The sequence below is a fragment of the Drosophila santomea genome, chromosome 2L (genome assembly GCF_016746245.2).
Source record: "Drosophila santomea strain STO CAGO 1482 chromosome 2L, Prin_Dsan_1.1, whole genome shotgun sequence".
Taxonomy (NCBI): Eukaryota; Metazoa; Arthropoda; class Insecta; order Diptera; family Drosophilidae; genus Drosophila; species Drosophila santomea.
In genome coordinates, this window is record NC_053016.2 from 19,961,591 (window position 1) to 20,033,679 (window position 72,089).

At 41.1% G+C, this 72,089-nt stretch overlaps 4 protein-coding genes across 5 annotated transcripts; all 4 read right to left on the reverse strand.

Annotated features, from left to right (window-relative positions):
• Positions 1 to 4,533: 4,533 nt before the first annotated feature.
• On the reverse strand, positions 4,534 to 35,721 carry LOC120458534. Of its 2 annotated transcripts, none has more exons than XM_039646211.1 (4): positions 35,378 to 35,721; positions 33,427 to 33,915; positions 7,643 to 9,613; positions 4,534 to 6,687 (listed from the first exon to the last, which is right to left on the reverse strand). In XM_039646211.1, exons 3-4 carry the CDS (start codon positions 9,541 to 9,543, stop codon positions 5,511 to 5,513), a joined length of 3,078 nt encoding a protein of 1,025 aa, XP_039502145.1. In that variant the 5' UTR covers positions 9,544 to 9,613; positions 33,427 to 33,915; positions 35,378 to 35,721; the 3' UTR covers positions 4,534 to 5,510. The 2 variants fall into 2 exon arrangements, with proteins under 2 accessions (XP_039502145.1, XP_039502146.1); XM_039646212.2 differs by having other exon boundaries at positions 35,653 to 35,695.
• Positions 35,722 to 36,248: 527 nt separating this feature from the next.
• LOC120451349 lies at positions 36,249 to 37,972 on the reverse strand. The gene is made up of 3 exons (XM_039634953.2): positions 37,733 to 37,972; positions 37,329 to 37,586; positions 36,249 to 37,273 (listed from the first exon to the last, which is right to left on the reverse strand). Exons 1-3 carry the CDS (start codon positions 37,888 to 37,890, stop codon positions 37,249 to 37,251), a joined length of 441 nt encoding a protein of 146 aa, XP_039490887.1. The 5' UTR covers positions 37,891 to 37,972; the 3' UTR covers positions 36,249 to 37,248.
• A 2,306-nt stretch (positions 37,973 to 40,278) lies between these two features.
• Positions 40,279 to 41,068, reverse strand: LOC120455965. Its single transcript, XM_039642513.1, is given in 3 exon segments — positions 40,279 to 40,667; positions 40,670 to 40,856; positions 40,915 to 41,068. Coding segments are annotated over 3 exon segments (399 nt in total). The 5' UTR covers positions 40,963 to 41,068; the 3' UTR covers positions 40,279 to 40,503.
• A 28,655-nt stretch (positions 41,069 to 69,723) lies between these two features.
• LOC120458141 lies at positions 69,724 to 71,030 on the reverse strand. The gene is made up of 4 exons (XM_039645685.1): positions 70,902 to 71,030; positions 70,453 to 70,731; positions 70,282 to 70,395; positions 69,724 to 70,184 (listed from the first exon to the last, which is right to left on the reverse strand). The coding sequence occupies exons 1-4, from the start codon at positions 70,942 to 70,944 to the stop codon at positions 70,177 to 70,179; spliced, it is 444 nt and encodes a 147-aa protein (XP_039501619.1). The 5' UTR covers positions 70,945 to 71,030; the 3' UTR covers positions 69,724 to 70,176.
• Between the last annotated feature and the right edge of the window lie 1,059 nt (positions 71,031 to 72,089).

Consider the following 72,089-nt stretch of genomic DNA (forward strand, 5'->3'; position numbering starts at 1 on the left):
AACACATATGTGTTAAATATCATAAAGAATAAGACGCATAGTTTTCAATGTCACAATTTGTTATTGACATTTTATAGTAATCAATAAAAAATTTCAGTTCATTATAACTAAATTAAGGCAGCAAAAAAGTTTTGGAAAATCCTTGTTGCCCTTTTAATGACTGTGCCATGCCAATATAAAATTAAAGCTGAAATCGTCCAACCATTTCTTTTCCGGCAGCCGAGCACTGGCACATTATCCTTGACATTTTTCCACCAGCCTTTTGCGCTGAGATTTTACTTTTTTTCGGGGCGTCGTCTTCTCGCTTTTTGCCCCGCTTTGTTTAATGAATTATCAGTGCGCTCATTACCAGCACTTAAGGGGCGTCTTCCCGGCAGGGAATACGGGGCGTGGCAGTGACACTGCACCTTGAGTTTGTTTTATGTCACCGGTGTCCTTGCGCTCTCTTAACCGCAGGCGCCATGAACGCCAGATATACGCCCTTCCCTACAGCGAGATTATTTTCCTGCCGAGGATTATGTGACATTGATGCGTTGACTTGTTGAACTTGCGGTGGAGAGGACAATATCTGTTGGCTTGGCCAAACAGGAAAATTAAATTCAAGTGACATTTAAGGGTGCACTTGATGTATCCCACTCCTGGCGGGCTAATCAATAAATGCGATTGCCATTAACTTTTCGGGCGCAACTTTTACCAGCTCGCTTGTGTTTCGTTTGCGAACGGGGGACGAAACTATTTTTCAATTTTCGCCGCTGCAAAAGTTTTTTGTTCGTACAGCTGCCTCGGAAAGTAATGCAACATCCATTAAAAAGCACGACAGCAGCGGCGTCGAGTGAAGGGGAAGGATTGAACGGGCAGGCAGCAAGCACATTAAGCAGCCGGCAGCATCCTGGTTTTGAGTCCGCCCTTCTCCTACCAGATCGATTGCCAATGTGGCCAATTGAAAATAAATTCGAGGCAGAAAAGTAATGAAACAGATAAATATAAAAACAATATTTTTAAGTATAGGTAATAATCGATTTTCTAACACTATTTTACTGTCAATATATCTGATTCTTTTTAAATAAACTTGCCGATGTAACCAATTAAAAATAAATTAGAGGCAGAAAACCACTGAAACATTTTACTGCCTTATGTCTGTTTCTTTTTTAAGAAAACTTTCTATAGATGGCAATTTAATTCAATTGTGCATTACATTTCCTTACATCTCAGTGCATTACAGTGTTTTTCTATCACTCCCCTTTTCCGCTTGCAATAGGAAATATTCATGGTCAAGTGTGGTACCGACCAACGCTATGACTTCCCACGTAGATAAATCAATACCCTTACTAGGTTCATGTACACTATATTTCTTTTCTACCAAAAATATTGGCCACAATGAGAATGATGCTGGCTAAAAATAGACAAAGCAACTGCAAAAAACACGATGGAGCTGGCAAGCTGAAACTGAAACAGGTAGCAGCTGCCTGGCGCTAAAGTGCCAACTTATGCCACGAAAATGCTTGACTATAATGGCCGTTGGGGGGGCTTGAAGAATGGCGTTGGGGGTGGCTGGGTGGTGGGCGGCTTGCAGTTGTGCGATGCCACCACAAAGGCCGCCAAGATGACGACAACGACGACATGCAAAAGTGGGACGAGTGCTGCCTGTGCTGGTGCGTCGGCATTAAGTGGCATGTGGAAGCGGCTACAAGGACACTGATAATGATGGAAAAATTCCCTGTGCACATACACATAACACACATTGCTCTGTTCCTCCGCTCATCGCTTTATCAGCACAAGGAGTCAACTAGTTGGTACTCAGCTTGAAAATGCTTCAACGCTTTGGCTACAGCTCAAAAGGAACCAAAGGTCCGTATTACACATATCAAAATAGTAGTAATTTGGGGTATTGTTAAATTTAACCGCTATTCAGAATGCAGTAATTATTTAGCCGATTTATTTGTAGATTTAAATGTTATACTTTTACTTTTTGAATAATGTATAAAGAATAATTGCATTCCAAAATGAAACCTTATTTCTGGTTAAATAATTAGTATATTGCCATTTTTAATAAGATTGAAATGTTTTTTGTAATATAATGCGTATGGGGTTAACATACTGTAATATAGGTTTTTATTTACAGTGTGTAAATATTAAAAGTATCCATCGCAGCTCGGCACTTCCAAAACCACAAGGTCACGTATATATCCCAAATACCCTGCGCTAGCCATATATATGCACTGGCAGCCGCAAGACAGTGACAAAAGGGCACTTGCCGACCATCCTCCCACTGCCTCCCACTACACCCACCTCCTGGACCTGTGTGCCTCTGACAGGAGCAAGCCCGGATAATGGGATGAGGAAGTGGGCGTGGAAGGAGGGGCTACGAAACGAAATCGACCTTGACTGACAGCTTGACATGAACTCGACTGCTCTCGACGTTGTTGCTCTTTACTCTGCTTTACGCCGAGATCCAGCATCGGGCTCATTATTTTCGCTTTAGCTGGACAGCAGGTGGTCAGGTGGGTGGAATGTAAATGGCTTTGCTCTTTAAAGCCGACAAACCGCAAGGGCTTGGTGTGCATCTGGGCCCGGTCCACGGTAACTAAATTCTACCAGTTAACTTACAGCCGGCTGATGGAGTCCCTTTAAATGGCCAACCATTTTCGGTTACTTTTGCCTTCTGACACGTCTGCGTGCTTGAAATTCATAAGCCCAGTGAGTTTTATCAGCCAGTCATAGCTTAATTACATGTTATTCATGTATAAATCAAAGCAAAAGAAACGGAGTTAATATCACGGAAGAAAATTAACTGATAAAAAGTTCGGCTGAACTGGGCGTAAAATAATATTATTAGGTTTAATAATTATACCCGTTACTCGTAGAGTAAAAGGGTATACTAGATTCGTTGAAAAGTATGTAACAGGCAGAAGGAAGCGTTTCCGACCATATAAAGTATATATATTCTTGATCAGGATCAATAGCCGAGTCGATTTGGCCATGTCCGTCTGTCCGTCCGTCTGTCTGTCCGTCTGTCCGTCTGTCCGTCTGTCCGTCTGTCCGTATGAACGTCGAGATCTCAGGAACTACAAAAGCTAGAAAGTTGAGATTAAGTATACAGACTCCAGGGACATAGACGCAGCGCAAGTTTGTCGATTCATGTTGCCACGCCCACTCTAACGCCCACAAACCGCCCAAATCTGCCACGCCCACACTTTTGAAAAATGTTTTGATATTTTTTCATTTTTGTATTAGTCTTGTAAATTTCTATCGATTTGCAAAAAAACTTTTTGCCACGCCCACTCTAACGCCCACAAACCGCCCAAATCTGCCACGCCCACACTTTTGAAAAATGTTTTGATATTTTTTCATTTTTGTATTGGTCTTGTAAATTTCTATCGATTTGCAAAAAAACTTTTTGCCACGCCCACTCTAACGCCCACAAACCGCCCAAATCTGCCACGCCCACACTTTTGAAAAATGTTTTGATATTTTTTCATTTTTGTATTAGTCTTGTAAATTTCTATCTATTTGCCAAAAAACTTTTTGCCACGCCCACTCTTACGCCCACAAACCGCCAAAAACTGTCAGTGTTAAAGACTCTCCTTTGCACTTCCACTAGCTGAGTAACGGGTATCAGATAGTCGGGGAACTCGACTATAGCGTTCTCTCTTGTTTTATTTCATTTTTATTTTCCGTAGGCAAGTTGTGTGACTTAAAAAATGTTGTAATGCTTGTTTATAAAAATTAAATATAATTTAAATATATGCTATCATATAGTAAAAAAAAATATATATAAATTTGACAACGTGGATTTAATTTCTAGGTAATCTTTGACTCAGCTGCGACCTTAAAATATTTACAGCCTATGCATGCTTAAGTCGGGCCTAAAATATTTATGGGCTCATGAGCGAAAGGCTCAAATGAGCTATTGATGACGAGGCCACAGGAGGATTGTCCCCGATTCGGGATTGCCAGGGCGATTTTCATTTTACACTATGTATCCTGGAAAAGTAGGCAACCGCTTTTATTAAACTGCCTGAGGCTAAAAGACAAAGTCAAGCTCTCCCCTGTGCGACATTGTGTGTGTGCGAGCGCGCTTAAATGCGAAGGATGTGGTGTGCGGAGAGGTATAAAGAGGCTATCATGTCGTCGTTGTCGTCGTGCCAAAGGTTCATAAATTCGTTTTAATCCTGCTTTATGGCGACATCACATCGAACATGAACTTTAACGCGCATGTGACTACGCCGGCGGCTTCATTTGCATTTTACAACTTCATTTGGCAACCGGAATGCGAGGCGAAAAATAAAAGAAAATGGGCGCCGAACCAATTGGCGTAGTTCTGCTGTGTGAAGAAGTCCCTCCCCTCAATTTTGTGGTCCGAAATTATTGTTTAATCTTGACCAACGCCCCCGCGAAAAGTGAATGTGGCACGACAAGCGGCAATTCAGAAAATTTTACCCCGGATGTAGACATTTGCACGCCCCTTGATTACCCATTCGATCCAGTGAAACTCGTTCTGCTTTTTTGTTTATTTTCTTTTTCAATTCTCAACTAATTTTATTTTTGCGTTCTCTTGTTGTTTGGGTGAAATGCTTTCGAGTTTTAGTTTAGTGACACCCTAAAATACGTTTCGGTTTTTGTTTTCATCGTTTTAAATTACAATTTAGAGTTTGGATCTAATTGGCGAACAATTTGTGACCTGAACTGCGAAACTGAAAAACAAACATCTAACAATCAAACAATATGTCAATCTATCGATCTGCAGTCTGTGCCAACTCATACTTATGATAATTTAGGTCATCTATATTATCCTTGTTTATATTGAGATCGCTTAAAGTACAAAAACACTTGTAGTTAGACTAACACGAGAGTTTTATTTTGGGGTTCTAGGATTAAGGATTCAATATTCAATAGGTGTTTTCGTGAAAGTATTTTTTTCTAAGGGATTGCTGTCTATACACTTACAATATCTTATGTTGTCCGACCTCCGGCTTCTCCGAATCGTATTTAATATTGCATAGTAGCGAGTATAAAGAGTGGAAAAGTGTTTCTATAATACAACAGAGGGGCTGGGTATCGAACCAGTTCAATGTCCTCTAGCTATCTAGCTAACTATGCAGACAAATGCATTAAAGTCGACCGGGAGGAGCTTGCAGGGAAAATGTGTATTTCGTTGTTGAAAAAGTGATAATTTACAAAACCAATTATAGGCTGAAGGTAACATGGATACCGTCAACTCATGAGTAAATGTTAATGTTTTACTTTTAATAAGAGTAAAAATAGTAAAAATGAATTTCTTTTATCTCTGTTTTCTTTTGTTGAGCTGCAATTTAAACAATTTATAAGACTTTAACTAGCATTAAGAATGTATATAAAGTATATAAAATATATGCATTAAATTATAAGCTTCTAAATATTGACAAGAGACTCTGAGATTCCTGCAAGCTCATGCCCTCTTTGGCGGACCAAAGTGTTTCGAAGTCTTCTCCTGTCCTATCACTTAATCCATCGGCTGTACACGATTGCGATTAGCTCTTGAAAATATCCTGACCCGGCTGTGGAGAGGCCGGAGATCCACCTGAGCCATTAGCACCACCACTGCCGTCTCCATTCAACCGCTTCAGCATGGCGTTTCGGTGTAACCAGTAGGGCGGTGGATCGGGTGGTTGTCCTGGGAGTAGGGTCTTTGTCTTCAGATTGCTGGTCGCCGGCGGCTTTGGACTGTGCGAGGCTGCACTGTACATCACGGGGTCCGCTAACTGCGCAGCCGACTGACCAATGGCCACTCGCAAAGGAGTCTCCTTTTTTCGGATTGTATCGCAGGTCTCCTTCATTTTGCACAGCTGATCCTGCAGGTTACGGTACTCTTCCAGAAATCTCTCCAGCTGCGCGGCATGATAATCATAGGCGGCCACTGATGAGTTAGCCGCTCCGGCGGCCCTTGACGCTAGGGCTGAGAAGTCCAAAAGGGGCGTGGCCGCACTCGACAGAGATCGCTGATGCTGCACCGGACTCGAGGGCAGACTGGGCTTCTGCCCCAGGTGACCCGGCAGCGGACCTGGCAGATTGCCCTTATGGGCGCCACTTTGCACCAGGTTAAGGAAACTATTGGCCCGCTGGCCGCCGCCCGTGTAGGTGGCCGTGCTCGAATAGTTGGCATAACTCGATTCCGCAGAATACCTTCTGCCCAGACCCATCGCTTCGTTCAGGAAGCTTCCATCGCCCAGAGTGCTACTACCATATTTACTGGAGTTATCCGCCAGCAGGGGTGATTGACTATCCGAGGAGTTGCGGAAGTACTTTCCACTGGTCTTTAGTTTCCGGGGGAGAGTGCACAAGCCCCCATTCGGAGTGGGCGTGGCTTGGGCATACCCCTGACCCCGACTTTCCTGCTGCGCCTGCGCCACCGCATACTTGGCTATATCCAGCAGATCCGGATAGTTGCTATCGAACAGGTCGCTCTCCTGCCCCTCGCTACAGAACACCGAGGTGGCGATTTCGTCTGCCGGGTGGTTTCCATAGTGGGCGTATGGCGTGGCCTGTGTATTCAGAGACGACGGTGCCGCCGAGGTCACCGGTTTGCTGTGCGGGGAATTGATCTTGGTGGTGGCAATGGGTGTGGTCTTCCAGGTGTGTCCGGCATAGCCCGCTAAGCGGGCAGCAGCGTCTACTTGGCTGGAGATCGAACTCGATGCGGAATCGGTGCTGAAGCAAGAATAATAAGATAAGATTAATTTTAATTTAAATACAACTTTATAAGCTGCTAGGAAATATAGAACAAGGGCTGGACGAGAATACATTTTGGGAAAGAATAACTATTTTAGAAATGAATAATAATAACTTGTGTAATTCAAAAATCAATTAAAGTTGTCCCCTCTTGTGTTTTTCAGCCCACGTAGTTGCCTAAATCCTTTATTGGTTAAGTGCTTGACTTTTCAGATTCTCGTTACTCGGCAGTGTCCTCGTCCATGAAGGTAGCCGGCACCGCACATTCATTAACCCGCACTCGTACTCGCAGCCGCGGATGAATTCCTTTACATGACAAGCGCCAATCAGGCAGAGTGAGTTCTCAGTGTGCCCGAAATAAACCACTTCTCCGTCCGGATCGTGTGTTTGAGGATGTGGATGTGGATGTGGTCTTGGATGCTGAAGGCTGGGGGCGGGGGGCAGGACGTTGAATGTGGATGTGCTCGCATATTTCGCGCGTCATTAGCACGCGCGTTCTCATAGTCGCCGGAGATGGATGCGGATGGCTGTTGGGCAACGGGCGTGGACGTGGGGTTTTTCGGAATGGAGGCTCGAGCTCAGAGTGGAAGTGTCAAGTGTTGCCCATAATACGGACGCAATACGGAGATCCGGGCGCTCCGCACTCGAGCATGACAGCTCTTTGACAGGGACACGGACGCCCGGTCGGGGGACAATTGCCACTCGAAGTAACGAGAACCGCAGAAACAAAGGGCACCCGAGGCATACACTGAGTGAAGAAAACGTGGTAATTGTAATGAGCTAATATAATATATAGATTTGTAACATTCAGTGAAATCTAACCATATATTGAACACCAACAAATGAAATTAAAAAGGATCAAAAATTAAAACTTATTTCCATGTTTTCAATTGGAAGTATTCACCCACTTTTCGCCCGGTGTTGGGCAACTTACCCGCCGATGTCGATGAGGCGCGGTATGTGCAGATCCGTTTCCTCCAGCGGTGCTGAATTATTCGCCCCGGATGCGGAGACAACATGGCCCTGGGAGCCCTTCCTCTGCTGATGCTGCTGCTGCTGATTGGGATGGGGGTGGTGCTGGCTAGCGGGTTGTTGCTGTGGGTGGTGGTGCAGCTGTTGCTCCTCCTCCTCGTCATCGCAGTGGGTGGACACGTGCAGGTAGTCCCCATTTCTCCGCTGTACACTTCCTGCACTCGGATTTACGATGGCAGCCGCCTGCCCGGCATCGTTGCCATTTAGTGGCGTATGAGTTGCCCGCAGATAGCCCTGCTCCTCGGTCTCATGAAAGAGTCCGGCCCCAGTGGCACTGCCGCCTCCGCAACTAGCCCCTCCCCCCAGATCCGGTCTCGTCCTGGCCGTCATCTCGATCTTCTCATAGCTCTCACTTCGCCTCACCGGAGGTACAGAGTTCCAGAGCCGCAGCTTTCTTCGTCTTTGCAAGGAACACAAGCAAATGGCCGCAAAGGAGGATCCACCCACGAGGAGCAGGGCGGCTACAGCCCCCAGCAGGATAATTCTTACGCCCCAGGGAGCTTCCGGGGGTCTTCGGGATACAGCCAGAGTCACACTGGCCTCCACTTTTCCAGCCTTATTTTCCGCCGCACACGTATATATCCCGGCATCCTGCATGTCAGCCGTGAGAATGGTCAGGTTCGAGGCATTCCTCAGCATGTTTACCACATAGGTCTTCCTCCCCTGAGTAGCTGCCGCTGTTCTGGGCTCCGAATCGGAGTCACCATCGCCGCCAGCACTAAGATTGGCTATCAGTCGGTTTTTAAGCAGCCACTTGACAGCCGGTTGGGGTACTCCTTCCACGTAACAGCTCATGGTTATGTTTCTGCCCTCCACTCCGTGGGCTGTGGTGTCCGTGGCAACAATTTGTGGAACACAAGCAAAGTCGTCTACATCGAGCTTATCCCAAGCCCTCCCGGACAACCTTGGAGGAGACTCACATGTTGGCGGTATGCCACTCGGTATATTCTGTTGCAGCATCCAGGCCCTCAAAGGACGCAAGGAGCAGCTGCAATTCCAGGCATTGCGGGCCAACTCCAGGCCATGCAGTGAAGCCAGCGAGGTGATGGTGCCACTCCTAACCTCGCTCAACCGATTGCCGTCCAGTTTCAGCCACTCCAGACTGCTCTCGAGCCCGGCAAATGCTCGCACAGCAATGTGCGACAGGCGGCAGTCGCTCAGCTCCAGCTTCACCAGTTGTGGGACATGACCAAATGCATCGTCCGGCACCCTCAGTATTGGGTTGCCACTCAGTCGGAGCTCCCTTAGCTCTGAGACGTGGTAGAGGGCCAACGAGGGTATGGCCGAGAGCAGGTTCTGGCTTAGATCCAGCTCCACCAGGTTGATCAGCTTACGGAAGGCATGGCGCTCGATCAGTCGGAGGTGGCACCTGGCCAGGTACACCTTCTGCAGGTTGAGCAACTGGGCCGCCGCGAAGCTATCGTCGGGTACTACTTGGATCTCGTTTCCGCTAAGGTCCAGCAGTTGGGTTCCCGCGTCCAGCGGCTGCGGGATGTGGGTTAGGTTGGCGTTAAGGCACAAGACGGACTCCTTACCGCTCTTCCATTTGCACTCGCACACCGCTGGGCACTCGGCCCTCAGCTGGCCCAGCTGGGAACAGCAGCACAGCAGCCACAGTAGCAGGTGCAAATGGAGCGGTAGGCGGGGGCGCAGGGGCGGGTGCAGGCGCCGCTGGGGGCGTGGCCCTTTTCGACGCACCTTCGTCGCCAGCGTGCGGCGCTGGGCGCTGTTGTCGCTGGCTATGTCCTGACCGCTGGGCGGACCCGGAGCCTCCAGCGTCGCGGCTGCTCTTCCCGCTGCCATCGCATACTCGGACTAGAATGATTCCGGATGAGTAGCCCGATTGGTATCCTGGTGTTGTGCCGCCTCAGGTCTACAAAGAGCAGGAAAATATGGAATATGGTTAGTGCGGACAGCTTAATGAACTAAAGTAAGGGTCCCTTTATATTCCCGTTAATGCACCACTATAAATAAATGAGCAAGCGATCAACAAAACGAGTCAGCTTACATTGTTAAGCCTCCTTGGTTTTAACCAATTTTTTCCCATATTTTATATAATATTTTGTTTTATTCTTTCTGAATAAAATCATGACCTGATATTTTTATTTGATATAATTATTTTTTTAGTAACTTAGTAACATTTTTTTTGCCAGTGACTTCCTAAATCCCCTTGCCTTGGCCACATTAAGTCATAACAACACCCAGCCAGGAGTTCGCAACAGATTTTCCATTCCCCCTCTACCATGCCAAACTTTGGCATAGCTAGAATTTCGGGTTTTTTTAGACTTTTTGTTTTTGGTTATGCCCCGCGGTTTGTTTGACTTGGCTGGAGTCTCAAATCGCCCACTGCGATGTGCGTGTGTATGTGTTTGTGCGGCATGTTGCAATTATGGCCGTCAACCATGCAAGCCAAACACAACAAGTTCCCGGTTTTACCCCCGGCGCGACACTGTCTCCTGCCTGGCTTAATGCATGAAATTTGCATGCAGGCAACGGGGCGTATGCACAACATTTTGGCATTTCCGCGTTAATTTTTCAAGCCCAAACCGCATGCCTGCGAGTTCCTTTCTTGGTCGCCTTTTCGCTAGGCACCTGCGCTCCATCTAGTGTAGTACTTCTTGAGCTATATAAATTTAAAATTTCATATACATAGGTATTTAGGTAACATTTTTAAAAGGATACAAGTACAATAAAAAGCATTATATATAAAGAAACTATACATTTTGTAAATAACTCATATCTCAAAATTTGTTTTAAAACACACAAAAAGAGTCAAGCGAGTATTTTTGTGCAATGGGAAACAGCAAACTATTTATTATTTGACAAACGTTTTTTCACGGATTTCGCAACGAAAATCGACTTGTTTACTACCCGTTGGCATTTCACTGGAATCATTGATTCGATTTCAAGTGGCAAATATCGAGGCTGTTGCAAGTGTCTGTTGGGCAAATCGATCCAGTGATGCCTTAATTATGGATAAACGATGCATACATACTTAAATCAACCTGCCCGGCTGGTTAAATACTCAATAAGGCTCAGAGCAGTTGACTTTTGGATAGGAAAGTGAGTTTTTTAAATTAGGACTCCAAAAAGAAGCAGAGTGAGAAACGTGAGCAGAAACCGCAAAGCAAACAAAATGCTTGCAAAAACCGCGATGGTGTCGAAATGAAAGGGGGTGTGAGTAAAATGGAATGGCTTTGTCACTTACGTGGGGATGTGGGTGTGTGTGAGTGTGAGAGTGGAGGGCGTTTAGGGGTCAATACACTGGACTACAGCCGCAGAAATGAAATGAAGTTTTTGCATGTAGCTAAAAATACTCAGCTGCATTCTTGCTCGGGCAAAACAAAGAAAAACGAGTACGAAGCAGATACTGAAAAAGGGAAATACCCGCAGACACAGATACATTTACGAGTGTGTGTATGTGGCTCTGTGGTTGTGGGATTGTCGTTGCCGTTTATCATATGTGAGCACTACGCCGTGAAGTATGCAACATGCAAATGCAAATGCTGCTGGCTGGCTGGTTGGTTGGTTGGTTGGTTGGTTGGTTGCCTTTGTTGTGGCCTTTCTTCGGCGCCCCCTTCATCAACCAAGTCCAAGTCGTGTTTGTTCTTCTTGTGCATTTGCTGCAGACACTAATCCTATTTATGTTGCATTGCAGCGGGGTTAATAATTTCATTTCCAACTGCAGAACTGCGGTGTCCGCTGCAGTTTTCCATTGCCGTTGTCGCTTCCAAAAGCCGCTTTCCCTGCTTATGACATACGATACGTGCCCGGAGTTTGGGAAACTTTCCATGGAGTTTGTCAGTTCTTTCTGACGCAAACCAACACACACAAAGACATACAGAAAATCGGGAGCAATGACCCCTGTATAGGACGGCGAAGCGGTGAGATTGGGACGTTCAGCCCAATGAATCTCGCATTACAACTCACAAATATTATATGTCACATGTCACTGATTGAAATTCTATATCCAAGCCTTGCATAGATATTGTGTTCTTCAAACAAACACTTAAATCCGAACTCAAGAAGATATATTATAATATATACAATTTGAAAGTCAGTTATCCGTTTTATATAATAATTAATTTTTAAGCAATATTATTATTGTTATTATTATTTAAAAAATGGTTGTACAATTATTGAAGGCCACATTAAATATTTTCGTCGAACAAATGTGCCCAAAAGAAAATCCCTATTTTGTCGGAATTACTTAAACTAATCCGTTCCTATTAGAAGTCCATAAGTTATGCATACTCGGTGCGAGATGTATTATGTGACAGCTGCCAAATGTTGGCAAACTTGGTTTTTGGCACGGATTTTTTGCCAACTTTTGTAGTTCCTCTCTCGCACACAATCTTAGCCCTTGCTTTAATGTAAAAATAATGTCCTTTCGGGCCGCATTGATTGCAAATAAATTACGCACACACAGAGGTGTCGGGGCAGAAGAGGGGATAAGGCTGAGCTCGGCTGGGAGAACAGATTAAGTGGCCCAAAATGCTGCCATCGTTGACTTCATAAAGCCACATATACACACACACAAAAGCATACAAACAAATAGGGGAAAATGGGAAAATCCGGTCTGGCCAAAATGGCAGAGCCATTAATTTCACTTTGGCGCCGCGATTCGTTTGCTGAAACTTTAATTAGAAAATCCCGGCAAAGATTTTTGTGTAATTTTCCGAGCTTGAATGCCTCGACCAAGCCTGAATTTCCACTCGACGAGCTGCTTCGCACAGATAATGAAGTTCTTTCTTCCACTTTCCTTGTATTCTTTGCATTCACACTTCCGGCTTCATTATGCGCAAATTATTTTAGCTGCACTTCTCCAACCGATTTTCCTCCCCCTAGGATTGGGGCAAATATTATTTCACTTCTGCTGTTCGGAGACTGTGATAGTGAATTCGCATTTAATACCCTTACTCGAAGTCCACTATCTATCTTATGTCTCAGCCATTTCTATAATCCGCGTAAATAGTGGAAACTATTGAAATTTTTAACTCAGTTAAAAGTGTTGCAGTGCAGTTATACGAGTAGGTTTGGTTAAACTAAAAGAAACAAATTTTAAAAAAATTCAGTTTGATATTCTGCATTTTGAATGGATTGGTTTTGCACATTTATTGTTAAAGATTAAAAATTCAGACTTTTTTGTTTGTCTTATGTTTATCTTACTAACAATCCGATTTTGTCTCTGAAAGAGCGTTTGGGATTCTGCTCATTATCACCAAAAGAGCAAGCGGAGTTAAAAGTAATCTCTAGGCTATTCCCTCCAGCTCGCTGTCATTATTCATTTTTGTGTGTATTTCTTTTTGTGCTGTGTAACCTTTTTTGCCGCCTTGTTTTGCAGCTGTAAAGCAATTTCGCAAGCATAATAGACCTTACCAGCTAAAAACAAAAAAGGGGAAAAACAACTAGCGAATGAACTAGTGAGTGGGGAAACTTCGAGCAAAATGCCAGAAAAATAAAAAGCAAGAGCCGCGGTAAAGCAGTAGCTAAGCGTTATTTCTCAAGAGTCTTGGCTGAAGGAGAAGTCTCGCGGGAGCCTGGGATGTATGTTTTTCCCAGCTTTTTCCCTCAACCACGACCTGCGGTCAGCTGCAGTTTCAGAACGAATTCCCAAACTAGGCCTAGTCCTTGCTCTCCCGCTATTTGCTTCGCTGCATCCTTTCAACTACGCCGACCCTAGCTCGCTCTCGTTTTCGTCAAGGACCACTTCACTGGCTGTTGTTTGCTATTAGTTGCTTTTCTTTGTCAACATTTGTCCTGCCATTTGCTGTTGATTTTAAGTGAGGCATTCCTGCAGGGGAACCGAAAATATGCCAAAAAACCTCACTGGATTTAATCACCCGGTTCGTCAGTAGCAGTACTAACCTTTAGCTCAAATAAGTAAAAATAAATTTACAATAAACATAAATTTTAAATACTTATTTTATGAAAATTACAAACTTTTAAATACATTAAATTTTATACATTTTATTTATCTTATAGAACTATATTATAACATTTTATGAAAAATAAAACGATTGCTTTAGCAGTTATGTTTATTTATATAAATTTATTTAAATACAAGTGCACGTGAATACTTATAGAATTCTCTATTATTAAGAAATATAAAATTTATCGAATTTAATTCCCTTGGGCATTCTCCATAAGTGAATAATTTTTTCTTAATCGACCAAAAGTCAGGCATGAGAAACATCAGATGAGAAAGAAGTTATATTTATGCATTACAAGTAGTCGCACTCAGACTTAAGTTTATATTGAGTTTGACATTTATTGGGCATGATAAATCACTCGTGATGGTCTGGCACAATCAATAAGGTAATTATTACCATAGGCAAATATAAATTTATTGCCATTGATAATGGGGTTAGTGTATTGTCAACGCTGTGAAAGTTTTGTGTGCAGCAATTAAATAAGCGTTTATCTTGACCCGGTCATAAAAAAGTTGTTGGCTTAAGTATCCGATAAGCATCCTTGGCTTGGGAAGCCTCCCAAACGTGTGTCTTATTAAGCCATAAATAGAGAAATAAAAGTTAAATTATAACCGTCAGCTAGACAGGCACGCGCACCTTTTCCGATCCCTATACCATAAGCATCCTTGCACAATAACCAATAATACCGAATGCCAATAAAAGTAAACAGCCCGAACCAACAACAACAACAAAACAGAGCCGCAGGGCCGCCCGCATATTACGTATACGCACACACCAGTACACGTTTACAATATCCTTAACATAAATATCCAAAAATACTGGGGGTGCTTCAATTTTACGACGATACGGAGTCAAGTCCTTCTGACAACGTGTTCAATTGCCGCAATAAAACTTCTTGATAATATGTGAAAATCATACAAAGCACAATATTAAATTAGCCCACAACGAAAATGAGAACGGCATTGACGACAACAACAAGAGAGGCCCAACAAAGCACATCGTACATTAAATTGTGGCCATGGACCATAAAATGTGCAAATGTCAGCCAAAAAAAGCCAAGAAAAGTTGATCAGCATATTTTTAGGCCGAGAAGAGGGCGTAACCAAAATCAACTGCCGCAAGGTAAGGCCATAGAATCGAATGGTTCCATTTCAATGTGGGAGTTGTGTGATGCCATTCCATTCCGACAAACCGACAGAGGGATGTATTTTAGAAATTAAATTAATGTTTGCAGATATTTTGGAAGGACGGTCGATTGGGCGGATGATTTTTTGGGAAAATTCAGAGAACCAAATCCGCATTTTTGTCTATGCTAGCTGGGCCATCGCACCAAAAGCCACAAGTATATTATCGCTTTTTGCATATTTAAATGGTAAATGTTGTTGTTAAATATCAAAAATTTTTCATGAGTTGTCAACCCACAGCCAATTAGTTCAAACCGAACCAAATTAACTTATCCAACCGTAAGGATCTTCAATTTCACCAGCACTGAACGTAATTCAATATTCCATTTTTCATTGGGCAAGCATTCACCTACATTTGCTTGAACAAGATGCCAACCTCAATCAAAACAAATGAAAACAGCGCGGCACTTTATTTGTTGGCTGTGTTTTGGACACACCGAACTTTTGTCAGCCGAAAAGTTTCGGGTGCCAGGAGCCCGAATTGGTTTTGTGTGACAGTTATTGATTATTTAGTCAGAGTCCTCGCTGATGGTCTGAAAATGAAATGGAGTGGCAGGTGAGGCTGCTGGGAAATCACCGAAATTGGAACAGATTTCGGGATCGAAGGCTGCAACAGCAGCACAACTAATTGTCCAGACTCAAACTGAAATGCCATGGCAACGTCGTCGAGGACGAGTAGATGCAACTTTAATGACGGAAAGAGGGTTTTGGCCAAGTAAAGGATTTTGGTCCGGAAATTTGATTTGCTTTTTCAGCTGAATGTGGCAAGTTTTCCACAAAAAATGCACACAACAGCAGCCCTTGGCTAAATACAGTTTTCCCTACGCCAAAGGACTTTCAGCGCACAAAAACTCAATAATAACATAATATATACACATTCCGGTTTTTTCCGTTTTCACTTTTTTGTTGGTTTGCGATTTCCTAGCGCGTTTTCACGCCAGGCTGATTCGATTTGCACTTCAATCGGTGGTTGGCGGTCACAGGCTTGCGGATCCTGCAATATTTTTAACTGTATGACGATGCCAACGATTGGGTCAAATTCCATTGAAAATTACATTCAGTTTGCGCAAATAGTTACCAAATCCAAATGCAAAATTACACATGCATTCTGTAGCCAAGCATTTTTTAGAAACGGCTATTATGCACAAATCAAACATGCTGATTCTTGATTGTATTTCTGCCAAGTATTTCCATAAACAATTTATTTTTGCTGACTAATTTTGTTTAAAAAAATTAAATTTAATTTAAAAAATTTAAAGCTAAGCTAATCCAAATGTATCATCAACATGACTCCTAGAAATCCTAATTAAGATGTATTTTTAAATGAAATATACTTCTTTTGTTTTCTAAAAATTATATCAAGCATTTGACAGTTCATTTTATAAATATGATCATCACTATCATGGAGTTTTAGGGAGATTATCTTGACCAATTATAACAGCTGAGCCAATCCAAGGTATTTCTATATCAAACATCCTTACTGCAGGGAAGCTGGTAAAAATCTTAGTAGAAATCCTTTTATGACAACAAGGAAAACCCAGACAGTAACCGACTTGATTGCATTTCCTTTAGCTTCCACCTGCCTGCCGTCTGCAATTCTGTTTTCAATTTCCCTTATATCGGCCCGTCTTCCAGCCAAAGAGACAATATTGCCTCTGGCATTGCACACAGCCGTTGACTTTTCCAATTGCAGCATCAACATCAGCCGTTGGAAACCCCACGGCCCCATTCCTCCGCCCACCCAGCTGATTGCTCCGGGAAAACTTTGAAACAACATGTAGTGGCTGCTAAACTAACAGATAACAGAAAACGGATAGCGGATGGCGGATGGCGGAGCACTCTCCTCCAGGTTCGTCAAGGATCCCGACTCTCCTAACATTTCTACTTTGTCGCAGGCAGTCCCGTTTTCAGTTCAATGGCAATAATCAGCCAAGCCTTTGTTTATTAGCGCTGCCAGTGACAAAAAGAAGTCCTTGCGGAGGGATTGTGATACAGATTGTGCAACTTTTTGTTCGCAAACAATCTTGATTATTTAACATTGTTTAGTTAAACAGGAAACAAATTTAGGTTTAGAATTAATAATCGTTTGATTTATTAATATTTGATTTGATCGAGTAGATCGAAAGGATTAAGTTCCCTATAAAATAAAACACAGTAAGGAAAATTAAAAAACATAAATTATGACCAATGAATAAGAGTGCGAGATTGCATATCAATATGTAAGCTTGCTGTGTTTACAGCTTATCCTGCTGGGAACGACATAAAAAAAGACTCTTTATGATTGTCATCATTGAGCTCACTCGACGAAATGAAATGCAAACACATATCAGACCATTTCTCATAATTGAAATTGTAACGGATCAGAGAATGCAAATAAATACACTTCCCGATCCTCGCCCCATTAAAAGCCTTTCAATGCTTTTCCCACCCATCTATTGTGCACAGTCATGAATTATTGGCCATACAACCCATAATCTACCACCCTAGCAGCCTCTCGTTTTTTTATCCAATGTTTTTTGTCCTTATAAAGGACTCTCTGGTGACCCACATGGCATTTTTCAGTTGTTAGTTGCAGTCAATTAAATGCAACGGATTATATCAAAATCTTTGCTATTTTTAATAAATATGCAAACATTTGCATAGAACACGACCATAAAAGAAAGATAGCCAGCAACGAAAAAACAACCTTTTTTATTGTTGGCCCGGCCACGAATGGCAATTTATAATAACCTTTCTATTTTATAGCTTCAACAGCGACAATCGACAGGATAAAGCTAACAACATTTTGCAGGACAAGGACTAAGCCCGCTCAAAGCCCACTGCTGGCTGATGGAACTGAAGAGAAAGCCATTTCCCAGGGACTGGCATTAGTTTGGCATAAATTTAAGGGCTTACCCACCTCTATTTTTGGTTATTTATGCTGCATAACAAAGCGTCCGCTCAGAAAGTATTTAAATATGCATATGAAATGTTGGGCTACATCGGGGATTAGTACAGTGGATTATGCCTACAAGGGAATTCATTAAAGCGTTATTTTCTTTTGTATGCTTGGTTCACAAGCAATTTAAATCGAGCGCTCGAAATAAATATTTGTATTTAATGTTGCTTTCAACTAAAACTCACTTTAATAAATTCGATAACTTCTTTGCTCTTCTATAAGCAAACACAGTGGGCTGTTTGGTATTTTCGGCTCATACACTGCATTATTTCGTCTATGCCTATCGTCTATCGAAATTCAGTAAATTATACATACATTATAATTACCTACATATATCATAATGGTGTCATTCAATAGTTAATTTTGTTCAAACACATATGTGTATATCCTCTAACAGTTTATATTTATGGGTTATACCCACTGTAGATCCTGAGGTATTGCCAATATAGCATTTTTAATACCTTTTTGCTGTATGCACCGGCACAAAAGAGCTTCACACCTGACCACACACACACACACAGGTACAGTTCCTCCCCATTTTCCAAGCTACCCAGATTTCCATGCCACTGTTCCCATATGTATGAACATATATATATATCGGTTATTTGCTTTTGTTGTTGGCTTTTGTGCTATGTGCCTGAATGTTGCTGGCGTTGTATTGCTATTGAAAAGCATTTGGTCATCAAATATGTATATGCATACTGCCATATATTCTACCTATTCATATATCAATATACATGCAGGAATATGTGTGGACCGGCTTTCAGGTCAGTGGATCAAAAATGCCAAAGACGACTTACAAAAGTTAAAAGCAGGCTGGCCATCAGCATCGATATGTGGGTATCTGTATTTTCCTCTGCATACATATATAAATACGTATATGACTGTACTCGCCCCCACATCTGTGCTCCACTTTCGCTTTTGTGCTTGTGCATTTGCCATAATGGTCCAACTTTCGGTCAAGTGGAGGCCTTTCCCGAAGAAGGCCTGAAAGGCGAGGGTCAACAGCTGTTCGATGGGCAAAGAAAAGTTTTACTCGAGCTGTAATTCATTTTCCGAGGGAACTTCTAAAGTTATTGGAATTTGTTTTTCTTTTATTTCAATAAATATATCCTAATTGAATGAGAACTTTTATTAAGAGAAATCAAAATCAACTTTTCAACGGCATAAATCAGATTTGTGGGCTTAAGTATTTGAACATCTTTGCAGTCTGCATTACCTTATTTATAATTAATAAAACTATGAGTGAACTGAAATCAATTATGCCTATGTATATCAATCATAGCTCCTTATTCAATTGGCGTCTTTGCCAAATGCAGTAAACTCTAACAGTGAATCCCTTATGTGGCAAAGACTAAAACTCACCAGGTTTCCATTTTCCGAATTCTCTAAGAAGCCAATAAAAGTCACAGACAAGTCCCAATGCCAAGGGCCAATCGCATTTTCCACCCACAACCCCTTGCATTACCATAAAAAGCGAATGCAGTTTGGGGCTACACACGAAACGCATTTGTATGCACTTTTGCTTTTCCCAGCCAAACATCAGCCGGCGAACGCAACACTAAGGCGAAAGTGTTGTTCCTCCACCTTATTCTAGCATCTGCATATGTATATGTGTGTACTGCATGATGAAGGGGCGAAAGGCGTGGTCGCTTATGCCCCATTATGCAGCGGAGAGAAGGAGCGGAGCTAAGTGCTTTTTCTTTGCTCATGAGCGACCAAAAAGCCTCGACGGATGAGGAAAGTGGGAGAAAGCATTGTTACCGCATTTGTTGGTGGGGGATGGGTGATAATAGGATAGGCGATGGGCTTGCGGATAGGCTACTTTTCACTTTAAAGTTGGATTTGGTTTTCAAAGCCGATTCAGTAATTTGGATTTAGCTTTAGGTCCTTTAGTCAAAAAATAAGCCCACCACTTTATTTAATGGAATGCGATAGTTCTTTATTAAAATTTATGGCATTTAAATGTTTATTTAAACTAAGATTTATGCCTATTTAACAATCAGTAATATTTGTCTAAGACTACCGCAATTATGATGAGGGTAGTTGGAGTATAACAAAAACAACAAAAATTATAACTAAATTGGCTTTTCAGGTGATTTAAATAATAATTATTGATAGGTGTATAAGAATAAAAATATTTGCCTATATTGATATGAATTTTTAAATGTTATACTCATAAATTAGGAAGAAAAAAACGTATATGTACTTACATATAATTTATTATTTAAAGTCTAAAAGTTTACCAATTTGTCCTTGCATTGCAGAAGTAATGTTATAAACTAATAAATAAAAATAACATTAATTTTTTTCAATGACGACTTTATAACAGTTAAAATCCTGAAAAATTGAGCGAAGCCTTAGCAAGCTTGCAGGGCATTGGGCAATCATTATCCTAGCCCGTTGTTTTCTGGCACAATAGAAGCCACTAAAAAGAGTAAACAATTTGCGCGCATAAAAGCCGAAGAGCAAATAAACTCCTTCCACAAAGTCCTGGCAGCCCAGAACAATGCAAATAAAACAAAAGCGAAACGAAACGGAGCATTTTAGCTTGCCTACTTATGCAAACAGGACCAAAGCTACACACACCGTCCTCACACACGCACAAATGCTGGTAAGCACACACAAGCAGACACACACACATGTAGACGCCACAAGGTCCTTTGTGATGTTGCTGTTGTTTCTGCGGCCATTGCGGACTGGGATGTTTAATTTAAGCTGCGGATAGGCATCCAACAATTTTTAATCATGTTTATGGCCAAGCAAATACACACACCAGATCAGATTTAATTGCACACAAAAAATTATGAATTCAAAGGCAGGGAACGCAGTTTCTGTTAATTATTCCAATATCTAGAAAACGAGGACTAGCCGACATACCAGGCAAAGTAAAAGCTTCAGTAATTAAATTTATATATCTGCAAATTGAAAATTAATTTAAGGCATTAAACCTTCACAAATACAAAATGTGTGTAATTATACCAGCTACTAGTGGAGTAAAAGCGTATTCTAGAAGTAGCGTATGAAGGTCGATTTAGAAGTCCAGCTCAAGTTTGCTTGCTGCTTTTGCCACGCCCACTGTACCGCTCACAAACCGCACAAAACTGCCACTCTCTCACTTTTAAAAATATTTTAAAATTGTTTTCATGTTTTCATTCATTTTGCCAGTTTCTATTGATATGCGAAAACATGTTTAAATTTCTCGTTCGCATTCCCATTAGCTGAGTATCGGGTATCTAGTAGTCCAGGTACTCGACTATTGCGTTTTTTCTTGTTTTTGTGCTGCTAATGGCAAGAGACAATCAAAGCATATTAAAAAATGTATCTAAATGGTTCAGTTCAGGCATTTCCAAATTGATCAGTTTTTAAAATAAAGTATTTATATATTATCTTTACAATTATTTCTATTTAAATTTCATTTAAGATTTCGTTCGTATGTATTTAAACTTTTAACCTTATAAACTAATTTATACATAAAAGTATACGGAAATTCTTAGTCCATCAGGTTCCTTCCATCTACATTCATTGCTAATGAGTCCAAATCAGATAACTAAGCCTAACGCACATCTCCAAATTAAACTTACTTTGCTGAGGTCGCTATTTTTAATTGTCTGAATCAATCCGCGCTCGAAATTTTAATTAAATATTTAAATTAAATGTGCAAGCAAATACCAACACGGGCAAATATGAAAACAGAGGAATATATATACATACCCCTCTCCTAGACTTTCCCTTTAACCCACTTATGCTGTGATGAAAATAATTTTTTTGCGCATAATAAATACTTTTTAGTAGTTTGTTGTTGCTGCCATAGTCCGCCATTCATTTGCATTCATTAAGAATTTTATACGTGTGTGCGGGAGTGAGTTAGCAATTAAACAAAACTCCCCAAAAGAAAGGGAGAAGGGGCAAAGTCAAGGACAAAATTTTGCTTTACACGTGCCACGCACACAGGGTTGTTCAGGATTGGCAGAATTCTATAGCCTTCAGCTTTTGCCAGGACAATCAAACAGTTTTACAAATGACTGCGTATGTGTGTGTGTGTGTGTGTGTGGACGGGCTTTTAAATATGCATGGCATTGCACAAAAGAGAGAAATGCATTTCCATCATGTCGCTGATTACAGAGAAAGCGGATGAAATACTCTCACCGTGGAAGGGGACTAGCAAGACAATGGAAACGACTCTATGGCAATGCATGTGTTTATGTTTTCAATAGTTCAGTTTTCTTAAAATTTAAATAAAGAGTATTTTAATATTAACATTTATTTATTTAAAACCAACCTCTTTAAATTATTTCATATTATTTATTTGTGTTCATATATGTATAGTATTAAAATATAGTAAATATTTAAATAAATAAGTCTGATAAGGGGCCAGAGTACTATTTTTATAGGAATTTAATTTTAATTTATGTGTCAACTGTAATTTTCAGTAAATTCCCCTATCTTTTATGCAAGTTTTCGATGCAGCCTGTCCAATAAAATCCAGAGATGCCTGCACAGAACGGGACAGAAAAAGTTGCCGAGGACAAAGGTCAAGTCCCAGGTTGCAACGTAAGCAAAGCGAGTGCCACCTGCTCACCTGCCGCACCTGTCGGCCTAGTTTCGGTTCCCAGCAGAATCCATCCCATCCCCGTTTGCTCCATATTAGAATCTGACCTTTGGCCATTGTATCTAAAGGCCTGAAAATAGTGCCCCATCATGCGGTGAGGACTTTAATATAGAAAAGGGAGAGGCCGTCCAAACAGCTGGCAAACTGGCCACTGGACTTCCCTTTCCGCTTTTCCGCTCCCTTTTGCACATTTCCCGATTTTACTGGCCATTTTCTCGGGCAACCTTCAGACCGGGCCGCAAACTTTTGATTAATGTTTGTTAGTTTGTCTCGGCGTAAAATGTATTTGTTTTAAAACAAAATGCAGTGCAAAAAGTGTGAGCAGGAGGTGTGAGTGCTCCTAGCCATATCCTTTGGCACCCCGTTTTCAGCCCAACGACTTTTGGTTTTAATTCTTTCTCGTTTTTTTACGGTTTTACTCGTTCATTCCTTTTTACATATATCCCTTTTCTCTTCTGCTTATTTTTACCCTCTTTATTCCCGTTTATTTCGCCTGTTCATTCATCGTTACAGTACGCAAGCCCGAAAAAATATTTTTTTTTATATATTGACAAGCAAAATATTTGGCTTTAGCACGTGTCTTTGCCCACAAACATAGTGAAACACTATCAAAGAATTTTTGGACAGAGAAGTTGTATACAGTACAAATAAACTAAGCAAAACGTAATAGTTATTTAATCTCCTTAACTCAATTTTGGGTTTCCATTCAAACAAAATGCTTAAAATATCAATATTTCGGTTTGACTTTTAACTAACTCGTTTCACTTAGTCAATGGCCACTGTTTTGTTAACTTGTAGTCATATTTTGTGTATATTTTTATAGGTTCGCATAGGCCGTGCCTGTGTACGTGTGCTCGTGCGATGCAGTCAGGCGTGAACTAAAAGATTAGAATTTCAAACATTTTTTTGCACTCAATTCTTTTAGCCGATACCCAATTTGTTGGTGGCGCCAGCTTCTGGCCCCATTTACTTGTCCAATTTGCAGGGCAGCTGCCAAAAAGCCTAGAAGGGCATGACGGAATCGAGCAAGACAAACGAGGTCTTAATACCCCAAAAGCCACAGAAAGTAGGCAGCGGAACATTTTTAAAGACCCGAAAAAAGGCGGCGGTTAATACACTTTTCATGCTTGATTTGTTGCCCACGAAAATATGCTTTAACTGCCTAAAAGCAGTTGTTTTTGCTTGGTAGAACAGAACGTGCTGATTTCCAGTTCAGGATAAAGGATACCCGCAGGAGGGTTTAATGAGTGCCCCCTAGCCGACCCTTAGGTTTTGTGGGAGACAAGGCACGCATCAGGAAATTAGAAGGGATGGCCAGATAAGAATTAGAAGGCCGTGGGGGATAAGCTTTATTGTTCTTCAAAGGCCTTCAGTTTTTCTTACTCTTTTTATGGGGACTTCAGACCAGAAAACACTAGCTATCGGTAAAACTAAGCCAGTGGCTTTTAAAAGCTTTAAATTTTCCAAGACGCAACTATGTGATAGGTTTTAAGCAACTAAATCATCCAGTAAACTCAATGAGATTGAAACAAATGCAGCTGCCAAGTGGATAATGTCAAGTTCAGAGCGGAATGATCGACTATGCAATGTCAGCTGATTGAGAAAGCGAAGGGAAATATAGATGATACATATAGTATACCTAGGTGCAATGCATTGCAATGCTGACTGACTAATCAGAGGAAGGTTGTCAGCATTACAAACCCATTCCATTTCCCTTTTCCGATGGCTGCCATCGCAGCGATTCAAGCATCTCGTCATCGTTGGCGGCGCATGTAAAGCGATATTTCAGCTGTCACTTCATGCTTCAACTATTCCAAATCAAATCAATGCGAAAAGATTTTTCCCCCGCCAACTATGTACCGACTCGTTGGCAATGATTTATGTTAAAGGCACTGCACACACGCAGATTGCGAAGGGGATCGACGAATCGTGGGGGTTACACCTTTTACCAACGCAACGAAATTGATTACATACCAACTATGGAAGAATGCTGGGGGAAATCAATTCGAAAAGTATAACTTAACTAAGGCTGACTATGGTTCTGAATTGGAATTTGTACGGCAGAGTATACTTACCTCTGGTTTTACTTAATTCTCTTGTTTGTGTAAAAAGATAGAAAAAATGTATTTATGAAAAATGCAAATAAATTTGCTACGCAAAATTTATAAACTACTAAACTACTACTAATAAAAATACCAATGAAATAAAATCTTTTTCGAGACTATAAAACCAAGCATTTCTATTGAACAGCAGTAACAAAAAGAAATGCAACACAACACTCCTACCGCTAATTTATTACAACTCCCCAATTTTTAGGAGTGTACTTAAAAGGCGAGCTTTCAGAGCTTCTTTCCTTCTCCAGTTTGCATTGTCGTGTGAGTTTTTCCACCATAACTTCACAAAAGTGAATCTACATTGCAAATGCAAGCTTTATATGTGTGTGTGTGCGCCTGTATTATTGTGTGTATGTGTATTGGTGATGTAAAAAAAAAAAACAAAGCATAAATGTGGCACACAAAAGGGGCAAGAGAGATGGGGCTATGAAACAGAAGCTAACGAAGCGTAAAGTTTGCCAACCGGCTACCGCCCGAATTTTTCCTCGCCCTGGCCATCAGTGTTTGCCTTGTGGCATTTTTTATTAAATATTCCTAATAAATTATGCAACATTTTTGTATTGCAGGCGAGATCGAGAGGAATATTGGCAAGAGTAAGAGAAAGAGCGACGAAAAAATGTGAATTGTGGTCAAATCAAAAAGAGGGCTGCCTTGTGTGTGTGTGGGCGTGTCATAACTATCAATAACTTGGCCCAAAAGGCCAGATTCTGATCCTTGGACCATATAGAATGCGTAGGCAAGGGGAACGAAGCCTTGTGACCGCCCATCGGCCAGCATTATAATATAATAAAAGTAAAGGATATCGCTGTATCCGCTCGTTTCTGTGATAATAAAATAAAATTGAAATATGGTTTGCAATTGAGTGAGCGCAATGAGTGGAAAGTCTGAAATCAGGAAATGCGATTTTGGAAAAGACGAAAAAGAGGATTGACGACCCTGACAGCAATAGTATCTTTGTATCTGAGCAACGTATTCGTGACGGATGTTGTAAAATCTCATTTGATAGATGTCTTTCAATATGATGAGCGTTTATTGATGGAATGAGCTGCCGGATAAAAGGTAAACTGTTCGACTCTAAAACGCAAAGATACTTCTTAGACTCCTTCTAAATATTATTCACCGTAATAGACTATTTTTATTCTGTTTTATAATGAATTTTGAACAGTGCAGACCCCTTTCTACCCAATTTTGATTGCTCAAATATTAAGCTAATCAAAAATCTGGAAAATGAATGAACCGACAAAGTCAACGTCTTTGAAATGTGTTTGTTTTCTGTTGAAGAGGGTATTTCCATTCCCTTCCGCGAATGCAGTCAGCTGTAATCAATTTGCAATCGCATTATTATCAGTGTTTTCTCCATCTCCCATTTTCCTCGCAATTGCCTGAGCATTCCGTCAATGTGAACACTCATGATGTATGAAAATTGTTAAACAACGAACTAAGCTTATGAATTAATAAGCTTACACAAGCAGAAAAGAACACCACATCCATAAAAAGAACCCTCTTGGGGAGGTAAAATCGTTCGCCAAACTTGAGATTTTTTGAGGGCTGGGATAAAAAATCTGCAGCAGCAACAGCAAGAAAACAACAATAACAATAAATACAGCAAATGTCTTATTTATTCTTGATTTTTTGCCAGCAGCAAAAATGAGGAGAAATTAAGTTGCCGCCTGCAGCTTTGTAACACCAGCAAAAGATTGGCACACCCTCGGCCCAAAAAAAGCCCCCAAACAACACATACCCGCATAAAAAAACAACGCAATACCAAGAAAAACATCAGCAACAACACGAAGGAAAAGCAAAGAGTGTTTATCTGATTTAAACGCTGCCAACAGTCGGCAGCATTTCCCCGCCTTTACCGCCCTCTCTTGTTTTCCCTTTGCCCATACTGGGGCAACCTTTTGCGTGTCTTCGACTGCCGTCTGCTTTTCCACCGCTAGCTACCCCACAAAAACTTATGTTTTCTCTGGCCGAGCTTAATTCGCACTTCTCGTGAAAACTTTAATATTAATCAAGCGACACGTATGCCAAACTCAAACCGTCCAGTCTACACTGGAACTATAACAAACTGATAAATAACCTGTTGGTTATAGGACAAATGGGGAATTAAAAACGCAAATACTATTTCAAAATTACAGAAAACTGCTTTCCAAAAGTGTTCATATCGCTCAATCCCCTTTAAAAGTGTATATCTAGAAAAGTTTTGGCCAAAGAAGACACATACTTCCAGAAGATTACCCATGGCCAACACATGAAGCGCTTAGTGTAAATTTCCCACGCCTCAGTTAGTTTTTGTCTAAGCCCGTTCTATTGACTCTCCCCCGAGTAAAAATGTTTTCTGCGGTTCCAGTCGCCAAACGTCAAAAGTTCTTAGTTAAATTCGTTTTCGTTTTTCGCAAACTTTCCTCAAGTGGCTCATTGTGGTTGCTGGCGCTGTGAAATGTTGACCCACCAAACGGAAAACTAGGAAAACTGGGGGAGTCCCGGTCTCCGAAATCGTGGGAAGAAGATGGCAGATAACCGCCGCGACACTTGCTTACTTTTGACAAGGACTCGCAGCACGCACACAAATAACCAAAACTAAAACTAAGACTCTGACTAGGACAACATTCGTGTCCTGCTCCCTGCGGTTGCTCCGGCTGCCGAGCAATCCTGCCAGCAACAACTGAGCACAGGACTAAACCCAAGACATGCAAAAACTTTTCGGATGTGGCTGGGAAAACGCAAATGATTAAGTGCGTAGCGTGCTATAATTCAACAAGACAACGTTGCAGCGATAGAGACGCCAAGGGAAAAACCCCAAGCACGACAGGACGAGAATGACTTCTTCCGCAATGATGCAATTGCAAATGACATGGCCAATGGAGCGAGTTGCCCCAAGTGTTAGGGCGCAAGCAAATGTTTTGTGGCAGCCATGAAAGGGATAAGTTTTGATTGAGGCGAATTGAATTTAATGCGACAAAGAGCCCGGCTTAAATAAGTCCAAATGAGGAGCGCGGAATCACGGCGGGGATTACTGGATAAATCAGGCATCTAGGGTCAACTTTGTGGCTGCGTAAATTAGCAGCCAGAAGTTTGCCTTAAGCGGAAACTTGGATTAATATAATCTTCAGAGTGGGCCATTGAGCTCTGGTATATTAAAAAATATTAAAGCCTTTTTTCACCCGTATTTTACGATAATACAAAATACTGCAATTAAAAAAATTCTGGGGGAAAGATTTCGCAGATATCTTTACATTTGAATGATAAGTTTGCGTAGAAATTTGGGTAATCTTCTTATTTCAAATCTGTAGTATGTGCAGTAGAAGTTCTACACGGCAGCATTGTAACTACGATCCTTGACAACCATCTGGACTATTCCGCTTTCCCTAGCATCTTCTCGAGTTTCCACCGCCTTTCCTGCTATGCTTGCTTTCAGATTTCCCAGCGACAGCAACAAACACGAGTTTTGCTGTTTAGCATTTCAACACAAAAACAGACAGAGTTGTTGGTGCTCCTGTGGCAGAAGAGCAATTAATATGTATCTCTTACTCGGCACGCTTTATCACTTCACGCCACTCCACTCCTTGGCTGGGAAATGGAATTTCATTCCATGGCAAGTTGCTTATATTTTTGTTTCCATTTGTTTGCTTTCCCTAACGTTTGTTCTGGTTGCTTGTTATTTTGTTTCTTTTTGTTTTCGCTGCTTGGTGCTACATCTGCTGCTTTTGGACAAAAACTTTGCACGTAGCCATTTTATTTAGTGCTTGGGCATTTCGCACAGTTACAGTTAGTGTTACATTAGGCCACGCCCAGCGGCCATCTAGCAGACGCACAATTTTGGTAGCATTTCAGCCAAAGTGATTTATGACAGGCTGCAAGGCGTATACTTGATATTCCCTTTGCCATTGCATGCAAAACGCATTTTCGTAAATTTTTAAATGGCCCGAGAAGAGGGAAGGGAAGCAAAGGAGCCAGCAGAAATGAGTGGCAAGAAATGGCACGCGCTCAAGCTAAAAATTTAATTAAAATGCACATTTGTTTGTCCTTGACAGCGTTTTATATTTTTTACTTAATTGGTAGAACCGAGCGCCTGAGCAAACCCCGGAATGAAGCAGCGAAATGAGAGCGATGAGCAAAATGCCAGGATGTAGGACGTAGGATACCCCCATAAAACGCACACACACTTGATGCGGTTAGATAGGGAAAATTACGACGAAACGTTGACACAGAAACTAAAACACGCACGACCAACCTGAATTAGTCGAGCAAGAAGTGGGGTGGTGTGCGAATGTGACTCCAAAACATAGTTAGTAGTTAGTCAGGAGGACATCCTTGCCCCAGTCTTCGCCTATGCGGATACCATTTTGCAGGTGCTTGCAATGAAAACCGGGCTGGCAGAAGTTAACTTGATTATGCGGCCGGGACATGTCGTTGATCAACTTGCGGGAGATTTAATAGAATTGACGAGGTGGGAAAGCTTCAAAATTAGGGGCACTTAACGTAAACAGCAGCTGACATAAATAGCAAATAAAGTGAGTGCTGTTATGACAGAGCTAGTTTTGATTTATGCACATTTAGCAGTCTTTAAATATCTAATGTGATTTAAAAAGCACAAAGCAACCAATATCAATCCAATAATAGCTAAAATTGCTAATTAAACAGACTCGCCGCCATCGGAATCCCAGGAGCATCCATTTGGGGTCCAAATCCCACAGCTTTTCGAAATCATTTCCGTATGGTAAGTGCCATGCATTTTGCAATGCCCGAGACTCTGCATTCCCAGGCGAACTTCTACCGGTGCTATATTTCTGGCGGAAATTTGGAGCAGCAGTCGGTACGTGTCGTAAAAGCTGCCAACTTGCAGCAATTTCTCACATTTTACCCTCCGATCTGGGATCTGGGATCCGGACCCGGGTTTATGGGGTCATAGCACGCAATTATGGGGGGATTGGCATTACCAGGGCTTCCCGGGATCAACCAAACTAATATCCATTTCGGCTTGTCCCTTGTCCAACACAAAACGCATTAAGGCGGAAGTGCATTTCGGGTTTATTTTGCATTTCGCAGAGACATGCACGTATTCATATTTACCTAAATAACTACTCAGAATGGTGGAACTGTGGGCAGACAAAGGAGTGGGCGGGGACATTTTCCTGTTGTCCTTTTTATGATGGGCATACATATGCTCAGCCAAAAGGATTTTACTTACAAACGAGCGAGCAGAGGAAAAAGTGCAGAAGAATCGCATTGTCCCTTTGCCAGGAAGATAGAATGAACGAAGGGCGAATGAGGGGTCATAAGCCAGGACATGAACAAGCGCACAAGGATATGTAGTGGCATAAGGATTTGTTTTGCTGGGCTGCGGATAATGAGGATGATGATGAGCCTGCTCATGCTTCTGCACCGGCTCCTTCGCCCCCCAACTGCCCCTCGTATGTGCAGTCACGGTCTGTCTGCCTTGTTGTTTTGAGCCCAGTCTGCCATCTCAGTCTCCTTCACAGCTGCTACCTCTTTCAGTGTCGCATCTTGTCTGGGACGTGGGACATGGAGAATGCATAAGTGGCTGCCTCACAGAACTTGTTATTTGTATTTACTTTTGATTGTTGCAGCTGCATTTTGCCTTCCCTTTCCACTGCAGACAAGTGTCAACACAAAAATTGCACTTTACTCTAACTTGTATTCTCCATTGCTGCTCCCAAAACAATTAAATGCCTCATCGCATACCACTTTTGCCTTAACCATTTTGGACCTGCTGCATTTTGTATGGCCCTTTAAAATCTGCATCTGGGCATTTCTTTATTTCGGCCATTTGTTTTCCGCTGATGTCACTCACTGCAAAATGAACTGTCAAGTGGAAAAATCGAAGGAACGAAACGAGGCTGTCACTGGCTGAATGATGCTTTAATGGGCTCTTGTTGTTCCGAGTATACGAGTATATGTAAGGAATGGAAAAACAAACAAAAATATTTTTCGAAGAGCTGCCAAAAGAACGCCGATTAAATGTATCCGATTCGGGTCGAGATGGAAATGGATTAAACTACATAAAATGTACGTCAAGGAAATGTATTTTCACAAGAAAGACATATTATTAAGCTGGAAATATAAAGATTTAATATTGATCCTGTTTAACCGCGCATTCCCTGATTTATAATAATAATAAACTTTTTCGGTAAATTCACTTATTGAAAATGGAAGTATTCGTTTAGGAAAGGCAAGCTTCGAATTATACCCAAACGTCTTTATTGACTGCCGCATGTGTTCCATCGATTCCACTCCACTTAGCCAAACCCATTCAACCCAAGTGCATTGGCTGGCACAAAGAGCAGTTCATGACGTCAGGAACAGGTCTGGATATTCTCACCCATTTACCCATTTACCGTACTGTTCCGTTCGATTCACCATGAGAAATAAATGCCCCCTGCTGCCAGTTGGCCAGTCACCCACAAATAGCATTTTGTGTCTATTTTAGAGTAATTTTCCACTTAAACGGTTTTTTCTCTCTAAGGCTGCTGGAAAGCCTTTGGAAAATCCCCTCCCAAAGCAGGCAAGAAGTCATCTGCTTGTGCTGCGTCTGGCTGCCGCCAAAAATGCCAAGTTGGAATGAAAATTATTGGTTCGCCCCTCCTCCGGAAAATGGGTAACCAAAAAAGGACGAGCGCAAATATATGGAAGGATCCAAATTGAGTTTGAGCGGTTTTCCCAACACGCCCCGTAGTTTTTCACTCTTCTGCTATCGATTTCAATTGTGCTAAGGCAACTGTATCTCCCCCGACTGCAAGCCCCTTCCCCACACAACCACAATCTCTTCCCCTTTGGCCAACTTCAAAGTGAGCAGCGTGCAATGAAATTGACACCCGCAGCGTCGACTCCATTGGAATGAAACTATGGACGGGTGAAAAATAAATGTGTAACGAATTGGAAGCATCTCGCATCCCTCCCCAACCATTGCGACCCTCTCTCCGCCGCCATTTGCCTTGGCAATAAAACCATTTTAATGAGATTCAAGCTTTAAATTTCGCGCTTTATTTACGTGAGTGTTGGAGGGGATCAGAACTGGGGAAAAAATGAAAACGGCTGGCCACAAGGGGCATGGCATAAAAGAGGGCAGAAGCCTGTTAACTTTGATGGGCTTAAAAGGATCTTAACGACTTTGTGCTACCCAGCATCCATTAAATATACAAATTTAACTTGTCATTTTCATTTCTGATACTCAAAACTGATACTCATTAAGGTTTCGGATGTTTTTTTTTATAGTTACAATATTTAAAAGGAAAAAAAAGGGCAAACATTAAACAGTTTCAAGTAAATTACAACTTATTTAAATTTTAAAAAACTAAAAAAAATAATCTAACGGTCATTCATATTGAACCTTTTTAAGTTTTTGATGTAAGTTTATTTGAGCAGTTTCTGGCATCTCTACAGGAATTATTTATCTTTTTTTCGATGCACGTCATAGGCGAACATACCCAAAGAAAACGCTCGGACAAAAGGGTTGACTCAATTATGTAACTCAACGAGAATTTTAATTAAAAGCATGCAGATGATTTAATTGATTCCTGTGTATAACGCATACGCCACATGGGCAACTGCTGACCAGCCAACACAGGCTAAGCAGCCCACTTAAAGGGAGCTTGGCAAATATTTCAACAACTTTGTTACGGCGTTTTTTATGAAAATTGGACACCAGCGAAAAAACAGAAAACCGAAAAGAAAAAAGCGGCTGCGAAGATGGAGCCTCTTAGATGGAGGTTTACACAGTTTATAATAAAAACCATTTACTACGCAAATATTTGATCGGCTGGCAGGTCAGCGGAGAAGGGGGCTTGGATGCTCTTGCCCATCTCGAGCCATTTTTCACGCTCAGCGTATGGGAATTTTGAATTTTGGACACGAGATGAAAGATGAGCAAAGTCAAAATCCAAGTTGAGTGCCGGGAAATGTGTTTGCGATGGGTTAAGTATGACTTACAGTATGCATATGCATTTCGTAGCCCTCCGACTTTTAGTTTGGTCTCGTGTTTGCTTTGACTTTGAGCGAGGCAGCTATGAAAAATTAGAAGGGGATTGCCATGCGGCAGCTGAACGGCAACTTTTTCCACTCGTTCGCCTGTCAGCGTTTTTCCTTCGATTTTCCGCCGCCTGCGAGATGATGTATATATGTCGGACAAGTGCTTCGGTTCGAGGGGAATGCGATGGCTGTGGTGGCTGCTGCTGCAGGATGTGGGTTAGTCAGCCAAGCATGTGGCTTGCATTTAATTACGGGGATTTGCCCGGATCCCAACTACCCAACTACAGACTGCCTGATAAGGGGGCTAATTGAGCTGCGAGCGAGTGAATTGCCTTGGCCAATATATAAAGTGCGGTAGAAGTTCTTTCCTTGGCCACAAGTTTTGGGTCACATAATAAGGAGGTTGGCAAGTCAGGGTTGGCTTTTGGATTATGGTTTTGAGGGCAGACGCTTTAATTACTATCTATCAGTTTTCCCTTGGAAGGTTTGTTCCCGCAGTTAAATGTGGGCACCACTTAAGCAGGACTTGAAGGTTGAACAGTGTAGGAAAAGTGTGCTTAAAATTTCAATGATTTTATATATTTCGCCCTCAAAAACTAGCCAGATGCTTACGTAAAAAATCCTTATTAAAAATGAACAATTAAAGTTATCTCATTTTATTGTAGTCTTTGCACAAGGCATTTCGCCTCATTCTTTCTGCTAAAAAAGAACAAAGTCTTGCAAAGAAGAACAAAGTTTTGTACACAGTCAACTCATCTGAAATTGCGATAGGTCAGGTTCTGTCAACCCCTGAAAAATGGAGCAACTACTATTAAATTTTGCTGCTCGATTTGCCAGCCAAAGGTGACCAAGGACAGCAATTTGCCGCCCCCTACAGTGAACTCTAAATAAAATGTAGCAAAGGACCAGGGCTTACCTTGTGCAATAATACAAATTCGTTGTACAAGGTAGTTTGCAACTCGTAAAAGTGTTGCCGATGTTGATGTGGCTGCTGCTGGTAGGTTTTCTTGTTGTTTTTTTAGCATCAAATGCTTTGGCGAACTTTTGGCTTAGTTGTTGTTGGCGATTTGTTGTTTGTAGCTTTTGTATTAGCCATAGAACATAGTTGTTGCCTGCATTGTTGTTTTCGTTGATGACCGACTGACTGAACCTGCTGCAGCTGACGATGTTGATATTGCCGCCGTGTTGTTGCTGCTGTTGCCGTGTATTGTTTGTATTTTGAGATAGACAGGGAGGGGGAGTTTTAAAACGTTTTGTGCTTATTGTTTTAGACACTTGTCATGGAATGAATTTGCAAACTATTTTATTTGGTTGTCTCTTGCCCTTTTAGGCAATTGTAAACAATATCTGTTGTTTGTTTTCGTTTGCGTGCTCGCTTTTTGATGAATTGTTTATGGGCATTTGGCTAACGATGAGGAAGAACAATAAAAATTTAATTTTTAAAATATTTTCCATGTGTGCTTTTTACGGATTTCACATTTCTTTCCCGCTTCTGATGATGATGCGAAATGGCAGCCCATATGCCAAAAGATTTATGACCATACAAAATGGCAAGCGCCTGTCTTGCCCCTGCTCCCCAATGCCCCATGAATTATGCAATGAAATTTATTTCATTTTTCCCATTTGAGGGCGAGAGCACATGAGCATTTTTTAGGAGTGTCGAGGTCGTCGACAGACTTCTGTTATTGTTATAAATGGGGGAGAAATGATTCTTTAATTTATGAAAAAAGTAGCGTATTTTTTCAGATGCACCAAACACGCTGAAGGAATTTTTAAATATGAAGAGGGATACAAAACTTGCCACCGGCACATTGACACCTAGACATTCGCTGAGTTTCTCCTTCCTGACAAGGCCCATTGTCTCCGGCCACTTTTGTCGCCTGTCTTTTCATCCACTTATTAGTCTGCGTTTTGCAAATATTTGCATACGAGGCACGTTTCAGACATTTTTCTTTAGCTCATTCCCTTTATTTTGTTCCTATTATTATTATTACTTCTTGCTGCCACTCAGCTTTCCCCGATTTCCCATTTTCCTATTCTACGCTTGCTTCGGTGTAGTGTAAATGCGAGATTTCTTTGCACCACATTAAGCAAGTAGACAAAATGGGTTGAAATATGCGGGATAAAGTATTTAAATCAGTTATGAAATTCTTAATGTTGGCAAGTTGGCGTATAACATTAATTCCTCCAAGGCAATAAAGAAGTTACAGAGGTTACGTTAATTGTAGGATATTAAAAAGATGAAACAGGAAATAATAATTTCAGTATTTTTATTAAGGCCCTTAACAAAGTGTCTTTAAAGGTATGAAAAAACAAATGAAATGTTGTAATATTAATATTATATAAAAACGAAATATATTTAAGGTTGAAATAAAAAGAAAAGAATGAAAAAGTGTTATAACATGAAATGTATTGATCGAATTAAGCAATTTATCCACACGCATTTTAAAATAATTTTTGTTATTCTAATACGATATGAGAAAATCAAAACTATAAACTTCGTACTGGGTTCACTTATTAAGCATCCAAGCGCAGTACTTGGTGTCGGTATAAGAGTTGGCTTCACAAGGAAACCCGTCGATTAATAGCTTGCACATTTCCAAGAACTAATCCTTAAGACGACCCCCGTAATCCACTAAATCCTCCGAGCCAAACACGTTGCTGCCTATCAGACAAACGATTTCGAAAACGGAATAAAGGAAACGCCGTAAGGACTTTTGGCAGGCCTCCGCGTTGTCCTTTATCCTCAATCCCCCTTTGACGACCCTTGATTGGTGCTGTTTTTCGGGCCCTTCCCCGGGCGCCACATCAATTTGTAATTTGTAAATGAAATTGCCCTTGCTCGGGCTTCCCTTTTTTGCACCCACCAGAAAAATGCAAATTTGTCAAATTGATTTAAAGCCCCGATGTCGGCCAATTTAAATGCCAAAAATTAATTACACATGCACGCGCACACATGAGCTTTGACTGAGTTTCATATATCTATTTTTAATTTTTTTAATTTCTGTTTGAGCCGTCTTTGCTTGACACTTTTGGATGTTTCGAAACTTTTGATCTGCGGTAGGACTGCCGCTTGCCTGGTAAATAACACAGCCCGATTGCCGATACTCGCACTCGCAGTCGTCCTCGTCGTCACTGGCACCTCACACATTCAGTTGGCAGCTCTGGACCAAGTCAAGTATCCGCACCGGTGGCCCGCCGCTAAACGAACTCCGCCGCGCTCCCGAGTAAACTGACTTAGGGCAACGAGGTACGCCAGCAGGTGACCCGAACTGGGCCTCGGCCATTGCCCGAAGCTGGCTCTTATCAGAGCCGAAGGATAAGCCGAGAGAGGGCAACGCAGTCGCACATGCGAGAGCCGGCTTTCGTTGGTGATTGGTGTGTGGTGGCTTTCTGCACAACTCGTTGGTGAAAGGACCCATGTGCCGCGGTGAATGTCGGCTCTTATCAGAGGTGCTCGGAGGGGGACAGGTCTTATCGGCCTCCAGACTGCAGCCCCGCTCCATATCCTTGCCAGCTGACTTGTCCTTTCGGCTGACGAATGTGGGCAGGCGTCTGGCAGGAATGTGCCAAAATGTCAGGCAAGCGAGCAAAGCCGATGATAAGACCAATTCACTTACCATCGTAGAAAACTTGATTTTTTTATAATACGACCGGATGAATTTCAGAAAGTCACGGTACTGTCAAACTAGTTATCCCCTTTACAGTGCTCATATTAAAGTTAATGTAAAAATAGAATTACAACACATAAGAATAATGATTTATTAATTATAAATAAACATTTCTTTCGCAAACTATATTATTTAGTTTTGGTGAAACATAAAATTTGCATGCCCTCGTTTCATTTTTCCAATACACATCAAAACAAACTTCTACCCTTAGTGTTCCATTTCACGATGATCCTGATAAACAGCTTCAGCGCAAGGACAACGTGTTTCCGCCACGCTTTGTAGAGTCACAATGCCCAGGCAACAGTCTCCTCAGCTCCTTCCTCCTCCCTCCTCCCTCCTCCCTCCTCGCGGACACCTCGGAACATTCATTCCGACTTTCATGCTCTTGTCTGCCGGAGATTGTTATGTTTTGGTCACTCCATTGGGGCGATGTTCATGGTGCTGGAGGCCGGAAGAAAATCTATCGCCATTGCGCGCTTTCCTCGGGGTAAAATCAATGCAACGGCATGTCAGCCTGGTTTATTGGCTTTCATTCGGACACTAAGGAGGCCAAACTAATTACCGTGAATAATAAATCAGATCCCTGTCATAGACTGCCATTAGTTTGACACCACCCTCCTCCTGCCCGACATCGCACTGGCCAACGGGAGAGCTCTTCTAGCATTTATGCAAATTGGCAGCAATGGCAGTGCCCGCGGCGAATATCGCAGAAATGGCCAAGTATCGGACTTGGCTCGCTGCCTTCTGCATTATTAATTGCAATTTGCTTGCTATTTTTCCAAGAAAAGTGTACCAGCTATAACCTAATAATAGTCAAGCACATGCCGCTTCCCTGACCACGCTGACAATCGAGTTTATTTATGCAAAATTAATTGATTTCTATCGAAAACGAAGGGGTAATAGAAAATGCAATTGACACATTTTTCTCGGAAAATAATGAGGGGTAATTTATAATCATGGCTCAATTGAAAGCTCTTAAAATAGGAGCCACGTTGCGTGACTTTGCCGATGATGGGCTCAAATTGTTACAAATTAAGTTTTTTTAAATCGAAAATGTATTGCCCATGTCAATACAGAAGAAATGATTGGTTCCTGTGTAGCACAATAAATTTTAATTATTGTAATATATTAGGATTAGATACCTCACCTCAGTTGCCTGAAAAAGTTTACTTTCTTGCGTGATTCGGAAAGATTGTGCATATGATCATCAAGAAACTTAAAATCCAGGCCTGTGGTAAACTCAAAATCGTTTTTCGGCTTACGATTGAATAGGGGATCTGGCGTTTCGGTCTTTTGAACAAAGGGCTTACAACGATTTGGATACGGTTGGGAGTATTGTCTTGTGTAGCTCGACAACATGGGGGGTTCCATATTGTCCTCTATTATTGAAATTCCGTATCGGGGACTGCGGAAAAGTTTAGTAAACGTTTACCTATATGAATTGCATATATTATGGGTATCGAAAGAAAGGACCTTAAGCTGCACTTCTTACTACTCGCATTTTACTCCCATATCCCCTTATTTTCCTACATAGCATAATTTTCCACTCACTCATCCATATTGAACGACTGAAAGTTGACCAGCTTTTTCTGCTGCGTAGAAATCGTTCTTAAACCCTTGGCGCCCTCCTCGAGCATCGCCTGTGTGGTGCTCTTCATTTCATCCTTGCCCATTGGTTCCCACAGTTTGGTTTTCTTTTTGCACGCCATTTTGACTGTGATTGTGTGTGTGCCGGAACAGTGAGTAAAAATGTGAACAAAGTTTACTGGGCGATCTGAAATGTTTCTCAGAGTGAATTCCTTTCAACCTTTGAGCCCAGCTCACCATAATCCCCAGTGCACAAAAACAGAAATCACATCATTAAGCTGCCAGCGTGGTGCTGGCAGTCGTTGCACATTATTATAAGCGCCACAATTGAATTCACAAGCGGATTTGTTGCGGGGGAAGGCAAATGATTTCAGAATCAATAGCCGATGAAAATGAAATTCGAATAGTGGGTCATCGGTGGAAATGTACAGGATTCGAAATGAAAGGGGGGGCCTTGTGGGCGGTGTGTTCCGGTGTGTTTAGTGGCCAACCGACTACAATGGCCAATAACAATGGCTGATTGGCTCTTTGGCGTCTCCCATAATGAGCTGCCACCTCTATTTGCACTTGCAACGGCATTAATACGAGCTAATTAAACAAATATTGTGTTCATCCGACTACGAGTGTCCATGCATGAATGTGTGCAAGTTGCTGTTACGATTAGGTGGTGTGTGGATATGGCGGCGCGAGTAGCATTACAGAAAAGTTTGGGAGTTTGCTATTAATTGGGAAAATATAAAATTCTTTAAAAAACTTAAAAATGATATATATTTTAATTTATAAGATGTTAAATTAAGTACTTTTACTTTAATGTGTATTATGATATCTAGTATATTTGAAAAGTCCTTCTACAAAAAAATGTTCTCTGTGAGCAATATCACATTTTAAAGGAGTTTGAATCTTAAATAAAGTAATCTTTTCATAGTGATTCCTAGCAAAATGAATCGCCTTTATATACTCACCGCTCACTCCAGTCACGAGTGCAGCATAAAGTCTTGGCCGGGAGTGTATCTATTGCCGTGATTACGCATATCAGACGCCTTGTATCAACAGTCGACATCGGGTCGTCGATGACACCAAGCCGAGTGTTCAACAACATAATGCCATGGCCGTCGAGGAGAATTGGCGGAAACGGAAGTGATGCAGAAAATGAACGCACGGCGATCGGGGTTGGCGGAGGGGTTCGTGTGGCTCATAAATTATGGGGTTGCATTTTGCAGACGGTGCATTTTGCGGCGCATAATTTGCATTTTTAAGCATTTTCACAGTGCATTGGGCGTAATTAAAAACATCGACACTAAGGCTTCTGACCGCAAGTCCTGCACCAACGCCGAGCTTGAAACCTATTGCAAAAAACTCCGCTTAACCATGTCAGGGCTGATCAAAGGCTCAGAGAACAACAAGTTATATCGAACGTATAAGAAAGTTATATAATACTTTTGCAATTAAAGTAAACTGCATCCTTCGATAGAATAGAAACAAAATTTAGCTCATGACCAAATAAACGCAGCATATGAAACTGCATTTTTGTTTATAGAAATTTCTCAGTAAAAGTATGTTACCTGGTTCAGCTGACATTTGCTAATTTTAGAACCTGATAGCGCAGTGCAAAGATGTTGCCGACAGTCAAGTTTCTCACCTTCATGTTTCTCTCGTCCCCAGTTGGCTTTTACAAGGTTTTCTGGGGGCGTGGCAGCATCAACTTCGGGGGCAGGCAGCCATGGTGCACTTAACAAATTAATGTCAAGCCACAATAAAAGTCAACAGCTGGCTGCAACAGGGGCGCCGAAAGGCAAAGCTGCGTTTTGCCCTCTTAGATGAAGGGGTGGCAGTGAAAGTGGCGGGTAAAAGGAGGTAGTACGTGCAATGAACGGAATCCGACACACATAAGTTAAACAAATATACTGCGCTTCCGCTCACACATAAAAATGCAGATGCAGATGCCCAGATGCACAGTTGGTCGTCGTAAAGTCTCCAGTATGGGGAAAGTGCACCTGCTGCCAAAGACTCCGAACTCGCAGCAGAGATGCTGAATCAAATTCACATATTAAATAATCGAATTCCTCGCATGCACATAATTTTAAATTCACGTTCGCACTTTCCTTCAGATCCGCATCCACTGCACATTCATTTTACATTCACATCCTCGCTTTTAGAACGGTTTGCCTTTCTCTCTAAAAATTTCGCCCAGCTCTTTGTATCTTGCAACTTTAAGCAATTTTTCTCGCCAACTCGCTTTGCCCGAGATTTTGCGCTTGACATATAATTTTTATGAGACTACTCAAGGGCGCGGAATAATGGGGGCTTACGGATAAAAACAAAAAGTGGAAAATATAAATCAAAGTCAAAAAATATCAAAAGTATTCGAAGAGATCAATGTTCTTCTTAAATTAACAATGTTCTTCTTCATTTCTTAACTGTATTTAAATATTAGGATTTTACCCTATGGTACAATTATTAAAAGCATAACCAAACCAACAACCCCCATTTAAAAAGAAACTCTACACCTCTGTTAAAGCATTTTCTGTATCCTTTATTTGCGGATGGCAGAAACTTCTGGCACGCACGTCCGCCCCAACTTTTGATGGCTGAGGTGTGAAATTTTGCGAGCTGTACGAGCCAAATAGGCATAAAATTATTTAAAACTCGGCGCGAGACTGCAGAAAAAGTAGCGTCTTAAATGCGAGGTAGTTTCGCACTTCTCTTACTCCATTAGTGCTGTTTAATTTCTCTCTTTAATTTTGAGGGAGTACATCATTCGTAAGGCGTTCCATTTGATGCCAGGCCTGGACGTATTCCTGGTAGAAATCAGAAAGCAGGTGAGGAACACGCTGCAGGGCCGCTTCCAAAGGAACCAACTCGGGTTCATTGAGATTCATAAACTTAATGTAGAGAAACTGTGGGTGTTTTGTACCATGTCTAATATCGATTCTACTTCATAGCCACGCTGAAAAGCATCGATTGTGGAAACCGGAGGAAGATTGGCTAGATCTGAAGAGAACTTCTTCACCGGTTTCTTAACGGTTTGAACTAGAGTGCTGGGAGGTGGTATTGTTGGCAAGGCGCAGGTTCGTTTAGCCGCATGTTTCTATTGAGTGTATGATTAGTTTTGGTATCTGAATTATTTTACTCGAATATTCACTCACATTGTCCTGGAGCAATGAAACTCTGCGTTTTCGTACGGCTGATTCCATTTCAACTTATAAAATATATATTTTTTTCTTGTTGAATATTTTCTGTGTATCAGGGCTATGTATACACTGGAGTTTAACTCTTTTTACTTCTTCCGAGTGGCACTTCATAGCCGGCTCCTCTCTGGAAATTCATATGACTTTCGCTCCTGTTGCCTGTTTTACAAATAAACTTCCTGTGGCCAAAACAACTTCACGGCACTTTGAGCCGGCCCATGGCAAGCGGGTAGATGGAGGTAGAAGGCAGGGGGAAATGCAGTTAAATGAGCGGAAATACGAAATTAACTCGCCACGAAAGCACAGAGCAAACAAAGAAATTGTTGTGCAACTAAAAAAATATTCCCACACATTCGCAGAGCAAAGAAAAATGAAGAGGAAATAGAGAATGAGAAAATCAAGTGCGGTGGCAAAAAAAGGGGCAAAAACGCAATTGAAAGCTAGCAAAGCGGCAGAACAGAAAAAATGTATAATATCAGAATAAACGTTGCCACTTGGCCAAATTTAATGCAAATATTTGGCCAGCCGCAAACGGAAATGTTGTCTCTCCCGCTCCGACGAAAAGCTTTCCATGCCTTTCTCTAATGCGATGCGGCATGGTATATTAAGAAATTAAAGTAAGTAAAATACGGCCCATGAACCAACTTCCATGCACATTTCCAAAAAGCTACACCGCCACCTATTTTAAATTATCTTTCACATAGAATTCCGCTGAGCTTGATAAATAGAAGCGCAGCATGATTTAGGTCGGTCTCTTGTATATTTCCTTGCTGTGACAACAACGCACTTTTCGGGACTTTCGAAATTGTATTTAACTGCTGGGGTATCCCAAAAGGAAAGGGAAGTCCTTCGGTCGGCATTTCAAATTAAACAAACATTCTGCCTTGCCATGGAAATGACAATAAAAATAGCATCAAATTTATGGCATACAGAAATAGAGAGGTGGAGGACACGAAATAGAACAGGAGGAGAAGGACCTCGTTGAGGGCATTTTATTCTCTTGCATCGTCCTTTTATTTCGACTCCATTTTGTCTATTATTCACTCAAAACAAAATGTACGTTTCAAGATACATTTGTTAAAAACGCCACTATTTATAATAATAATAATTTTATTTTGAAAATAATATACACATTAATATTGGCACATAAAATCATATCATTATCTTGCTATTTATTAAAAAGGTCTAAAGCAGACCAGTTGGTCACAAGTTTTTAAAGATCAAAACAAGTAAGAAATAATTTATAATATATTTTTTCTTAATCAGTTTTCAGTTGATACATATAAATATGTCTTTAGTTTTCTTGAGTTTTCATTATTTTTTCTGCGTGTTTTTTGGCAAGCGGCGTCTACTGCTTGGCACTGACTTTGCTATTTTCAGCCGCACTGACTTTGCACAATTAATGGCCACCTTCTGCTGTACCGCTGCCACTCCACCTATCCCCCTGCTACCCCTGCCACCACCACCACTTACCAGGCATTCCCAATTCCGCGCAATTATTGCGGCCATTGTGTGAGAACCTTTTGCCAAGTGTCTTGTGTGTCATCGTCACCGCTAAATTTAACATAATCCTCGGATGCTTCAGACCGAATGCTGCCCACTCCGGCGGCTCCCGTTGGGCGCCAGGAAAATTGTTGGCAGCTGGCGCGACTTGGCCAGGATGTTACTCGAGGTCCTTTGTGTTAGCCCTTTTCCGCTGCTGGTGCTCATTCGCCTGCCGCTTTTCTTCCTGCGCATAATTAATTTCACGTTCTTGCCAAAAATTATGCGACAGGATTTGTTTGCCCACGCTCATTTTCCTTCACCGAAAAGTCCTTCACTTTGATTCCATTCTACTTCAGTCTTGTTTTATTTATTTTGCATTTTGGCAACATCTCGTCAGGCGCCAAACGAACTTAAATCCTTCGGCGGACCGTCAAGTTGGCCAATTGTGCTGCAAAGTCAGCTTAAAACAAGAGAGAACGCTACAGTCGAGTTCCCCGACTATCTGATACCCGTTACTCAGCTAGTGGAAGTGCGAAGGAGAGTCTTCAAAACTGACAGTTTTTCCCGGTTTGTGGGCGTAAGAGTGGGCGTGGCAAAAAGTTTTTTGGCAAATCGATAGAAATTTACAAGACTAATAAAAAAATGAAGAAATATCAAAACATTTTTCAAAAGTGAAGGCGTGGCAGTTTTGGGCGGTTTGTGGGCGTTAGAGTAGGCGACATGAATCGACAACCTTGCGCTGCGTCTATGTCCCTGGAGTCTGTATGCCTAATCTCAACTTTCTAGCTTTTGTAGTTCCTGAGATCTCGACGTTCATACGGACAGACAGACGGACAGACGGACGGACAGACGGACATGGCCAAATCGACTCGGCTATTGATCCTGATCAAGAATATATATACTTTATATGGTCGGAAACGCTTCCTTCTGCCTGTTACATACTTTTCAACGAATCTAGTATACCCTTTTTACTCTACGAGTAACGGGTATAATAAGAAGTTTTCCGGAATAATCAGTGTAAACGGCTGAGCCATTTTGAATGCAGAAAATTCCATTGTCATGTTGAAGAAGTTGAGAGCTGCAAAGAGAATTTCTTATACTAATAGGTTTATTTTAATGGAAATTCCGAAGGAATTTGTATACTTGCCATGTCAACATATACATATGTTGAGGCTTTTCGTATTATTATGTTTTTTTAAGGAAATAAGGATGTGTGGCTGTCCAAAAAGTTGGCCAGCTTAAATAGCTCTATCATATGCATGGAATGCAATACTTCAAGATATAATTCTTCTTATGCAGCTTAAATTTGATTTTCAAGCCAACTTGACCCTCAAGAATGGCTGCATTCAAAATGCAAACAAAAGGCGATATAGACAAACAATATCAAAAATGTATATTTATCAGTGGCACAATGCAAGCACAAAGATGTTGCACATTGCTTCGCATAAGTTGAGCCCCCGGAATTCACACTTGGTCATTTATAATTGCTTTCCAGCTGCAATCGATAACAATTCAAATCCATTGATGCCAATAAACAATTATTGCAGCCAACAGCAAAACAGAGCTCTCCCATCGCCCCAATTTACGCCGTTTTCCCTGCCGGCTGGGCTCAAATGGGTTCTAGGCCATCAGCCCCATTAGCCACAGAGTGGTAGTCGCATACGAGTATAAGCCAACGGAGATTTGGTCAGACTATCGTTGAGCTTTTTATCTACATAAAAACACCACCAGACAAAACAAACATACTGCAAGAGATGACACACAAATTCATAGCAAAAATTTTCAAAAATTGGCGAACGAAAAATGCAGTGAAAGCTTAGGGTGGGACAACGAGGATAGGGTAGGACAATCCCACCGAGGAGCACTAAATAAAGTTTGCAATGAAAAACTATTAGGGAGTCGGCACAAAAAATTCACTTAGAACATCATGGGAAAAAATAACAACAGGACAGCAACCAAAAAAAAAACCAAAGGAAGTTTATCTACCCATGGAAACTCATATTCTCCTATTTGCAAATTCCAAGGGAGGCAATGAAATGGCAACCGACTGTATGGGATTGGAGGAATTCAAGGGACTTTTTTTTGTGGGGGAGACCGAAACAGGAAATTAAAATCGAATCGTGTGTGCTTTGAATTGTGCATCTTGCATCTGAGTACATGGATGTTTGTTTTCGCGTATCTGTGCATCTGTGGGTTCTCCCTTCGATAAGTAGACGCCCCAACACCCAACACCAGAAAGTGTTTAATTTGATAGGACCCCAGGGACTTCAACTTGAGTTCGGGATGGGGTTTGGTCAAAAACTTTTTGCCGTTACCTTGACTTCCAGAATTTATGTGCAAAGTTTCCCGCTTCTGCGTTTCTCTGTGTCTGTGTGTGTGCGTTGCCCAATTATGCAATTTTAGCGCATAAATTTCATGACTCGCGACCGGCGGCCATTGCGAGAGGAAGCTCCAGATTCGGTAACCAGCTCCAACTCGAGCTGCAGCTCCAGTTTTAGTTTCAGCTTCGGCTTCCTCCTCCACATTCCCCCGGCAACTTCGGTTTGATGTTCATACAACTGCGACTTTCTAATTAAAGCGTCCAGTTGGCGGGACATTTTTCCTGGTCCAGTAACAGCTTAAGAATCGTTCCCATCCTGACTGGCTTAAATGCAGCACCAGAATAGGTAAAGCCACTTATATTTCCCCGAAGAAGGGTATTTACGAACAGTAGGGAAAATTGTAATATGACCAAGTTTGGCAAAGTATTTTATAGTTTATTTCGCTTTTAAACACCCCGTGTCCCTAATGAATGCCAACCAATCTGCTCAGATATTCATTTATCCCTGAAATGCACAATGAACTCCGAGAGTATTCCATCTTCGTCTTGTTGCGGGACCGCTGAGTCTTGAGTCTTGGTCCCGCTCGTAAATATAAAAGTTGGCATCGCTCCCCGGAGACAAATCAGTTTGATTTTGATTGCATCTTTTACGGCCTTTGGCACCCTATAACTTTTTCCGGTTCACCTTGGCGGCCCCGTGAATTCTGAAGTGGCAAAGAAAGCGGCGACACAGGTCCAAACCGAAGCCCGGAGCAAATGTCGGGTTGAGTACTATCATGGCAGATGGTTGTCTTAATCCCAACCTGCTGCACTGAAATAAATTGTACAGGGAGGTCGAGACCAAGTAATTATGCTGACCAAATATTACTATAAATGTATATAGTACATTAAAAAATATTAAATGTTTCATTTTCAGATTTCATTTATAGTAAAGATTGCCTTTTTCTATGAATAATGGAAAAAGTTGTTATATTCATAGTTTAAATTTAAATTACTATATTAAACATTGCGTACTTATTTTATTTGCTTACATTAGATTTCTTTCAGTGGTCATTTCCTTTCTTCTTCCGCTCAACTGCAGTTTGGCATTATTGGGGCATGTCCTGTATGTGTTTCGTCATGTTTTGTAGTCCGTCCTTCGTCCTCCGTTCTTCGCCGTTCGTCTGCTTTTACTTGCCACGATAAGCTCGTAAAACTTTTCGTAAGCCAAGAACCTACAAAAGCGAAAAAAAAAAATAGACTTTATTTGTTGTTGCGCTTTTTTTTGGCTTTGTTTGCTTGAAGTTTTATGCGTGAGCCGAAAAGGTGACCAAACAGCATGGGATACAAGAAAAATTAAGGACTTTAATGAATCGTTGGGGAGCGGTTGAGGAACCCGCGAGGAAGCCCAATAAAAAAAGAAATATCTCCGCAATGGCAGATCTAACAAAATTTCACACACAAAATGCTTTTACAATTGAAATGTCAATAATGTTTTATGACATTGCAGCGATGGGTCCAAGGAAAACAAATCAAGGAAACCAGCCACCAACAGCCCGCAAAATATTTTCATTTGCCTGACAAATCTTGACATGCAACAGCAATCAAAAGCGACGGTTTCGGCCTTCTTGTTCAGGGGGCAGTAGGGGGTTAAGGTTGCGGGCGCCACCAAAAGAGGACAACATTTTGTGTCCTGTCTTGCGCTGTTTGCCTGAAATTGGCCAGAAACAAACGCAAAAAAGTTCCAACGATAAAAGGGACAGAGGAAATCCAATTCAAAATGCCATCAGACATTCTAATTTCATTCATTTTTCAATACAATGCCAGGGTCCGGCTTCTACTCGCTTCCTTGTGGCCGCATAAATTGTGATTCCGATAAAGGCAAAATATCCGAATTCACAATGCGACGAGAACGAAAACAGTGACAGAGCCTGCTTCTTGGATGCGTTTCTTTGAAATTCAAACAACGCTCGTTCAAGTCATCTTAAATTTCATCAATTTGTTTTTTAAGTGCTCCTATATGATTGTAGAGTCACTTGTTTCCCCTTCCGTGGTATTAATAACTAAAACCCTTTTTATAAGTGTTAAAATTTTTAAGTAGTGCATCTACAATTTAATACAACAATTTTTGAAAGAACTTACGATTTTTTAAATTCATTATTTTTGTTTGTTAATTTCTATTAAGGTGCCTAATCCGTTCAGGTCACGTTTTTCTAGAGACCTTGTAAAGTCTTTTTCTACCCTTTCCTGTTTGCTACGGGTATAAATAATAAATGGTTTTTCCTAACACACTCGGCCTGCATTCGCAACAAGACAATGTAGTAACACTAGCCTAGTGTTTCAGTAGCCGTTTTATTTGCAAAGGATCTTGGATGAAAAAAAAACAAGAGTGAACACTATAGTCGAGTTCCCCGACTATCTGATACCCGTTACTCAGCTAGTGGAAGGGAGAAGGATAGTCTTAAACACTGACAGTTTTGGCGGTTTGTGGACGTGAGAGTGGGCGTGGCAAAAAGTTTTTTGCAAACCGATAGAAATTTAATGGACTAATACAGAAATGAAAAAATATGAAAACATTTTTCAAATGTGTGGGCGTGGCAGCTTTTGGCGGTTTGTGGGCGTTAGAGTGGGCGTGGCAACATGAATCGACAAACTTGCGCTGCGTCTATGTCTCTGGGGTTTTTATGCTTAGTCTCAACTTTATAGCTTTTATAGTTTTTAAGATCTCAGCGTTCATACGGACGGACAGACAGACGGACGGACGGACAGACGGACATGGTCATATCGACTCGGCTATTGATCCTGATCAAGAATATATATACTTTATATGGTCGGAAACGCTTCCTTCTGCCTGTTACATACTTTTCAACGAATCTAGTATACTCTTTTACTCTACGAGTAACGGGTATAAAAAAGTTAAACCAAGCGCAAGTCCTGAAAAAATGTCAAAATGGAAAACACGCACACGTAAAAATTTTTGTAGTCTTAGAGTTTTCTCTGCCTGATATGAATTTCCATTTAAATAGGAAGTTTAGCTTGATCTAGGTCTTGAGGGCGAATTGAATTTCCCATTGTTTTGATCGGATGAGCGAAATTGAATTGGGCCGCGGTTAAATGATAATTATCATCGTAAAGCGCGTATACAATGTTCACTGTAAACTAATTAAACGTGCAGCAGCAATAGAAATAATGGGCAGCGCTTTCCCCCAAAATGCAATCACAAATTAATTGTGGCCATAATTGCTTTATAAATAACTATAAGACCACAACTAGCAGCTTGCAGAACATATATGTATGTATGTACGTTTGTGGCTTGCACTCGAATATAAGTATGTTTATTTGTAGGTGTGTGTTCAGGCAGGTGTGCGAGTGTAGAAGTTGTGTCAGTGGATGTTTCCTTTTTGCAAACCATTGAAACGTCAGCTAGTTAATAAGCATTTCAAGCTGATTTAAGCTGATTCAAGACCGCATCGCGAGAAGACCGATGACGCACTAAGTTAAGAGAGTTGTATGAACACAAATTTGTTTGAAGCGCTATAATTACAAGCTGTTTTGACTTTTTATAAAATACAGAAAACTAACTAAAGAGTGTATAGATACTATATAATCCTGGGTCTCATTATTTAGTAAAATAAAAAATAAGTGTGTATGTACTTACCGCGATATTAATGGTTTACTAGTATTTCCAGCTCGTACATAGGATACTAATATATTGAATAAATAACGACATAATAATACTTAGGATAATAAAAATAACACGTAATTTTCTAAGTGCACTTTTTAAGGGGCTGAGAAAGTGGCTGGGCCTAATACTCGCCTAATGAGGCCAACGGCGCGTATGATTGATTTAGATATCGGTGAGCGTGGGGCTGAGTAAAATCCGCTTGGGGCTAGGATTTCTATTTGCATAATTCATAACTCGATTGATTCGCACTTTAAGGCAGGGGCAGCGCTTCTAGCCCTGCCATATATAAAATAGTCTTGATAAGAAAAGATTAGCGCTTAATGCATTTATTTTATCGGATTTACCGGATGGCATATCCACAGACATTATTCCATCAGAGTTACAGACGTGCAGGATACTAGTTGTTATGATTAGATAATACCAGGCATTTTGAGCGCTTTGACTGTCCAATTTTAAAAACTCTATCCAGAAATCTTTTGGAAGTAAATTAAAAGCTTTATGCTTTATCGAATGTGAATGTTAGTTTCGCCCCATTATTACCGTTATCATTATTCCACAGTTAATGAAATCAATTTATTTAATACAAGCACAAGTACAATGCTGCAATTAATTTAAGGTATTTGTTATGAGGTCAGCTCAAATTGATATAACAAACCAAAATGATCTAATTCAATGAACTATTATTCAAAAGCCATTGGCTTACTTACGTAAGACATAAGTGACTCACTTGGTCGCCGCCTTATCCTGATCCACTTATGATGTCCTTAGGGAGGACGCTCATTATGAAAATTGTGTTCGCTGTGTATTTGGCACTTTGATAACAGTATTAACAACAAATGTTTCATCATTTACTGCTGACCAATTTTGTTGGCATTGCCAATTTGGGGCTATTGCTACCCTCGTCTTCGTTTTTTTATACCGATTTTCCTTTTCTCCTTTGCGAGCTGAATGGGCTGCCTGAATTTGGAGTACGTCCGCTGTCAACAGCATTTGTTGAACGCTTTCTGGGGGTCCTCCGCTCAGCCGCCCCTACTTGCCCCATTCGCAAAGACTTTTCCCATTCAGACTTATGAAGCATCGAGCATTGTTGTGCCGGGACAACCGTTGACAGCCAGAAAGGAGACAAGTTTTTCTTTCGTTTTGGCTTGGACAAAACGGTGCGTAGTTGAGCGCAGCTGCTTCAAAATATAATAAATAAATAAACATAATTTATAAGTAGCAGATTTTTTACGTCTGTGTTGGCACAAATACTTAAGCACTCCCGCTTCCATATGCCGACAGGGATCTGCTTGGCACTGAAATTTATTTCATTTTTATCTCGGCAGATGAATGCGGTGCCATGTTGCGGGTATTTTTGCCGAGCCAAGTGCGCTGAGACAAAACACGATGAGATTAAGCATCTTTTTTCACGGGATTCCCTTATTTTGTGGGTTTCTGTGGGCTTGCGTGTGCGGGTGGGCATGGCACATCAAGTGCATTGCGTGTCCTTACGTAAGCAGGATGTTGATGATTCAATTCACAATTTGTGCTGATATTTTGCTTCTTTATCTACCTCCTTTTGAAATTCCCGAAATAGACGCTTGAGAAGAATTTTGATGTACCACAATGGTATTAAATAAAATACCATTCTAATGTAAATAGAATATTATAATAAACTGTAACACTCTTATTTCGTTATTTCTATGTTTCAAACTATAAAAAAATATCATGTATATTATATCAATAAGAGAATTTTTTAGTCTAAAGTTACAGTTACAAAGTTAATAATAGTTAGTAATAGTTAACAACTCTAAGCTGAGAGATAAATATAGTTTTATTCCAACGATCTACCACCCCCTTAGCGTTACGTAACACTGCGTTACGTTGACCCTGTGGTTCGCCTACCCTTCACCACTCAACCTACTTGACCCACACTGCCTCCATATTGCACTTTAGATTGTCAAAACCACAGCGGTTCCGCCCTGATTTTGTTCTTCCCCAGCTGCTGTTAAAAATGCCAAGCCGAAATGAAGAACAAAGAATTCGTTGAAGGCCTGGCTAACCGGAAGTCGAAAACACAAACGAACTAAAAGCCGCACTCAGCAGCAGCTTAATAGTATATGTATATATAAATATATATGTATATATATGGCTGTATGTGGGTGTGACGGACAAGGCCGGAAAAACCTCACCCACATACTCGACTCAAGCCGAAGGGGGGCACATTCAAATGGTTCCATATTTCTCGACAATTTAGGACACCATTAGCGAAAAATTATTACTGTGCAGCCAGTAAGTGGAGTGCGAGGAGTCCTAGTGGAAGTCCCGCGGAGGGAATTTTCCAGGGCAACGGCTGGGTCGAAAACTGGAGAAAAAATAGGCGACAATAGGAGAGGGCTTCGTCGTCCGGTTTTTGGCAGTGACAAGCCCGCGGCAGTCATATAAATTCTAAGGGGGGAAATCGAAGAAAACTCAGCTTTGTACAGTGACTTAGATCATGCTCCAGTGTGGGTAAATTAGAAGCCAATAATATTTATATGTAAGCCACCTTCTTATTTTGTATTCTTTATTTTTATTTAACAAATTTAGTATAATTTTCCATATCACACTTTTAATCATTTTTAGAACAGAAAAACAAAAAAGAAAACAAATATAGGTGATAACAAAGTAATTTATTTTCAACTATTTATTTTTTAGTTTTATAAACTAAACGCGCCTAACAAGAAAATAATATGTAAAGCAAATAATTTGAAAAATGTTTCTACATTTCGTATTATTTTTATAAAATTAGAGACAACTAACATAATTATCAAAATGATTTCCTACCTATAAGCTTCACTTTTGTCCAACAACAACCACTGTAAAGTTTTTGTGTTTTGCCCTTTTTGTTGTATTTTGGGAAAAGCGCGGAAAACTTATGTGGGTGCTTAAGTGAACCATTAGCGCCGCGCGTCATTAAGTTGTTTCCGCTTCGCACACTTCTCGCTCTGTTTTCCATTTCGTTTGTGGAAAAAAAAAGTGATACGGACACGGATCCGGATCCGAGTCTGGGCCCAGACTCGCCGCACGGGCGGAGTATGTGGGGTGTACTCGGGGGAGGAATCTGGTTGGCGCAGGTCACATCATTAATGGTTATGGACCCGGGCCCAGATCCAGATCCAGACTATTACCAGCCTCCCAAGACGGTCTTGCTTTTTGCGAGTCCTTTTTGGTTCATTGACCGGATGGAGGGCGTGTTGATTTATGCCGCTCCAATGGTAAATGGTCGACTGCCCTGTCGTTTTCCCAGTACCAGTAGGCTCAACATGTTTTCCGCCCGCCTTCCTTTTTCAGCGCAATTAGATATGGAATGGGGCCTGCCAAGTCAAGTCCACACCCCAGCCAGTGTGAAGAGCAAATTTCAATTAAACACAAATCGGTGCAAAAACCACACGAAACGTCAGGTAGCTGAGTTGTTAGTGTTGGACTTGTTGGCCAGGCCAGCAAGCGCTGCTAGCACTCGACTGCCGCTGGCAAACAGACACTACCACCACCAGTCCATCGAGGAACTCAACTAACCATCAATGCCATTTAGCGCCATGACCACCTGCAGTCCACTGCAGTCCGGCCCGACTCCGTATAGCTCGGGTCAGTTGAGACCAGAGCAGTTGGGAGCAATTGGGAGCAGTTTCGAGTTGCACGGCACGTCAGTTTGTGTACCACTTGAGCGGTATGCCCAGTAGATAAGGACACTGTCGGAAAAGGCCACTTTGTCCCCACAAGTTAATTCAATACAAATTTACAAATTGAATTTAATTTGCCAACGGCACGTTTAAGAAATACTTGGAAACAAGTTAAGAGAATTACATCCAGTCCTATATGTATAAGTCCTACGTCAATGCTTTATGGCACATAAGTATGTATGCATTAGTCTCATATTTCTTTAATTTTTCGCGATGGAGAGTGGGTACAATTTTGCTTTTTATCAAGCCTTCATATACGTTCTGATGCCCTTGCAGAGGGTATATTGAATTCAGCCAGAAAGTAATAAACTAACCAAAATTAAAACAAATAACGGCTTGACCACTAGATGAATCTTAGTGGCCATTTCATCCTCGCAGTGCAAACACCTGAAACACAGCTACTGGACGATGGTGTGCGTGCAACCGGTTAATGACAAATAAAACCCCCTGGCAGAACGGCAATCGCAGCCGCGCGGGATCAGCAGCCTGAAAATGCCTGACGACCCGACAGCCATTACGGGCTAAATGGATTTGATGAGCGTTTATGTGCAGTGGCGGCGATTGCATGTTCTAATTATGACAAAGGGCCGGACTTGCCACCCACCGACCCACCGGCCCTTGCCCCTTTGACCCTTGCGCCTGCCCATTTGGCCTTCACTTGCGGTGTGTATGGAAGGTATTCAGGTGTGCGAGTGGCAGTTGCACTTGCCTTCACAGGCAACGTGTTATGTAAATGTTTGCCTTTATCGCCGTTCAACGAGGTAAGCGCAAATTAAATTTGTTATGAATAGACGGGGAAACGTGGCAACCACAAGCCACGGGAATGCATTTATTAGCTAGTGAGTGCTTAAAGGAAAACAACTGACAGCTTATAAAAATTCGCCAGTAATAATGGTAATCTGTTGATATAGAAGTTTAACAAATTATGTATTCCAATAAAGCGTGATAAAAGCGCACGGCAAGTCGAAACTCGCTTACATTCTTGCCTACCTTTCATTTTTAATTAGTCCATTTCAGCTTGAACACTACCTGTTAACAAAAAGAGGACTTTTGGGAAAGTTTTATGCATATTGCATTGAATCTAAGAGACTAGACAGAAATTGAGTTTGATTAATTGTATATAATACTGCGCTGCACGCTTCTGACTGAAATTTATACACCCTTTGCAAGGCTGACTTCGAAAATACGTGCAATCGAAATGAATACCTTGCAGAAAATGGCTTCACATGAACCCCACCACTGCCAGTGGTTAATCTGAAACCAAATATCGAAATCGGTTTGTAAGGCTCAGGAACTGAATGCTACTGAAAATTGCCATAGTAATACGCACACACAAAGTTATTATTATTTGTACCTTAGCCGTATTTCTTTGGCTCGCATTGAGCCTGGCCAGCCAGTTGGCTTATCAGATATCCGCCTCTTGGTCACGCCCCTTGCAAACCGAATTTGCATGTTTATTGTGCGGTGGCTTTATGGCTGTAATAGCAATAATTAAGGCTTATTTACAAGCTCGCAATGCCCGGCTTGGGCGATGGCGACAACAATTAGAGCGCCCTCGCCACGAGAATAACGACCCAACACCCAACAGCAGAGGAGGACAACCACTGCAGGGGCCACTGACTACAGGTAACAGCAGCTGGTCAACAGGATCCAGCCATCCTGCGTCCTTGGCTGTGTTCTGTGCAAGTGTGTGGTCATTTGACGGCTCATATTGGTAATTATTTGCACATTGGGACAAGGATAACACACACAGAGCACTAACGGGTGGGTGAGGGTGAGGGGTAAGGGGGTAGCACGAGGTGTTCAGGGACAGTCGAACGCTTTGATTAGCCGGACCTCCCACTCCAACTACACCACCCACTCAACCACCCACTCAACCACCCACTCAACCACCCGAGAGCAACACAATCAATGGCGGCAAGAACTGCATGCCAATGCAGTTGATCGAAGCTGGTACACAAAAGAAAACTTTGGGGCACAGTTTTTGAAAAACGTTTAGATTAAATACGACATAAAATACAGGATTAATTCAGATTAAATGAATAAAACTAAGTACTTTATAAGGCTATAATTCTATAAAAAATAAAACACCTTTGCTAATATGCCATTTTTCTATGTGCTGTTTCTAGCGCTCGCCTCGCAGTTCTCAGCTCTTGGACGCTTTTAGCTGGCAAATGAAATGAAATGCTTCCCGAATTGCCGATAGAGCTGAAGCAATTTGGTTTATATCTTTTATGTGCGCCAAACACAAACATTTTGCACGTAAAGGCAATAAACCCTGCACATGCCCTTTGTGTGTAAAACGCAGGTGAGGTGGCATTGAAAGCAAGAAGAATTCTGCTGGAGTGGAAGGAATTTCAGCGAAGCCGACAGGAAGCTCCCTGCCAATGACGATATCATTTCAAATTGTTTTCAATCAAATGTGACTTGCATCTGTAATTTGTATGCAAACGAGTAACGAGTTGCCTTCCCGGTTTTTCCCCACCCAATCCCATGAAACTGATTTGTGATTGACATGCTGGGAATGCTGCGGAAATGGCTGGAAAAGAAAAGCTGACGCAGTGGCTGCCAACAGAAAATAAACTGCCTCGGAGGCAAGCTCTTCAAAACCTGGCTAGTTGATTAGGTTTTGATCGTGTCTTGGCGGTGCAGTGGCGTGGGATTGGAATCCGGCTCTGGGAAATAAGAAGGACGGAACCACACTTTCTCTCATCTATATAAACTAAACGATAATTCCATATTATTTAGGCTTCACAGAGATTCGTTCCACAATAAAAAAAAAAGACGTGCGACAGAAATTTCCATATTTTAAAACTAGTAACTATATTAAAAATAAATCCTGAAGCAAATTTGATTTATTTGAAGTTTAGGATTACAGATCGCCATTTAAAATTTATATATCATTTACTTCATATATTTAACGATCAATGGTGTGAGTCACTGGACTTGTTACATTAAGGTTTCGGCTCATCAACTGAATTTGGCCCAGGATATGGATAAGGATATGGATCTTTTAATGTGTTGGATTCACTACATTGGTCACATGAATGCTTTGGTTTATCAACTGGATTTGGCCCAGGATATGGATAAGGATATGGACCCTTCCATTTTTTGGATTCACTGCACTTGTTACATGAATGCCTTCGTTTATCAACTGCATTTGGCCCATGATATGGATAAGGATATGGACCCTTCCATGTTTTGGATTCACTGCATTGGTCACATGAATGCTTTGGTTCATCAACTGGATTTGGCCCAGGATATGGATAAGGATATGGACCCTTCCATTTTTTGGATTCACTGCACTTGTTACATGAAGACTTCGGTTCATCAACTGCATTTGCCCCAGGATATGGATAAGGATATGGACCCCTTCTTCCTTGCTTCGGTTCATCAACTGCATTTGGCCCAGGGTAAGGATCAGGATATGGACCGTTCAATGTATTGGATTCACTGCACTTATTACATGATTGGGTTGGATATTGACCAGGATATGGATATGGACCAAAAGAATCTTGAGGCACGGGTACAGGATACGGTATTAGAATTGTTTGATTTATAACTTGTATGGGACGTTTTCCTGAGCTCGTTTCTGGAGGGATAGTGCCTTGAATTTTTTTTTTGGGTTGGTCCGGACACCACATACAACGCTTGCAAAAGTCCCACGTACACGAAAACGTGCATATAAGTTTGATTTCAAGGCACTTAGGCAAAAACGTTCTGGGTAGTACGCTGGAATTTTTTGTCTCTCCCAGTAGTCCTTCGGGAGATTCAGTCCTGTTCGCTCGGCAAATGAACAGGAATGAAAGGATCAAGAAGGCAATGTTCCACTTCATTTTAATATTGTGTCTAGAAGAATATTTCTAATCTGATTCTACAATCCAATTGAAAATATATTTTAACTGAGTAGCTTATAAATAGAAAAAAACATGTAAAAGTTCTTAATTTATTTAGGTATGCCACATTCGTTGGTGTTATATTTTAAATTTTTTTTTGACGCTAGTGCCTAATTTATTTAGATATGCGAAATTCGTTAGGGCTAATTATACCCGTTACTCGTAGAGTAAAGGGGTATACTAGATTCGTTGAAAAGTATGTAACAGGCAGAAGGAAGCGTTTCCGACCATATAAAGTATATATATTCATGATCAGGACCAATAGCCGAGTCGATATGACCATGTCCGTCTGTCCATCCGTCCGTCTGTCCGTCTGTCTGTCCGTCCTTATGAACGCTGTGATCTCAGGAACTACAAAAGCTAGAAAGTTGAGATTAAGCATACAGACTCCAGAGACATAGACGCAGCGCAAGTTTGTCGATTCATGTTGCCACACCTACTCTAACGCCCACAAACCGCCCAAAACTGCCACGCCCACACTTTTGAAAAATGTTTTGATATTTTTTCATTTTTGTATTAGTCTTGTAAATTTCTATCGATTTGCCAAAAAACGCCCACTATAACGCCTACAAACCGCCAAAAACTGTGTTTAAGACTCTCCTCCCTTCCACTAGCTGAGTAACGGGTATCAGATAGTCGGGGAACTCGACTATAGCGTTCTCTCTTGTTTTTAAATGCATTTGCTCTTGCTACACATATGAGGTAATACCCCATCTACTTGACTTTTAACTTGTGAGGAACTGTAGTGGTTTTAACTTTTCCTTTTGGGTGTGGAGTTTGACGCTGGCGACCTGGTTTATATCACGGTCTACATTTCATGCCTATTTTTCTTGCACATAATATACTACATATTCTTCACATCTGCCACCTAATGATTTTTAGGTCTTGCCTTCACATTTCCATGTCACTTCCCGGTTCCCACAAATAAACAAGAATAAATAGAAAGAGATGGCAGTCTTCGATTTCGGTTTGATAAGGTAACAAAAAATGCCATAATCCGAATGTAAGGTACATCATCTAAATCCAATCAAAGCAAGTTTTCAATCTTTATATTTTACCATGTTAGATTGGTAAATTTAAAAAGTAGAAAATGAATGCGTAAAAAGATGAGTCTCAACTGTGTTTAAATTAATTGTAAACTATTTTTATCACTTGTATTACTTAAATTCGATTTCTTTAATAATAATTGAATAGTTTTAATTTTTTACAATTTGGGTCTCACGTAATAAGCCAAATATTAAAATAAATTTGATTTTATTTACGTATATTTTGACGTATCTTTACTTGCGTGCCTGTTTATCTGTCTCTGTTTTTATTTGTGCGACGGCAGTTCGCAATGTTAATTAAATTATAATGCGCGTGTTAATTACTTAATGAAGCGAATTGTTGCATCCATTGTCCATTATGCACTCTGCATGTCAGTGGCAGCTTCACTCGATTGTGCAAAGGCCGATGACGGCCACAAAGGACATCAACGACATAGGCATTTACTTTCCCTGAACTTTGACCCGACCATACTGCCCACTTGTTGTCCCCTTCATCAGCGTCTTTGCCGGCGGCTTAGCCCGCCTTTTGTCTGTCCGAGGGCGATTAGGATGGATATGCTAGAAGACCGCTCATTAAGAGCCGAGAATAAAACCGGCTAATGGAAAAAGGTTAAGGGCATACCAAGAAAGCACAGAAGCAAAGAACAGTACGCTTTTCTAAGAAAATACCCGTATTGTTTTGGTTCTGTGACCATAGAACCTAATAAAAGGAGGTTTTATATTTAAAACAATATGATACAATTTTTTCTTTACCATTTGTCCAATCATTAAAGGTCAACTGTTTTAAAAAACATATTTTTGTTCTTTTTTGAAGAATCTTTAGGCAACAATGAAAATAATTGTGCTTTTCTTAACACAACCATCGGCATTGCATATTTTATTTTATTATGTGTATACTACAAACAGTACGTTAGTTCTAACAATACGGAACGCTATAGTCAATTTGCTCGACTCTCACATACCTTGGAGTCGGTTTGTTTTCTGCTAAAATATGGCTCTCATAATTTATACAAACACACAATGGCAAACACGGATTGAGCCGTTTATCAGTGTAGGTTTGAGGTTTTTCGGGCTTTCCGGTTTTTCACCTAAGAGCTTACACATGTGAGTTGTAGAGCCAAAGAGCCTGCGGAAATCTACTCGCACTGTTGATTTAGTTTGCACTTGTTGCGTGGCTAACAAATTGTTATCCTTTATTTATGGCGGATTTCGTCGCCATTTCTGCTCCTGGGGCTCCAACTCCGTTTGCCCCCAAAAAAGCGGTAACAAGGCGCTAAGCGCATTAGCAGACTCCCTGGGAGCACTCCTGTGTGTCCTTGTGTGCAGGGGTTATTTATTGGAAGTGTGCCGAGTGCGGTGACAATGCGCTAATGTGCGACACACGCTGAGCATAAATTCAATTCTTATTTGCGCTGCATTGCCGGAAGAGTTTTCAGCACACAATTTGAAAAGGCTGAATTTGAAATGTTTCAATTTTCCCCAAAAACCATAAGGGGCTTATAGAAGCACTTTGACTACGTTTAAAAAGTGGAACTCTTTTGCACTATGGGGAATTTGACCTGTTTTTTGGCATACAAGTTTTGCAAATTTTAAGATTGTTTTTTTAACAAATTTTGAATTGATCAAAGATTTACATTATGTAACGCAAATGTAAAATTAACAGTACAATGTTAAAATTAACAGCTGTAAAGTCAGATGTTACTAACATAAAGTACGTGCCATCAGAGAGCTTATTTTTTTTGTGCTTACTAAAAATTCATATTTCATCAACCACAAGGCCTTAACCCATCAAATTTTAAATTAATACTAATTCTTGAAGTGTGTACTATGTGTTTCTACTAATATGTTGCTTATTTTGTGCGTGTAAACTTAACAATTTGTCTATTTAGCAAGTGATGTTATCGTCCAACTTTCAAAATAACATTTCAACTTTGAATACAGTTTAAAATTTTTTTTTGAAATTTGTTCAATATGTTCCATGTTGTAGAGTGATTAATTCCCTATTTAGAACATATAGGTTTCATTTGCGACTTTTTGCGAAAATTAAATTTTAGGCATCAATCTCTTAATTAGCAATGCAGCCCTCCTAGAAGCTTGGCGCACGCACTTTTCGGCTTCTCGACGACAGACTTTTTGAAATTATTCAAAGTTACTTATGGCATGTTTTATGTCAATTTGTTGCATAAATGAAAAATAAAAATAGATAAATAAATGAAATAAAAAGCTGGATAATACCCGGCCTGGACAGAATGCAGGGCCCGTTAAACATCATATGAGATCTACCGCTGAAACGGCTCTGGATGAATATGAAAATGACTTATTTTTCGACGTTGAAATAGATACTGAAGAATATATTGGATAGACAAAAAAAATCTTATGGGTTAGAAGGGGCGTGGAGGTATGTGGGGCGGTTTTTGCCAAAATAAATGGTAAAGGTGTGTATAAGACTAGACAACAAAATTATCATCGTATCTTAAATAGTTTACGAGATTTTAATTTATGCCAAAAAAAACAGGTCAAATTCTCCATAGTGTTTTGGAGTAATTTGCTTAAACTCCATACTAATAAACTCTCAAATATTGTAAAGCCCTCTGAACTTAGAAAAAGGCTTGAAAATTTACATATATAGAGAAAAACACAAACAAACATTATTAATAACTTAATATTGTAAGAATATATTATAAATCATTCTCTTTGTATCATCCTCTTCAAAAACAAATGTCTGACTCAATAAAATATATTAAACATTGAGCGCTAGCTATTAAAGGTTTTCCCGCAGCGCGAGAGCGTTCAACATGTGGCATCTGCGGCACGCACTACCGGTGAATGGGAGTATTGCATATAGCAGCGATAAACTCCTAAATTTTTATGGCAATTGCATTAAAAACACGCACAGGGCAGCAAGGGCGGACAACGTCGTATGCGCGCTTAAATCAAATGAACCGCTGTTGTCGGCAACATTGCGCTGCAAGTGTCGCATGTTTCTCTATGTGGGTGACATTGCAACGTGACGTCAGTGGAAACGTGACGTCGGAAGGAACGGAAGGGAGGACGGATGCCAAGGTGCAGCAGACAGATGCCATGATGCGGCTCTCCAAATCTGCCTTAATTTCCCATTTAAATGACACTACAAGCAGCGGAGAAACCAGAAGTAGACATTACCAAAAAACCCCAGGGCATTTCCATATAGAAATGTGGAAATTAAATTACAAACCCATTAATAACTAAGAAATTCACAAATTAAATTAATAGGTGGCAAGTGCTCATGATTTAAGAGAAAATTGAAAAGAAAAAACATTTTGACAGCCAGCAATTTATAAACACGTGTAGCTTTGAATGTCGAAATAAAAACTAATTAATTACTGCGACCAGGCCTTTATGATTTTAATTCATACACTTTAGTTTTACAAATTGCCAGGGAAACGATATTGCCATAATAAATATATATGTATGTCTATAAAGGGGGCAGAGTGTTTTCCATCATTTGACGAACAGTCACATCCATCAACTGTCAAGCGACAAAACCGATTCGCGTGTGTTAGTTTAGGATTATTCATAAAAATCAGGAGAAACACTAGAATGCCGGGAGAGCTCTAATAGCCAGTGCATTGACAACGACTGCAATTTTTGCTAGTCAAATAAATGAATTGAATTGTTGTTTACTGTTCGTGTTATTTGGGAATAGCATGAAATTGCATTTTCGAAAACGCTTTTCCAAACTGACAGCTGAAGTTATATCACGAACTTAATTGCTTTATACACAATGCTATTGCCAACCGGAAGTTGAATACGGCATAAATTTAAATAAATGCTGATAGATGTGTGATGCACCATACAGTTGCACATTATTTTGGGTGTTTCCGCCCTTTCTGTGGTTTCAAATTTATTATCAAAATAAGTTGTCGATTAATTAGTTGGCTATTTCACTGACTAACGTGAAAAGAAGAGCAGAAGGTTTTCGAATAGCTGAATGTACTATCCTTTCATTTCATTTATGTTTTGCAGGTTTATTTCATAACTTAATGAATATCCATCTGATACGCCTCGACACACATTCGATTTCGTCTTTTGCCCCTCGTAAAAACGTGATATAAATTCAATCGACCATTTGGTATTTGGAGGCGGCATGCAAATTGACTGTAGGGAAAATATTTCGCAATTAAATATTAAAAATGCAAGCTCGCCGTCATATTTTGGGCCCATTTCAATTTGACTTGCTTGTTCCGCACATATTTTTTTTTATTTTTTGCGCTGCTCCCATTTTTGCGCTTGCGAATCAAATTGAGGCTACCAACTGTCGGTAATTTGCATATTTGAGCTGGAAATTGTCAGCCACGAAGTGGGCTTAAGACCCACACTCACAGGGCCAGCTCTACGGCTGATTGAAGGAGTCTAAACTGGGCTTTTAAATAGATATATGGGAAATGGGGAATGGGGATGGGGTGTGGTTTTCGTATGACAAATGGGCGTAGCTAGGAAATTCATTGGACTCAAAATTGATTTATTATGCAGTAATTGTTTTGGCCCACTTCGGAGTCTGCATACAAAATGGGGTTTCGAAGACTAATAACACATTTAACTGCTCAAGCATTAAAATAAGTGACTAGGCAAGCAATTGTCAATCAATTGTCAATGGGAGCCTTTTGCTAAGGACTTTGGCACAGTTACTAAGTTCGCACACTAATTAAGAGAAGCAAAATGCGTTATAAAACATTTTTACGATTACGTCTTAGCTGTTCGCATATAGCTATAGTATATTATTCAACTGACTCACGGTGGCTTTATAAAAAGTTTTTGTAAATGTTATCTATTGTTTTTGTACTTTCTAACTTTGAGAGTAATCCCTCATTCATTAAATAATTAAAGTGAACCACAGATCTCGGCTTCAAGTGTTTCTCGATGGTATTCTTAAGAAAGCCCACAAGCTGCTTACCCGAAAGCTCTGGGGCCATTCCTCATTAAATGCTAAACAAAGTGTGCCCCTGATCCGGTCTTATCCTCGGCGAATCCTGGCTGCTAAATGTCCGGCAATTATGCGCAGACAACGTAAATTTCAATGATTTCATTGTGTGGCTTTTCATTTGGAATTTATTGCCCGAACGACGCGAGATGGGGTTGTATGAATGGGATTTGGTTTAGCTGAGTGCAGAAAGTTGCAGACCCTGCTGGCGGAAAATCAACATGAAAATAAAGTTTTATATTTATTATTTAAAATGGTTGTGTGTAATTCTGCGAGTGTCGACGGCGTTGGCAAATTAAATCGTTTCCATAAGCCCGCTTCGAGGCGAAACTGAGCTCGGCGGAGGGCGCATTAAAGTTTTATTAATGAAGTGCCCGCTTTAAGCAAACACTTTGGCGACAAGCCCTTCGGGGAAATACGGAAGTAAAAAACCATTTTCACATTCAATTTGCATTTTTCATTTCCATTTTACGGCGTTACAGATGCGAGGTGCTGGCAAAAAAAAAAAAAAAACGCCAACCGAAACAAATGTTGCCCATCACACGCCGCTGTCATTCAATCCAAGATCAATTGCTGTAAAAATGACAAAATTATGCCAGCATCGTTATTCGAGGAAGTTGGGGGAATCGGGGGAAATTTGCAGTGGATTTAGTAGCTTTCATTTCGGTTTAATCTGTTCAAATGACCGAAAATCAAAAAAGAAAAACAACAATAACAGCGAAAAAACTAGTCGGAGTTGCCATTTGACAGATTCAATTTGCTGAGCGGGAGTTTTGTAAACTCAACTGGGAATGATTCGTGCGGAAAGCGAATGGTTAAATTGAGTGTGTTTCTTCTTTGTGTTTGTGTTTGGCGACTATTAGGAAAAGTACTACCCTAGGCGAATTTAGTTTTTAAGGTTGGCAAAGTCGAATGAGAGTGGGAGAAAAACAGAGCAAAATTAGATGTTTTTGAAATGTTCAAATGGAGCTAAGTTTCTATTGTTATATTGAAATGATTTTAGCTCTTAAAGTTCCACCGACAAATTATTAAATTTTAGCCAAAACTCCCCTTCACTTCTGCCGACTTTAACGCTGTAACCGTCGGATAAGCTGTCCTTCCTGAACTCATATCTCAGGCAGCATCGTAGAGCAATTTCCACGTCTTACTTCTTCCTGCACATTATGTGCTCCTCTAAGTGCCGAAAAAGATGCAGCAGCTGGAAACTTTAGTATGCCCAAATCCCCTCCGTACTCGGATCCTAGCCCCTTCATCTCCATCATCGTCAGCGACGTCATACAGAGAAACTAAAATTAGAGAGCTCTTAAAGAAAGAACAACTTTTGGCCCAGTAATGGCTTCATAACACGCAACATTACAGGGCAATAGAAGTGCGGGGGCAGCCGTAGCTCCCTTCTAATATGCAACTATATATTAAGGGACACTATCCGGGGGGTAACCCCCTATCCTCAGCCGGCAACTCTGTTGACTTTGGCGCCACCTGCAGCAGCGGGTCCTGAAGGATCGGGACCTAGAGTTGCGCAACAGCTGCCAACGCGCAGCTAGCTGCCGTTAATAACTGTTATAGTTGTAATTATAATAAAACTTGACTCTACGCAAGGATAACGGAGGGAAGGATGGCGCTGCCACGCCCTCGCGCATCTGCCGCCTAACAATCTCCAGGCTATTTGGCTGACTTTGCAAAGGATTTCCAGTCAGCGCCAACCACAGTCCTGTTAAAGGGACTCGGAGCTGAAGTGAATGTATCTTAAGTTCACTCACTTATAATGCTTGAAACGTGAAGTTATATAAATTCTACACATTTTTATAGAACAACAAAGCTCTCTGAATAAATATATTTGTTTGATTTCGAACTTGATTGAGCTATTAATGGATTTTAGCCATATATTTTGATGTAATGTTAAGTAAATATGTAACACTGCTCAAGTGTTGTATAACTGAATTTATATTTAATGTGACTAAAAATTGTGATGTTTCAAATTAGCTGCATATCAAACATATAAAGTACCCCCGAATACAATATATCAACTTATTAGAACTGCACGTGCTACGTGCGCTTTCTCCACTGCAGTGCACTGCCTTCCGGCTTGCAGATGTCGGTTTGCTATCTTAGCCATCCTGGCTCCTTGGCTCGGAAAGTCCTGTGCGATTGCTGTTTGTGGCAATCGCTCGGCGATGCTTGAGCACACGGCAGACGCACTTGAGCTGGATGCCACGAGTACAACTCTCTATCGCGGCGAGTGTAACTGTCTGGGATTTTAATTAAAATTTTTACCAAAATAGCTCGCGTCCATGGGAACGGAGGGGGTCGGTGGGGGATTGAGTGGTGAATAGTTGGCTATCCGGGAAATTTATGGCCAGGAGAAAATCTGAAATCTGTACGCTGCAAAAACTATAAGCTGACATGAGCGGAAAGTTTAATCTGCACACATACCATCGCCATGCGAGAGCATAGTATATATCGCTATTTCCCGCTCCGATCGATGCCACTTCGGACTAATGAATATTTTCGAATAAAAAGTCGAGCGGTAGGGCGGGATGTAGGGATGGGTGTGATGCGACTGTGGTGCGGTTTCTTTGTTTCCTTTCATCTTTTGTTTTGGCCTTCATCTCCTGCTACTGCCAATTTCCCTCCCCCCTTAAACCCCCTTTGAGCCAACAACGCCTTACCCTGCAGCCATTAATGCCAAATGCCAAACGCGATTGCTAAGGCGTCGAAGCATGAGCTGAAACGGTCTGTGGGTTGACAATTTTTTCGGAGACAGTGTCATGGGATGACTGTTGTTTCAGACAAAAAAATGTTGTTATATTTTAAACAAATAATAAAGCTAATTAAAGTGCCAAGTCTGAGCCCTGGTTCCGAAACCAAAACTAGAGGTTTTCATATTCCGGTTATCCGTCGTGCAGTAAAAGTGTAGATTCGTTAAAAAAAAGTATGTAACAGATAGACGAACTCGTTTACAACTTTATAGTTCTGTTCCGCTTTTAGAAAGTCAACACTGTCAACACCAAATAATTGGTATATGAAAAAAAAAAATGAACTCATAAAACTAAATTAAACACGGGAGATCGCTATCGTCGTGATCTTCTCCCAGTATATATAAAAATTCTTTTAAAATCTAATAAAATTTCAAATAGTCGACGTTAGAATATATTTTTAAGCGAATCTAGTACACCCTTTCAATCTACGACTCACGGGTATAAACAGTACTATTAATATGACATTCCATTCAAACTAATATCACATGAATTACTATCTTGGAGAACCCGTTTTAAACGTCAATAAAAAGGTAGAATAAATGGTAATAGGAATCTCGTGAATTTACCTTTTTGTTTCCCACCGTCCAAAAGAGAGGTATATTGGACCGCTTGGTCGCGCAATTGATGGTCTCGATAGCAACGGTTACTGCGATTTGAATCTCAATGGAACTCAAAGCGCAAACCCAAATTGAAGTTTGCCGCGACTTTTCCCCCCTTTCCCGTCCTATTGCCTAACCCCTTGTGGCTTTGCTGTTTTCTGGGGTTTTTTAATGCTCGTTGGCTCCAGTTGCTTTTCCCCTGCCTGTTGCGGCTACTTGTTCTTTGCTTCGGCCATCCCATTTTTCTGGCCTTTGGCTTCTGACCATTTATGGTCGGCCGACGCCCCTTCGCTGCATCGCCCCCTCACCCCGTCGGACACTGCTCCCTATGTTTCGCGGACACATGCCAGCCTTTGGCGTTGTACCCGTTTTTTATGCCGTTTTTCCAGCCACTTTCTAGCCGCGGCTTCTGGTCAGCCATTTGCCATTTGGCGTTTGCCACCAACCCCAAAGTTTAATTTAGGAACTCCGCATATACGAGTATCCACAGCTTTTGGCGACTTCTTCAGAGTGAAAAATCACCGAATAACTTCTCTGGAAGAAGAAGTTGCAGGTTACGCATGAAAATATAATCTTGAAGTATATGGGAAGCATTATTTAAAATTTCGCCAGCCTTATTTAATATGTGCATTAATTTTTGATAATTAAGCAGTTTGTGGTGTTTTTCTTTTTTGCTCATAACATCCTAAAGCAAAACTCTTTCCCTTTTTTCATTGCCTTTAATTATAATTCTTCTTCCCTGGCATTCTTTTTTTAAGAATATACATACATACATAAATCAAAACATCATTATAACATTAAATATGAAAATATCGTATACTGCCCAAAGGTTTGGGACCTAATGCCGCAATCAACCTTTAGAGTATCTGAATAATCCTGCCGTCTCGGGCTTTATTGGCGCACCTTCCATCTTGGCAGTTTACCGCTGAAGCTGTTGCATCGCTGCTTTCGGTTGACCGCCGGCAAAGTTTGTGGATTTTTCGGTTTCTTTGGGGCCGCTGTTGCGCCATTAAAACGGTCGTAAAAAGGCCGCCATCCTTAAAACAGAAGGAGCGGCGCGCGAGGAACGCTCATAAAGCTTTCGGTGTGGCGGGGTCGTCTAAACTTTTTCAATTCGCCGCGAACACTCACGTAGGTGCATATATACACTGAACGAAGCTCGTATAAGAACTTTGGCTAGTCAGTCAATGGCTTGACTTTTAGCCTCCTCCTTTTTATGGGCACAGGACGCTGACGCTCAAGCTTCGTAAATTTTTAGTTCTGCTCTCTTTTTTGGTCGCCCATTTAATTTTTCGGCTTTTTGGTAGGAGTCTCCAAGAAGCCGAAAAATTCGACTTTTGTTTGGCAAAATGAAATTGTTTCGCCAAAAAACTTGTCGAAGCTGGGAAAATTTAATTTGTTTCTATATAAATATTGCGAAAGTGAATTTTAATCGTCCTGCACGGCACACCTCTCTCCACGTACTTTCGTCCTTTGAACATTCCTCGAAATTGAAACAATTTCCTTGGCAGCTGCTTGAGTAGCTCCAGCAATTCCCCGATCTCCCCGGAGAACGAAAGCGGAACGGGTTATTAGTTTTCGATGTTTTTTGTTCGCCAGCCACCGCCGAAATGGAGCGGAAATTGGTTTTTAAAAATCCATTATGGCCCTGAGACGTAGATCGCTCCGGGACATCCTGTTGATGATTTCGGTGCCTGAGAGTTGATTGCGTTTGCAGGTCGCTTTAGTTGACTGCTTGCTTATTCCTCGCTTTTCCTTGAACCCGGTCCGTAATTAACCAGCGATTCTGGCCAACTAATTGGACAAGCCCTTTTCGACGTAGAAATCAACATAATTGCCGGAGCACAAAATTCCACTTTTAAGGATCGCGAAATCCCCCGGATTTTTCGTTGAGCAGAATTTCTATCATTGTCGGTTGCTCTTGGCATTTCCTTGGCAATTGCATTTTTCCTCGGCATTCCGCCTCATTGCGTTTCGGCCCTGGCTTCTTCGAATTTTCGCCATCGTAAATAACTTGAGTATAAGTTCATGCTACACATGGAGAAAATGTGTGCCACAAAATCAACATGACGCCTTTTTATTTTCAATCATCAATGAAAATCAGGATAATGAATCCAAACACAAGAACGAATGTACTATTTAAATTGTCAATAAGAAACATCTTTGGGTTGCAGTACATATAAAAACTATCAAAACTATTATAATAATTATTATTTATATAACTAATAATTTATTTACTTTATCTATTTATTTTCTGGTAAGGATTGTTGCCTACAAAAATTCATTTTCCAAATTTAAATTACAATTTTGGCCAGTGGTGCTTATTTTAGTTTCCGTGCACCGTTCTTGTTCCTGCGTCTTCCAGTGGCATCCGTTTCCACACATATACACACACACACTCTCGTAAGCCGGCAAACTGCAATCGATATCAAGATACACTTACAAAATTAACTATCGTCAACATACGTGCCTGGTAAATGCAATTACTTCGCGATTGACGGTACTGCCATCTGAGGGCGGAATGTGTGGAACAGGATACAGCATACTGCATACAGCTGGATCCTACTGCTGCCGAAAAGGATACGCCGCATGTCTGAGGCACAAGGTCGCATATGGAGCGGTTGTCGTTAGTTCAATTTGGGTTGCATAAAAGTGCATGGCAATTGCATTAAGCGACTAATGAATGCAACAAGCAATCAGGCAACAAACTGTTGCGTTCAAAGCACTACTAATGAGTGGTTGAATTCAATTTAGACGAGAACTACCACGAAAGACGTACTGAATAAGAGAGACATGTAGCTAAGTGACACAATATTCATTTTGCAGGTTTGCCATTCTCACTTGTAAATGAAGAATTGCCAAGGGCCCCAGAATTCGCAGTATCACAAACAAAACCCATAAATGTTTAAACAAGCCAACGCAATCAACCAATGGCAATGGAAAGTGTGTGGCTGTTAATAAATTGCGCATACGACGCTTGTTTGCCTGAGGTCAACAAAAAAATGGAAAAAAAAACAAATTATGGTGGCGTTTTATTTGCCATTTAGAAAGGGCAGGCGAAATTAACAAATTGTAATTAGGCTTAGCCGAGGATTAAAACAAACTTGTTGAATGACTATTTTAATTGGGGCCAGTTGCCACAGTGTCCTATGCCAAATTAAATAATGGCAGGGATTTTATGAATATGCATAGCCGGACATCGTTGAGAATCCAATAAATTAATTTGCAGAAACATTTTAAAATGTAAATTGCCAGCCAGCAAATGCCAGAAATAAAATCATCAAAATGTTCAAACTAACAGTTGTAAAGAAATTGTAATTTGATTTCGAAATGTGTGTCGCGGCGCTCTTTCTCGATTCTAATGAAAACCTCCAGCATTTCCGAAGAAATTTAATTTTATTGCTGCCAGCTCGTTTGCCATCTCGCTCTTCGTGCTATCTATTGGCCAAGACAAATCTCGTTTGCCAAGATTCCACGGTAAATATTTGAAAAGGGCTTCCAAGCCAGCAATCGGGAAATCTCCCCTCCTTTGCGCAAATAGAATTGAGATAAACGTATCCTTTTGTATCGACTCGCGAGGATTTTGGATTTCGTTTTGGCCCCAGCGACTATCCATCTATCCATCTAGCCCGCCATTCAGCCATTCCCCTCCTGAAATCGGTGGGCTTTTGCGAGGAGTTAACTGCGCCTCGTTGGGCCCACAAACAAATTTAATTAAATTGACTATAGCAATTTGCTTTGTGTGTGTTCTCGGAGGCAGAATGTGTTGGGTGCTGGGTATCCGTTAAGTGGAGCGGCTTCTGTGCGCGGATCGGGCTTTTTTACACCACCAAATAGCCTAGCTTGGCCCGCAGAACACGAATTACCTGTATTAAAATGGGTACATCAAAGAGGTAAACATAAATGTTTATCTATAGTCTTCATAGTTGTTTGTAATCTATAGAACTGAGAGAACGTTTTTATTTTAGCGCTCTACAGGATATTTCGTAGTCGTATCATTCGAATAAATTTTAATACTTTTCTTGCCCGTCTTTGGGAACTTTTATATTTTTTCGCGCTCCATAAACCAGCCAAAGCTCACGGCAAGTGTGTGTATTTTTGTGGGTGTTTCGTGTGGCGTGGGCGTGGCACTTTTCATAATTAATTAGAAGCTGACGGGTCTGGGCAAGTTTTAGCATCTAGCAAGCAGCATCCGCTTAGCCAGCTTGTCTAGTCTGAACCACTCACCTTTTGCTATTAATATAAGAAGTTTAGAGACAAAATGCGAGTAAATGGGGAGATATAACAGAGATATAAGCGGGAGATTTTAGGGGGGAGGTTTTAAGGGGGCTTATAAGGTGAAATCCATAAAGAAAGTTGCTGCATCAGCTGCTGTTTTCAACTCCTCCTTCCATTTGGGATCTTGCCTTTGAAAACTTAATTTGTTTATGCATAAACATGGTCTTAAGCTGCTCTTGTCTATGTGCTCTTGTTTATGCGTTCAGATACTCAATGCATTATGCCCAGACTCTCGCCCAGTTTATTTACAAACAATTTGCAGGTCTGCCCACACTTGATGCATGAGCATGTGGCAAGGATGAAGACTCGAATTCTGGTACCTCAATTCTGAATGGAAAATAATAACTAAGGCGAGTGCTCTGGGCCTCCATCTGCACAAGGGTCACAAAAATCCAGGTGATAAATTAGCAGGTAATTCATCAGGAAAGTTAGAGCTCTGCATGGTAATCATGGCCCTTTGGTCATCCGATGCACTTTAACCGTTGAATGTTTGGCCTTATTCTTATTTTGACTTAAAAAGCTAAGTCAGACATGAGGTAAGGAAAAATAAGAAACAATTTATAAAACATGTGCTGAGGTTTAGAGGTTTGAAATGCAGACTTAATTGTAAGAGATACCTGAATGACTTGCTGTAATGCGCGGAAGTTGATTTACATAAATACTATCTTTAAGAATTTTGGTCATTTGTTTCTTTTGAAGACCTTTACCCACTTGCAGTTCTACTGACTCTCCTGAAACTTTCATTGATCATTAAGTGAAACTTTGCCCATAAGTAGCGTAACTTTCACCTCCTGTTTGAGTCCCCGGGTGACGAAAGACCCTTTCCGACCTGCACTCGTCCTCTCCTCTTGAATCTCGCTGTGTTGGCCAGCCGCAAATGGCAATGTTTATTAGCCATAATGATGCTGACAGTGCAGCGAACACGAAGGGACCCAGTTGCCATGGAAAATATGTCCTGGTTGCCGGGACGGCGTGTCCTGTAACTTTGAATAAACTGGAAGTTTTGTGTGCGGCGAAAGAAGCAAACAACAAGAGCAAAAATCGTGTCCTGCTGCCGCCACTTTTCACTACACAATAAAAAATAATTGTCTTAAAAACACATTAAATTTAGTGGTAATTACACATTGCCTACTTATAAATGGCAATATGTCCAATCCAAGTGATTTTTGTATATGTTAAACTAATCATTTTTTAGTTATAATAGTAGTTAATGAACTCAAATAAGATGAAGATATACCTGGCGGCTTACTTTCCGTTTGTGAACTTATCCATAAAGACATAATATTTTTGCAATCTGATAACTATGAATTTGTAGTTTAATTTCCTTTTTTTGTGTGTAGGTTCCGTCTGTCACCTTCGGCCCCTTGACAATTTTACTTGGCTATTTATAACTGTCATTGCCTGCTTGGCTGGCTGGTTGGCTGTCTTTGTTGTTGGCGTAGAGCATCTTTATTCCGTTTTGTAGGTGAGTACGGCGCAGGATCCTTGTCCGATGGAAAGGCTCACCAATCACTCGGCGGCCGGCGCAAATTGCGGTCATTTCTTGTTGTCGCCTCCGACGGCGGGAATTACAAGCCCCAAAGTGGCTAATTTGTCACTCAAGAGGGCAGCCAAAGTGGCAGCCGGACAGCTGGCCATGCAAAGTCCTTAGTACTTGCCTGCAGGCTTCCAGCTCCTTGGTCCTTGGTCCTCCGGCCGGATCCTGGTCTTGGCCCTAATTCGATCATCCGTTCGAGTGCCTGCGAATCAATTGCTCATGCCGTATGAATGGGAATACCCGTATCCTGGCACATCCTCTGAGCAAATGTTTTGCCTAGCAGAATAACAAAGGATATCGGAGTCCGAAGCGATTCGCATGTCCAGTTTATCCCCTCCATCGCTTTTATTGCGATTTTATTGAGCAAAAATGCAACTTTTGAGCATGCAAAATGTTTCGCATGAATTGCCAGTGCCGGGGGCGTACCAAAGCAGGGCAAGTCGGACTGCAAAATGTCTGTGCAGGAAAAGCAAATCTGATCGGGAAATGGTGTTGTGTTTAAGGCTTAATACCCTTTTCTCCTTAAACAATTTGATCCCGATACTGTAACTATGAAACAAAAAAGGACTCAATTTTAAAGTTACCCTATTGGGTCGATTAGTATTTAAAAAAAGGTTAAACTTGATGTCCCAAAATTACATATTTTTCGTTCTTTCTCCGCGCATTACATATTACTTATATATATTTTATTGTGACTTGTGTTAAAGTTCACCATATTAAGCATTATATTGGCTAAGATAAATTCCATTGGATAATCTCAAGACTCTCAAATAATTTATGACAAAGCCCATCCATTTTAAAAAGTTTCTCATCTCTGTCGGCCGGCACAATGCAAATGCATTGCATCTGATTTTCGTTTGGCAATTGGATTTGCGTACTCGAGGATAA

Bases quoted from the DNA above. Each gene is read 5' to 3' on its own strand.
- LOC120458141 (XM_039645685.1), bottom strand. From the start codon at position 70,944: ATGTCTTTATGGATAAGTTCACAAACGGAAAGTAAGCCGCCAG. The intron at 70,732-70,901 runs GTATATCTTCAT...TTTATTGTGTAG, and splicing joins AACGGAAAGTAAGCCGCCAG to TGAAAAGTGGCGGCAGCAGG. The intron at 70,396-70,452 runs GTGAAAGTTACG...TGAAAGTTTCAG, and splicing joins CCCGGGGACTCAAACAGGAG to GAGAGTCAGTAGAACTGCAA.
- LOC120458534 (XM_039646211.1), bottom strand. From the start codon at position 9,543: ATGGCAGCGGGAAGAGCAGCCGCGACGCTGGAGGCTCCGGGTCCGCCC. The intron at 6,688-7,642 runs GTAAGTTGCCCA...TTCTTGCTTCAG, and splicing joins CGCCTCATCGACATCGGCGG to CACCGATTCCGCATCGAGTT.
- LOC120451349 (XM_039634953.2), bottom strand. From the start codon at position 37,890: ATGGCGTGCAAAAAGAAAACCAAACTGTGGGAACCAATGGGCAAGGAT. The intron at 37,587-37,732 runs GTGAGTGGAAAA...ACTTTTCCGCAG, and splicing joins CAGTCGTTCAATATGGATGA to TCCCCGATACGGAATTTCAA. The intron at 37,274-37,328 runs GTGAGGTATCTA...TGTGCTACACAG, and splicing joins AACTTTTTCAGGCAACTGAG to GAACCAATCATTTCTTCTGT.